General features: G+C 49.0%; 1 protein-coding gene across 1 annotated transcript; it reads right to left on the bottom strand.

The window, feature by feature from the left end:
- Positions 1-45,386: 45,386 nt before the first annotated feature.
- On the bottom strand, positions 45,387-46,445 carry TSKU (tsukushi, small leucine rich proteoglycan). Its single transcript, XM_077841901.1, has one exon. It carries the CDS (start codon positions 46,443-46,445, stop codon positions 45,387-45,389), a length of 1,059 nt encoding a protein of 352 aa, XP_077698027.1.
- Positions 46,446-71,933: the final 25,488 nt, after the last annotated feature.

The following is a 71,933-nucleotide window of genomic DNA, read 5'->3' as shown; positions in this document are numbered from 1 at the left end:
TTCGGGGGGGAAAGGGGGAGATGGGCAGCAAGGAACCGGAAGATAGATAAGGGGAAGGATGTTTGCTTGGGTTGTTTCTCACTGAGATACTTTGAACTCCAGATCTCAGGTACAGAACCAGTTCTGTCTACCTTTTCGGTAATTAAAGGAATAATTGGCAGTTTACCAGACATGTCCTTGCACATCAAATTAAGAGGTGTTCTCATCCAGCAATGATACGTGTTTTGGATGAGTCAGCACTGAACATGAGTATCTTTTTTGTATCCCAATGCAAGTACATTTTCCCCCATTCCAAAAAACACGGGCCCTGAAAGGCCAGCAATATCAAATGGCCTTGATTCTTCACTGGTTTTATGCTGGGGAGCCTCAGCGGGCCAGATCTTTGATGAATACTAATTAGCTTAGCTCCACTGACTTCGCTGGAACGACGCTTATTTACACAGGCAAGGACCTGGCCCATTGATTCCAATGCAGTCACACTGGCGTAACACAGGGGAGAATTGGACCCGTTTTGCTCAGTGCATGGAATGTAGGGCCAGATCTAAAAGGTTTTAAGTGCCCAAAGATGTACATGGGAGTTAGGCGCCACAGCACTTTTGAAAATCTCACTAGGTGCCTATTGTTAGGGGGCTTATTCCTTCGCTCTCCCACTTCCCTGGTCCGTCTCGCATGAACAGAGAACAACAATACCCGAAGTCCAAAGGTGCAAACAATTCGATGTTTATTGGGGTGAACTTCCAGCAAGCATGATTCCAGTTTCTTTCCTTAGTGTCCCCCTTAGTGACACCACAGAGCCTTACACCTGTGTCCCTGTTCCCATTCCCCCCCTTAGCAAAACATGATTCCAATTTCCTCTCACTTACTTCCTGAGGGACTGCAGACTATATAGTAAAACTTGAGTTCTGCTTAGTTATACCTTAACCAATTATTTTACTGAAATTTAACTAACCAATCCTAACCTATTGTAACATGATTATTTAACCAATTATATCCCACCTTAATTAGTTTACACCCAGCAAAATTAATTGTACAGCAGACAGGAACAATCACAGAACCAGAGAGAGATTATACAGACAAACAATAGGGAAATGGGGACTACAATGATAGAACAACACAGAAATGGGGATTTCACATCCCAACTATTGATAAGTGAGTTCTTGCCAGACAGGATGCTATCAAACTAAGTTTCCTTTTACATCTTCTAGGCACTTTCCTTTCTCTGGAGGTGATCGGCATTATCAGGACAGGATTGTATTCCTAACAGCCCAATAGCACCTTCTTTCAATGTGACTAGTTAGGAATGTGAGGATCTGACCATTCGCTTCCCAGCTTATGGCTGCCTCTGCTGCTTAGCCAAAGGCCTTAGCCTAAGAACAGGCCTCAGATTGTTACAGTGAGAAAAGGCCTTATTCAGTCAGACAGTGCTATTAATTCTCTCTTCTATACCTCTATAATTAGCTAAGTGATAAGAATACACCTAAATTCTTAGAGTATAGGCCTTTACAGACAGGCCTGAATAGCTATATCCTAACACCTATTTGCATACCTTTGAAAATCTTGCCTAAGGCCTGCCTCTCTTCTTCCTGATGCTGGTGTTAATCAGGAGCACCTCATGGAAGTCAGTGGAATATCACCAGTGTAAACATTGACGAGACGGCAATAAAGCTCATCAGTGTCCCCAAACTGGATAAGAGCACTGGCTATCCCATCAAGCCAGGATCTGGATTCCAGTAGTGGTCAGTAACTGAGGCTTCCAGAAGGGATGATTCTTCCCTAAATTACATCAGGCTCAAGGTGGGGTAACTCCACTGAATTCAGACGAGAAGAATCAGGCTCAAATACTGCACTTTGCCAATTGTGCAGTGCTGTATGTAGGTAATGGGGCATTTCTTCCTCACCCCACAAGTGGGCAGCCACCATCATAGACTCATATGGCTGGAAGGGACCTCAAGAGGTCACCTAGTCCAGTCCCCTGCACTCCTGGCAGGACTAAATATTATCTAGACCATCCCTGACAGGTGTTTGTCTAACCTGCTCTTAAAAAACTCCAATGACAGAGATTCCCCAACCTCCCTGGCAATTTATTCCAGTGCTTAATCACCATGACAGTTAGGCAGTTTTTCCTAATGTATAACTTAAACAGTCTTTGTTGCAATTTAAGACCATTGCTTCTTGTCCTATCCTTAGAGGTTAAGATGAATAATTTTTCTCCCTCTTCCTTGTAACAACCTTTTATGTACTTGAAACGTGTTTTGTCTCCCCTCAGTCTTCTCTTTTCCAGATTAAACAAACCCAATTTTTTCAATCTTCCCTCAGAGGTCATGTTTTCTAGATCTTTAATCATTTCTGTTGCTCTTCTCTGGACTTTCTCCAATTTGTCCACATCTTTCTGGAAATGTGGAGCCAAGACCTGGACATAATACTCCAGTTGAGGCCAAATCAGCGCAGAGTAGAGCAGAAGAATTACTTCTCATGTCTTGCTTACAACACTCCTGCTAATACATCCCAGAATGATGTTTGCTTTTTTTGCAATAGTGTTACACTGTTCACTCATATTTAGCTTGTGGTCCACTATGACCCCCAGATCCCATTCCTCAGTACTCCTTCCTAGGCAGTCATTTCGTATGCGTGCAACTGATTGTTCCTTCCTAAGTGAAGCCAACTTTGCTGTTGTCCTTATGGAATTTCATCCTGTTTACTTCAGACTATTTCTCTAGTTTGTCCAGATCATTTTGAATTTTAATCCTACCCTCCAAAGCACTTGCAACCCCTCCCAGCTTGGTATCATCTGCAGACTTTATAAGTGTACTCTCTATGCCATTATCTAAATCATTGATGAAGATACTGAACAGAACTGACCCATCCTGAAGTCTGAGATTCAATTTCCCTTATCTTAGCATGCAACACTATTGGTCATAAAGCTATCCAGGCCTGTATGAAAATCAGTCTTGCATATGACTCAGTACAATCCAATGAGACTTTGTGGATGTGAAACTATAGAAGAGCATTGGGATGGGGGAGAAGAGGAGACCGAGACCCCCTAGGTAAAAAGCTCTAAGAAGGAACAACATACATGCAGCTGGTCAGCTACAAGGATGGACTGCAAACTGCTGTTAGCAGTTGGGTCCTATCTAGGAATGTGTTGCAGAATAGCATGGAGCAAGCTGGGTCGAGGGGAGGGAGGGTGTTCATATCAGCTGCTTTAGAAGCCTCTGATCTCCAGCCGGAAAGCAAAGGTCAATGGAAGGAAACATCAGCTGCCTCTAACAGTGCAGATTGACCTCTGCTGGGGACCCACCTCTCAAATGGGAGATATCAGAGGGTAGATTAGCAGCCCAGTGAGGAATGTGTGGGATCCTATCCCTGCTGTGTGATTAAGGTATAGCACCAGGTAAGGACTGATACAACAGTTCCAGGGAGAGATTTAGTGCTGGCCAGGGGAGGGCAATGCAGTTAAGTGGCACATCTCACCTGCAGTCCCTGGAGACTGTCTATCTGAAGGAGCCACTGGCCACCTGAGCTGTGGACAGAGATGCAGCCTAGGCTAGCACCCCCAGGATCAGGCCTGCCCTATGTTACTCCCCTGGCCTCTATGGTGTAGCACAGTGGGCAGTAGCATCATGAGTGGGTAACGATGGGACCTCTATAGAATGTAGATGATTTTACAATAAAATAGATTACACCGACAGTACAGTTATGATGCTTTTGATTAACCTAAAATAACTCCCTAGTTTGTAACACTGCTGGTGTCTGTGCTGCTGGCAGCTGTCTTTTGACCATTTGGAGTAAAAAATAAATATTGGAAATGTGTAGAAACGATATTATAAAGTAAACGTGTGTACCGTGTGTGTATTTACATAATTGCATACATAGTATACTGTTTTAGGGGTAGGTAATGTGCATAGCCGGGCTTCTGCAATTCTCTTTTCTTCCTGTCAGCATAAATTATCTCCCAAGGGCCAGTTCCCTGCAATACAAACTAAGGTAGGCTTAAAAAACACTGGTGTATTTATGATCTATATTCCCAGCTTGCATATGGGGAAACTTGAGGCACAAAGAGGTTAGATGACTTTCCCATGGTTGTACAGTGAATTGGTGTCGGGTTGCTTAACTCGCTCTCCATACTCTATCCTGATCCCCTGCCACCCCGAGCCAGCCCTCCCCCCACAGAGTCAGCCTATGAGCACAGCTGTCAAAGGCGAAACTATAGGCAGTTCATCAGAGCCACTGGCTAGGCGACTAGCCCAGGCAGGATCAGAGCCCACGCACCACCTGGGAGCACTGGATTGCGGCAGAGCCCGGGGTCAGTTATGCAGGAGGTCGGATTAGATGCTCACAGTGGTCAAAAGCTACGCAAATAGGGGGTGAGGGGGTGGGAGAAGGGGGAAACCAAGGGGAAGGGATTGAAGGGGAATGCTGAGGGCTGATTGACTGAATGAGTGAGGGGACAATAGGAAGGGAAGGGAGAAGATGGCAGTGCAAAGGGGACAGAGGAAAACAATGAGAACAAAATAAAGGAAAAAGAGTGGAGGTTTAGAAATAGTGTCTGTCTCTTTAAACTATTTCCCCATGTTTATTCCTCCCCCCCCCCCCCCCCCCCACTGTTCCTCAGACATTCTTGTCAACTGCTAGAAATGACCCACCTTGATACAAAAGGGTTTTTTTGTTTTTGTTTTCTCTCCTGCTGGTAATAGCTCACCTTACCTGATCACTCTCATTACAGTGTGTATGGTAACACCCATTGTTTCATGTTCTCTGTGTATATAAAAACTCCCCACTGTATTTTCCACTGCATGCATCCGATGAAGTGAGCTCTAGCTCACGAAAGCTTATGCTCAGATAAATTGGTTAGTCTCTAAGGTGCCACAAGTCCTCCTTTTCTTTTTGCCCTTTTAAAGAGTTTGACCCCTCTAGTGGCATTCACAAGCTATTAGAGGGATACTACTGTATTCCTATACGCTACACAAAGGCATAGGAAATATCAGAGGAAGTGGAAACTCTTTTCTCTCCCCTCCAGCTGTCAGAAGCCTCCAGTTACACCTCCCTGACCCCTCCAACACTGTCACACGTGAACCCCTATAGGAAAAGTGCCCTGCCTTGTCACCGCGAGATTAGGTTGTCCTAGATAGGGTGGATGTGACAGATAGCCTCTTGCTCACAGTTATGAATTGTCCTTGCCCTCGAGATCCTGAGGGGATGTAATATTGTGCTCTCTAAGTCAGGCTGCATGGCAATTAGTCTGGGCCCAGGGGAGTATTTCCACGCACATGGTTAGGAAGGATTCTTTCCTGAAGGTGTTAAAGATAATCAGTTGGGCTAATGGGATTTTATGCTCACCATCTGGCACTAGGGTTGCCAACCCCCAAGTGTTTAAAAGACATGAAGTGGCTTAAAAATAATGGAAATTGGGGGTCTTGTGATTTGCCTTCTGGTTTTTATGCCTTTAGGATTCACTTTTCCAAGCTTTTCTCTGCAATTGTAAGGGCTAGAAAGTTACTTTTTCTCCCTTAAAAAGTAAGCTGAGATTCTTACGCAATCACAGGACTCCAGGTGCTGGGACTTAAAGAAAAACAAATCACGAGACTTGGATAAATTCACTAGAGTTGGCAACTGCTCGCCTTTCCATCAATTAACTGCTTTGGTGGCACTGCGGAATGAGTCAGCAACTGACTAAACTGGTAATTTGGTTCGGGAGCCCCTGTTTTTATCAGTCGTGCCACGAGATCGTAACCGAACACAGAGCTCCTGTTTCACAGCTCACCTGAGCATTCAGCCTTTTCAGCAGCACAGCACCCTTACCATTTCTCTGGGGCATTGGTCCAGCACTGACTCAGAGGAAACAGCACCACCCCCACACACATGGATAGGTCCATCAATGGCGATTAGCCAGGATGGGCAGGGATGGTGTCCCTGGCCTCTGTTTGCCGGAAGCTGGGAATGGGCGACAGGCGATGGGGATGGATCACTTGATCACCCTCCTGCAGTACCATAAGTGCTCCATAGAGTCTCCCATCCAAGTACCAACCTAGTCATTCCATTTCTGCTGGCGAGTCCCGTGAGGATCATAGTTATGGCTGATTAAATTAATAATCAACATCACTCTTGTTGAAGAATGCATAGATTTCAAGGCTGGGACAAGAGACCACCATGAGCATCTAGTCTGACCTCAAATATGGGCCAAAAAAGTCCCGCAGGGATTACCTCATCTAGCCCAGTAACTAGTGGATGAACATGTAAACTGGGAGTGGGCGAAGGCGGCACAGCTGCAAATTCAGCATCTGCTTCTTCATCTTGTGTACCAATAAGATCAGAGATCTACTTACAGATGAAGGAGGGAACTGGTTTGGGCTCAATCCTGCAAGGTGCTGAGCACCTGTGAGATTACACCTTGAAATCGCTAGCACAAAGGAAAGAGAATGAATGAGGGCTTTGTCATTCCTGTCACTTGTTGGATGAGTCACAGGGAGAGTAGCACTTACTCACCAGTGTGCTCATCACCATGAGTGGATTTGTTTTATTTTTGATCAGAGGGAATTAACAATGGGTGGCAAAGGGAGGGGAGGTGAAACAATTAGATCCTGGGAGATTTATGTCAATCCAGGACGATTCTAGAAGAACTATTTAAAAGGAGACTTCAGGATATTAATAAGGGAGTTACATCCTATCCATCAAAAGAATAGTCTTAGACTCCACGTCATTAGACCTCTTCAAGTAGATTTTAAATTCAGTCCTGCGGCTATAGAAGTCAAATTTTTTTGGATTCCCTGTTATCAGAGTTAAACAGTGAAATCCATTAAAACTTTAAATTAATCAAAACAGCCCCCACAGAGATACTATGCAGATTTTTAAAGGGCAACACCGATTGAATGGAATACTAGCAACCAGCCCTAGCTCTTACTGTGGATGTTGATGTTTCTTAAAGGCATATGTGTCTTTAAAAAGATGTTTAAAATCTCTTATTAAAGACTGTTGATTAGGTGCAGTGGTGATACTTCCCTTATCTCCCAGAGGCCCTGACCCTGCAATGATCTTGATCTGTGCACCCACATGGAGCTCATTATTGTATTGGGGCTTAGTTTAGCCCAAATTCTGCTCTCAGTTAGGTGGGTTTTGAATAGAGCCCTGCGCGGACACACAAAATTTGGATCTGCATCTGATCTGCATCCATGGTAATTAAATTGCATATGACCTGTGATCTGCTCTCCAGCTTTTATTTAAAGCTGCATCCACTTCAGCACCCTCAGAGCAGCAGTTCTCAACCTTGTGTTCGTGCCCCCCTGGGGGGGCTGTGAGCTGGTTTTAGGGGGTCCGTGACACAGCAGGGCAGAAGCCCCGATCCCCGGTGCTCCCCACTGTGGGGCAGAAGATCCAAGACCCAGTGCTCCCCTCTTCCCCCCACGGAGGGTGCCAGGCCTTGGGGTTTTAGCCCCACGGGGTGAGGGGGGGATGGCACTGGGACTCAGGGTTTTAGCCCCATGGGGAGACCCCCTGAAACCACAGCCCCCCACGGACCACCCAATTGAGAACCGCTGCTCTAGAGCCCTGCACGGATAAAAAAAATTGGATCTGCATCCAATCCATGATCCATAAAGATGGCAAACAAAGAACCACATCCACAGATACAGATATCTCTGGATATAAAGGGGATATCCTTGGATTTGCAGGGCTCCAGTTTTGAGCTCTTAAATGGTGCCTAAGTCCCATGGTGGCTGTCCGCACAGGGGAGAATTTCAGGTTAGCTACCTGAATACTACTTGACTGGTGCCAAGAACCCAGAGCCAGGAAGCAGAAGTTGGCCCTGTATTTTAAACATTATTCGGAGTGGATTTTGCACATTGGAGACACAAGCCTCTGTCAGCATCAGTCCTCCATGCACATGCCAAGTCAGATAACGCATGGGAACTAGGCAATCTGTGCACCAGTGTCAGTGAAATTTTATATTGCTTTCCTGGCCTTTCCTACACTCAGGGGTCAGATTTTCAAAGGCTCAGGACCCAGCAGCTGCCCCGACACACTACTGGCCAGAATCACAGGGACCCGGCTCCAGCTCTTTGGCCCTGTTGCCAGGACAGAAGCTGGAGCTGGGTTGGGGTAAGAGCCACATGGACAGCTGTGGGGAGCCACGGGACACTCCACCTGCCCTGGGCCGGGGTGGCCGGGACACAGGCTGGGGCCTGCTCTTGGTGCCCCCCGCCCTGGCTCCGGCTTCCAGTTTGGCTGGGGGGCAGGGCCTCTGGGAGAAGAGGAGGGGCAGGGGCGTGGCCATTAAGGGAGCAGGGCCTCATCCCCCGCCATACTTTGAGGCAGGGGAGACGGATTCTGCCTAATGTGGTCCCAGCAGGCTGAGCCCTTTTGAGAATCCGTCAGCAGGACAGTGGGGTGGGAGGAGGTATTGTTTCATATTCTCTGTGTATATATAAAGTCTGCTGCAGTTTCCACGGTATGCATCTGATGAAGTGAGCTGTAGCTCACGAAAGCTCATGCTCAAATAAATTGGTTAGTCTCTAAGGTGCCACAAGGACTCCTTTTCTAGTTGTGGGTGCAGGGCTCTTTGGGGAATCTGCCTCGGTGTAATTATCACTGTCCAAAGAAATGAACAGAAGTCATCTCATTCAAAAGGGAGCTGGTCTGCCTCGCAGAGCTATACGACTAGCTTTAATTAGACCACCAATCATTGCTCAGACTTGGATAGTCATTACGCTCTATGCTGAACCACTTCCACCTTAGTCAATCTTCTGCGCAGGACTGGGTGAATTTTACTTGAATCTGATTGGTGCTCTTTTTCTCGATACATTCATGGGCAGTGTGCCAGCTGCCCTTTTGGGGAGGCTGTCCCAGCCCCGCCTCTTCTGCCAAGGCCCCATCCACGCCAAATACCAGGCCACAGGTGGCCCTTGCTAGCCCCAGCCCCCTTGGGGAAGAGGAGCAGCCTGCCTGGACTGAGGCCAGGGGGAAGCAGCGGGAAGCTCAGGGCGGAGTGTGAGCGGGGCCAGACCTGGCTGTTTGGGGAGGCTTAGCCTCCCCTGGCTTTCCATACGTGCCACCCATGGGTTCATTGTTTTCCCCCTCTCTCTCAGAGATCTGTTGCAGGAACGTTCCCGGAACAGTGCATTTTAAACAACTATTAGAGGGTGAAAATTCAGTCTGTGCAGAAGGCGAGCCTGGGGCCAAGGCACTGGGTCCGGGGTGAGAGAAGAAGGCAAATGAGGAATAAAGGCTGCCATTGTCAATGGAGTAAAGGAGAGGGGGGGAACACAATCACAGATTAGCACAGACAGAGGCTTGCACAATCTTGTCTGACCTTCACATGAGGGCAAGGAGCCAATTTTTGCTCTCAGTTACCCTCGTGTAAACCTGATATAACTCCAGCAATGTCAGTGGAGTTACTTTAGATTTAGGCTCAGACTCAGCAAGATACTTAAGGGCATGCCAAACCTCAGCCCTTCTGAAACCAGCGGGACTAGTCATAGGCTTTGGGCTAAGCATGCGCTGAAGGACTGCGTTGAGTCAGAGGATTAAACAGAAGTAACCTACAGCAGAATTTAGTCCCAAAAGTCCAAACTTGATTTTCTAGAAAAGGGTAGTGGAGGCATCTGGGCGGGGACGCTCAGGAATGGAGGGAGACAGGTGCAAAAGGTCATTTGAAGAGGTAAATTGTGGATGAACTGGAGGTCTGGGTGTTGGGATGGCCCAAGAGGAAGAGGCTCCAGCAATCAGGGATTAAGAAGGGAGAGGAGTAGGGCTCGGACACTTTGTATTTCCATAGCATCCTTCATCCTAAGCACTTTCCATTCATTCATTTACCTCTTCACATCACTACTCTGTAGTAGGTATTTTTTGATTGAAACCCAATCTGCAGCTGCTGAAATGGAGGCACAGAGAGGTGAGGTAACATTCCCAAGGTCACACGGCAAGAACCTATCAAAACTGAGAGGGGAACCCAGGAGTCCTGGTTCCCGGACTCTTGCTCTAACCTCTACCCCACACTCCCACCTTTAAGTTAACCACACCTTTTCAACTCCCCCTTAAAAGGCTGAGTTCACATACTGGACTAATGTTTTGGTCAGTCCTTGTTGTAACCTAACTAATTCACCCAAATCGCTACAATATTTTAGACAAGATTCCTAATGTCAGACACCAACTAATGTCTTTGCAGGAACATAAAGCAGAGAAAACAACAGAAGACCACCAATAGAGCTTCTGCTCCTCTCTTCCACCCAGACAACTCCTGTTCCGGACACCCCATCTGCACTGCAGTGTTGTAACTCCTTAGGTCAAGGGACCATCAACCCCTCCATTTTCCCTCTGGGGACTGCCTAGTTTTAACTTTTTCTTTCCTGTTCCAAGTGAACTTCATTCAGGCTTTATTCAGGCCCTGCAGGGGTGGGGCTCCTACTGGGATATTACAAGGCAAGAAATTAACTTGTTTTGATGGAAATTATAATACAGTCAAAGTGAGTGTCAAAGACTTACCTGAGTGAAACAATGCTCTGGTGTTGGCCTGCTGCTGGAAGCCAGGGCTGCAACAGAAGTTGTTTTGAAGACTCTCTTCTAGGGAAAAAGAAAAGGAGGACTTGTGGCACCTTAGAGACTAACCAATTTATTTGAGCATAAGCTTTGATGCATCCAATGAAGTGAGCTGTAGCTCATGAAAGCTTATGCTCAAATAAATTGGTTAGTCTCTAAGGTGCCACAAGTCCTCCTTTTCTTTTTGTGGATACAGACTAACATGGCTGCTACTCTTCTAGGAAAGTAGCCTGGGAGAATGCAGATGTTTATCATCCCTGCTAGGCGCTGGCAGGAGAGTAGATTTCTCTAGCATAATCCTGCAGGCATTCAGCCTCACCAGGGACCCTGTGCTTATATCTTCCTCATAACTGACTGCAGACACTGCTTACATCATAGCAGAAGCCTTTCATTACGCCACTCCCCATTGCCCCCCTCTTGATCATTAGCAGATCACTGGTCTAGATAGTATTTTAATAAAGAGGGGAGACAGATGACTCTGAAGTCTCGGTCTCCTCTGGCAAATGATAATATGTGTATGAGCCGACTTTGGCTGGCCAGGCTGCCAAGTGGATCTTCCACATGAGAATTCCATTGCTGAGATTTAACCAGTCAACCCCACTGCAGACATCAGCTTCCCCAAGCATCAGCCTCCCCTGTGCATATTATTGGCCACCAGCCAGGAAAGATGGTCAGATTTCAATATGCTGCAGTTTCATTTTAGTTCCTAGGTTGTTCTTCCTCGAGCATCAGAGCTCTGATGTTGTAAGAAAACTACAGTGAGGACAGGTAGATAGATAGCATTATTTACTTCCCAGTCTTCCCATCCTTCTGGTCAGGGAGAACCATGTAGAGCTCTCAAAATTCAGCAAATGATGTGGGACCAGCAGGGATCTGGAAGCAGTTCCATGTCCTCTTCTGCTTGCCCTGCAAGTCTGGCAGTTGGGCATCCAGCCATATATAGCCCAAGGGTGAGATGGGGGATTCTGAGAACTTTCTGACCTGTACCTCTTTTCCATCTGGTCAGCGTTCAACCAACACATAGTCCCTTATTTGGAACTATGGGCCAGACACTCTGCAGGTGTAAATCTGCATAGCACCATTGAAATCAACTGAGCAATACCAATTTATACTAGTGTTGGCACCAATATGGCATTTTAAGCTTGTGATCTTTTCTTCCTGAACAATCCCCCTCATCCTCTCTCGTAGGGATATGTTGACAGAACTCACCCTGGATGAGAGCCATGCTTTCTGAAACACGCTTGTGTGTGTCCTGGAAGATAAATGTCAGAGAGTGCTCTATGATGGGTTATCTCAGTGGTTTGCAAACTTGAGGCTGCTCTAATTTACACCAGGGGCTGGTATGGCCCTAGAACAGGGGCTCTCACAACAAATTCGAGGCCACCAACTCTGGCTGGTGGCCGCACTGACAATTTTTCCTAAAATACTTAATTAACTTCAGGAAAAACAAATAAATAAGTACTCATCCCACAGTGGCGGCTCCTGCCGCTCCTGTGCTGTGGGGCAGGCTGGACTTGGCTCTCCGCTCCCGACATTGCAACCTCTGAGGTTACAGACCAGCTCAGGTTTGGCTTTGCCCCCCTGACTACCAAATTTGTGTGAGTGGAAGTGAGACTCATGGGGCTCATGGGACTCTCTCAAATGTGGCCTGCCCAGACTCCCGTCATCATGACGGCAGCCAGGCCAAACCTGAGTGCCTCTGGGACCCCAGAGATTAAAGGGCCCGGAGCAGGGAGGCGAGTCCAGCCAGCCCCATGGGACAGGAGCCACAGAAGCTGACACGTGACCCTTTGAAACATTCTGGTGACTCGATTTTGGGTCCTGACCCACGGGTTGAGAAACCCTGGCTTAAATGACACCTTCCACCCCCTCATCTCTGCCCCGAGTGCAGGCAGAGACTGATGGAGAATCAGGCCCCAGGACGGTGCCCTCGCCAGAAACATCGGTGGATGATTTCTCTCTGATTGGCATGCGGAGCCCTTCCCGTTAAGTACCAAATACAGGGGGAGAGAGCTGGGGGGGGGGCAGGGAGATGGAGAAGGGAAGGGAGGGACAGGTCACTAAGCAAAGCAGCCTGCTCTCTGATTAACTAGACAGTCATGTCAGTCTTCCAGAGTACCCGCCCCAGCATTAACTAGCACTAGACAAATCTCCATCATTCCTGCCCTGTGGCCCCAGCTGCTGGAGATCAGATTAATGCAATCTCCAAGGTCAGCCTAATTACCTGTTCCTTCTCATTAAAAGAAGAGACAGAGTATCTATTAGAAATCATTAGCTTCTCCCCTCCTCCCTCTTGCTAATGATTTATTAGGTTATTTATTTCCCATTCCTTTCTCTGCTGAACAGCTGTTTAATTAAAGGCGGCACATTCAGGTCCCTGGCTTTCCACGTCTAAGTTGTATTCTCCATGGTGAAATCCCATTTATTAGGAAAAGGAGCGTAGGGAAAGCTGTCAAATGAAACTCAGTCCACTATTGATTTTACAGTACAAAGTAAGTGCCCATGGCAGAAGCTAGAGCAACAACCCTGATGGTTGGCGTCATCAATGTACAGAGCACAGGCTTTCAGGGGAAGGATAACTTTGTGGTCAAGGCACTGCTCTACAATTCAGAAACTCTTAATTCCCAGGCCTGCTACTGACTTGCTGTGTGACCTTAAGTAGGTCACTTAATCTCTTTATGTCTCGATTCCCCGATCTGTAACATGGGGACAGTTCTGTCCTGTCCATTTGGATTGCCAGCTCTTTGGGGCAGGGTGGGTTCTCCTACTACACACAGTGCCTGGTATAACAGGGTCCTGATCATGGCTGGGATCACACAAAGATCTGTAATTTTTCAGCCAGGTCTAATGTTATCTCATAGGCCCATATAAGACATCTGAGGCCACCCAATAGCAGTCAAGAGGGGACACACTACAATTATGAATTGTAACCAAACGCAATGGGTTGTGACCCTGGTTTAAAACCTGACTATTAATCAACCATACAGCCAATCATTGGGGGTCTTCACCTCTTCACAGGTTTGTCTGGAGCCTGCTCTTTCCTTCACCTGGGCGGGGTGTCCCTGGGATTTTCTCTTGTGTCCTCTGCCCAGCTCTGCACATTAATTTGTACAGGAATTCCCCTGCCAAGCTGTTAACTATACGAATGGGTGATGGAACAATGAGCAGTAAGGCACATCGATTTAGGGTAATGGGACCATGCGCTATTAGCACTACAGATTTACAAATGACCAACCTTGCCAGACAAACCTTTTTTTAAAGAGATAGAATTATAAGATCAATGGATGAAAAGCTGACAGTATAATGGGCCCAATTCTGGTCTCACATCAGTATTATGCCCCTGTAACTGTGGCGTTCTCCCACACGCTCACTGACTTCAATAGTGCAGGAACAGAAAGGGACGCCCGGGTAGGTGTCAGCAGAATCTCTTGAAAACTTACTCTCGACATTAATGCAGTTTGGCTCTGCTATGAATGACATGGATTGAAAACTGCCAGAAGGATCATAAACCGAGGATGATTAAAGCTAGACTGGACACCACACTGCGGGAAATATACTGTAGGTAACAAGCATGCGTGGATAGCCAAAAATAATTGGAAAAGATTATGAGTAAGTATGATTTCAGTTATTCTGTAGAGTTATTGTGATGGGTCCGTTCAAAAGGTGCCCGCAGGACTGAGCACCTGACAGTCTTTCTGTGCCTCAGTTCCCCATCCATAAAATAGGGACAATCCCCCAGGGGATGAAGACTAAGTGACTTAATCACAATCACACAGAAAGCCTGAGGCAGAGCCAGCAACGGAACCCAGGTCTCCTCAGTTGCAGGCTAGCACCCTAACCACTGCACCAGCCTTGCTATCATTTGTTAGAAATGGTGGAGTTGGGGGGTGGCTTTAAAGGGGTGGAGGGAGACAAGTGGAGGAGTTGGCTGAGATTTTCTCAATCCCTCTTGGTTTGAGGGTCTGGTGTTTGTGACCCCAGTCTGCAACTTGGGGGGTTTATCAGCCTCCACATTGCTTTTGAATGGCCCAGAAACTGCTGTGGCCAAGACTCCTCTATGCCAGGTCAGGAGGCCTTTGTCCTCTCTACATTGGACTGGGGCAATAAGCTCCACATGGGGCTACTCCTCCCATCCATTCAGAAGCTGAACTTGGGGCAGGGGCCTGTAGCCGGCTTGATACTCTGCGTATCCTACTGTGAACACAGGATACTAGGTTTCAGAGTAACAGCCGTGTTAGTCTGTATTCGCAAAAAGAAAAGGAGTACTTGTGGCACCTTAGAGACTAACCAATTGTGCTGGAAATGGCCCACCTTGATTATCATACACATTTTAAAGAGAGTGGTCACTTTGGATGGGCTATTACCAGCAGGAGAGTGAGTTTGTGTGTGGGGGGGCGGAGGGTGAGAAAACCTGGATTTGTGCTGGAAATGGCCCAACTTGATGATCACTTTAGATAAGCTATTACCAGCAGGAGAGTGGGGTGGGGGGAGGTATTTTTTCATGCTTTGTGTGTACAAAAGATCTTCTACACTTTCCACAATATGCATCCGATGAAGTGAGCTGTAGCTCACGAAAGCTTATGCTCAAATAAATTGGTTAGTCTCTAAGGTGCCACAAGTCCTCCTTTTCTTTTTACAGGATACTAGTGCTCTGTGATCTGCACGCACTGTCTGTTGGCTGCTGGAGCCACACAAATGAAATCAACAAGGGCCCTTGAGCCATATAAAAAAGAGGGGGCTGTTGACAGAGTGTTCTCTGGGACAGCCCCCTACCTCTGTAATGTTCAACACTCCCCCTGCCTCATCCAAAACAGGCTGAAGCTGACCTTCCGGCCGGGATGTCTCAGTGGGCATTGGAGGAGGGCTGAGGAGGTTAATCGCTATTGGCTTTGCCAGCTGCTGATTAGCACCAGATAAGGTTGCTAGGAGATGGCTTTGTAACACCTCCCTGCCCTGTGGCTAAGATTTTGTCCGGGATGCCCAGGGCACTGAATGAGCCCTCTCTGAGGAGGAGGCTTTGGAGCTAAAGGGCAGCTCGTGTAAACGGATGGGCTAACATTTCAAGGATTCCGTGGAGGAAAACCAAAAGCGCACCGTACAACTAGGAGCACAAGGCCCTGTGCCGTTTGTTCCAGTTCGGGTGGCTCACCCCCAGGATAGGCAGGGGTGGCCGTCTTCTTGGATGCGGAGGGAACATCCACGTCATAGGGACATAGGACTGGATGGGACCTCCAAGGTCCTGGAGTCAAGACAAGCTGCCCTGCAGTGAAGCCTCCTGCGTTGGCGAGTGTCTCCAAGGGATATAATGGCCAGTCAGGGCAAATGGAGCTATTCCGTAGCCAGCCCAGGTGCCAAACTGTAGATGTGCCCCCAAACTCAGTGCTCAGATGTGAAGAAGAGCTCCCAGGAGCCGAAGGAGCCCCAGCATTTCCCCAGCAGAGGCTCAACGCCACCACTTCCTTGCAATGAGACACAGGTTTCTTCCAGCAAAGCCAACGATTTGAGCAGCAGAATGCTTCGGCACTGCCCATTCGTACCCCAGCACATGGGATAAGGGAGCAGTACTGCTTTGCATTCACCAAGGGCCGTTCATTGCTTCAGGATTTCCAAGCACATGCTCACAGCACCACTGTTATCATTACACCCATTTTTCACAGGGGGAAATTGAGACGCAGACAGGTTAAGGCCAAGATTTACAAAAGTGACTTGTGATTTTGGGAGCCTCAGTTTTTGGGTGCCCAGCTGGACATGGGATCAGAAAGTGCTGGCCTCCCAGCCAGTGAAAATTGGGCCCCATTAAAGGTGTCTCAAGCATAGGTGCCGACTTCTGCTCACGCCGGTGGGTGCTCAACCCCCCTCTGCTCCTGGCCCCACCCCGACTCCACCCCTGTCCCACCCCCATTCCAACCCCTTCCCCAAAGTCCCTTCCCCAACTCTGCCCCCTCCCTCCCCCATTCCAACTCCTTCCCCAAATCCCCCCCCTTGCCCCGCCTCCTCCCCTGAGCGCACCACGTTTCCGCTCCTCCCCCATGCCTCCTGGAGCTTGCTACGCAACCAAACAACTGTTTGGCAGTGGCAAGCACTGGGAGGTAGGTGGAGGAACGGGAATGCGGCACACTCAGGGAAGGAGGTGAAGGTGGAGGTGAGGTGGGGTGGGGTACGGGGAGGGGAGCTTGCCTGCTGGTGGGTGCAGAGCACCCACTAATTTTTCCCCATGGGTGCTCCAGCCCCAGAGCACACACGGAGTTGGTGCCTATGGTCTCAAGTTGGGCACCAAAAACCACAGGTCATGTTAAAAAATCTTGTCTGACGTGACTTACTCTGAGTCACACAGGACTTGACCCAGAGAAGAGCCAAACACCCTTTGCCCTGGGGAGCTGAGAGGCCCTTGTGGTAGAGAAGAGAGAGGTTTCAGTTGTATGGATTATCAAGGGGATTCTTTGGGCAGGCTGCTAAACACAGACAGTTCCTCTGTGGCTCTTTCTTGCTCACAGCCTGTGCTGTGTAGTCACTGTAGTTAGTGTCACAGGCTCTCCCAAAGCACCGGCATGGCCTGCTGATCCCGCTGCAGTCACTGGCCAGACTGCTGGTGCTTTGCTGCCCGCCTTAGACTTCCTATGTCGGGGTGGGCAACCTATGGCACGTGTTCCAAAGGCGGCAGGCGAGCTGATTTTCAGTGGTACTCACACTGCCCGGGTCCTGGAGACCGGTCCAGGGGGGCTCTGCATTTTAATTTAATTTTAAAAGAAGCTTCTTAAACATTTTAAAAACCTTATTTACTTTACATACAACAATAGTTTAGTTATATATTAAAGACTTCTAGCAAGAGACCTTCTAAGAACATTAAAATGTATGACTGGCATGCAAACCTTAAATTAGAGTGAATAAATGAAGACTCGGCACTTCTGAAAGGTTGCCGACCCCTGTCCTACATACACAAATGAACCTTGTTCCCTCACTTGGCGTTTGCAACAGCAGTTGGCCCCGCAGAGGTGCCCAGTTTCTTCACTCCTGGGGGAAGAGTGCGTGGGGAGGACACAGCAAAATAGGGGCTCTAGTCTTGGGCATTTTTTCTTTTTAAATGCTCAGAGAGGTGCCTGCAATTCATTTGCCCTGCAGTGCAGCCACCGTCCAGCTTAACAGGGAGCCCCTGTTTATGGCTCTCAGTTCAGGGCTTTCCGACTCAGCAGAGATGGAATTACAGCACCGAAGGGAGCGAGATGAAATAACGATTTCCCTTTGGAATTAATTAACGTGGCGCTAAAGCCGTGTTGAAACAGGCACATCTCTGCATTGAAACGTTCAATATGTCATGCTGGCCCCCGCTGCTGTGCGTCGGGGGGTGTTCAAAACAAATCCAAGCTGATTTAAACCAGGAAAGTGACCACAGCTGGGCTCTAACCCTCCTTCTCAGACATGGGCAAATCAAACAGATCAGTGGTGACAGTACCTGTCTGGCTGCAGAATCTGCTGAATTCAACAGCCCCATACAAAGAGTGAATCACTGGGGCTCCAGGGCAAATAATGGGGACCAGGGATGTCTTCCTGTGAAACAGACATCCAAAGCAGAGGGAGGTGGCACTGATCTGTTACTGTGCCAGGCTCTGTGCATAATTAAATGCATTATCCTCCTCATGCCGGTACCTACGGTACCTGTACGGAGGCTTTGTAAGTTACACCAGGTGTTTGGGCTACTGCCAATCCTGGCTTTGTCAGCACATGAAAGATACACGCTTATGCTTCCTTGGTCCTAGTGATGAGCTTGTTATGTGGGCAAAAATATATTATATTATTATTATCTGTATCACAGTAGCACTCAGAAGCCCCAGCCAAGATTGTTCTACTTGCTGTACCGACACAGCGTGAGAGACAGTCCCTGCCCCGAAGCAGTCAAGACAGACAAAGGGTGGGAGGGGAAACAGACACAGAGAGGGGAAATGACTTGGCCAAGGTCACCCAGCAGATCAGTGGCAGAGCCAGGAATTGAATCCAGGTCTCCTGAGGCCCAGTTTAGTGCTCTAGCCACTGGATCCATGCTGCCTAACATAGGGTCCTATGGTGCAATCCTTACTCATGCCCTGTTGAGTTCAATGGGCCTGAGTGAGGGCCGTGCTTGTGAGTACAGGAATGGTAATTATCTTACTTGTAAATCCAGTTCAGTGTTTCTTCTTTTTACTGCTTTAAGATACCATATAACTTTACTGTCTCTCTAAGGTGGCCGGGGGGGGGGGGGCTATCACTGTAGTATCTAAGCCTCAATACCTTTGTGTAGCGTCTGTGGATGGCATGTGTGCATTAATTATCCTACCTAGCAATTATACCATGCTCCATACTTCCAAAGGGCTGTACAAACATTAACTAGTTAATCTGCATAAGAGCCCTGTAAGGTAAGTAAGGCTCAATGGGGAAACTGAGGCACAAGTGACCTGTTCAAGGCCACACAAGTCATTGCCAGAGCTGGAATTAGGACTCAAGTGCTCCTGGCACCTACTTCTGTGTTCAGAGCACTAAATAGATCGTATTACCTGGCACTCTTCATCCATAGATCTCATGGACCGGTACCATATTACCTGTTTTACAGATGGGGAAACTGGGGCAGAGAGGCTAAGGGTGGGATACACAAAGGTGTTTAAGTGCCTGACTCCCATTGATTTCAATTGGGAGTTAGACACCTAAATACTTTTGTGAATTCCACCCTACGTGACATGCTCAATGTTAGGATATAGATATTCAGGTCTGTTTGTAAAGGCCGATACTCTAAGAATTTAGGTGTATTCTTATCACTTGGCTAGTTATAGAGGTATAAAAGAAAGAATCAAAATCACTGTCTGCCGGTGTAAGGTCCTTCTCTTACTGTGACAGTCTGAGGCCCTGTGCTTAGGCTAAGGCCTTTGGCTAAGCAACAGAGGCAGCCATAAGCTGGGAAGCGAATGGTCAGATCCTCACATTCCAAACTAGTCACATTGAAAGAAGGTGCTATTGGGCTGTTAGGAATACACTCCTGTCCTGATAGTGCCTATCGCCTCCAGAGAAAGGGAAGTGCCTAGAAGATGTAAAAGGAAACTTAGTTTGATAGCATCCTGTCTGGCAACAACTCACTTATCAATAGCTGGGATGTGAAATCCTCATTTCTTTGTTGTTCTATCACTATAGTCCCCATTTCCCTATTGTTTGTCCGTATAATCTCTGTCTGATTCTGTGATTGTTTCTGTCTGCTGTAATAATTAATTTTGCTGGGTGTAAACTAATTAAGGTGGTGGGATATAATTGGTTAAATAATCATGTTACAATATCTCTACGTAAAAGAATAAATGGACACAAATCAGATGTCAAGAATTATAACATTCATAAGCCAATTGGAGAACACTTCAATCTCTCTGGTCACGCGATTACAGACATGAAAGTTGCTATACTACAACAAAAAAACTTCAAATCCAGACTCCAGCGAGAAACTGTTGAATTGGAATTCATTTGCAAATTGGATACAATTAACTTAGGCTTGAATAGAGACTGGGAGTGGCTAAGTCATTATGCAAGGTAACCTATTTCCCCTTGTTTTTTCCTACCCCCCCCTCCCCCCGCCCTCCTCAGACGTTCTTGTTAAACCCTGGATTTGTGCTGGAAATGGCCCACCTTGATTATCATACACATTGTAAGGAGAGTGGTCACTTTAGATAAGCTATTACCAGCAGGAGAGTGGGTTTGTGAGGGTGGGGGTGAGGGGGGGTGTGAGAAAACCTGGATTTTTGCTGGAAATGGCCCAACTTGATTATCATACACATTGTAAGGAGAGTGATCACCTTAGATAAGCTATTACCAGCAGGAGAGTGGGGTGGGAGGAGGTATTTTTCATGCTTTGTGTGTATATAAAAAGATCTTCTACACTTTCCATAGTATGCATCTGATGAAGTGAGCTGTAGCTCACGAAAGCTTATGCTCAAATAAATTGGTTAGTCTCTAACGTGCCACAAGTACTCCTTTTCTTTTTGCGAATACAGACTAACACGGCTGTTACTCTGAAACCTATGTTAGGATTGGTTAGTTAAATTTCAGTAAAATGATTGGTTAAGGTATAGCTAAGCAGAACTCAAGTTTTACTATATAGTCTGCAGTCAATCAGGAAGTGGGTGGGTGTGTGGGTGGGGGAAATGGGAACAGGGAATGGGGGTGGGGAAATTGGAATCATGTTTGGCTAAGGGCAGGAATGGGAACAAGGAGACAGGTGTAAGGCTCTGTGGTGTCAGAGCTGGGAACGGGGACACTAAGGAAGGAAACTGGAATCATGCTTGCTGGAAGTTCACCCCAATAAACATTGAATTGTTTGCACCTTTGGACTTCGGGTATTGTTGCTCTCTGTTCATGCGAGAAGGACCAGGGAAGTAAGTGGGTGAAGGAATAAGCCCCCTAACACTCAACCATAGAGCATAGGTCAGTGGCAGGGCCCGGAATAAGACTCCTGTTTACTAAGTCCCAGTAGACACAATATTGGGTCTCTAATTACAGAAGACGGGTTGCAAAGACTTTGCATTGTGAATAAATGAACGCAGACATCAATAGCAGAGAGCGAGCGATGCAAAGAGACAATGGTCGGTCTCAGGTTTCTAAGGACACTGTCCTAAATGGGCCATCTTGATTATCACTTCAAGAGTTCTTTTTCCCCTGCGGATAATAGCTCCTCTTAATTAATTAGCCTCGTAAAGTTGGTATGCGTATTTCTGCCTTTTCATGTTCTCTGTATGTATAAATATCTTCTTACTATATGTGCCATTCTATGCATCCAATGAAGTGAGCTGTAGCCCACGAAAGCTTATGCTCAAATAAATTTTAGTCTCTAAGGTGCCACAAGTCCTCCTTTTCTTTTTGTGGATACAGACTAACACGGCTGCTACTCTGAAGCCTGAATTAGGATGGTTACAACTCAGTACAGCGTTGGTGTAAATGAATGGCAACTTTATTTAATCCATCCGACTGGGCTGGACGTTACAGAAAAGCCGCTTTCCCTACACTCCTCTATGGAAATACAATGGGCAAAGTTTTCAAAGGAGCTGCCTAAATTGCACCCACAAAAATTAGTGAGCGATGCCCCCACCCCCATGCTGGCACATAAAAACGGAACATCTGCATGTATAATTGCACAAGTGGGTGGCCGGTTGCACATGCGATTACCTGTTTTGTGCACACTCGTCTGGGGCTGGATGTGCAAACAGGAGTGGGAAGTGTATATTCGGGTGTGCGTGGAAGTGCGATATGCAGGGGAACTTGCCTGAGTTCTCACATCTATCACTGTATGGGTAGGAAAGCGTGCAAAGGAGGAGGTAGAAGCAGCATGTGCTGTATGGCCATTACGAAAGAGTGGCCGCAGGCTGCCTAGTATCACTGCACTAGCTGGACACAGTGGGGGAGGGCTGGCACCACCCAAAGGCACTGGGGATTTGGATGTTCGTCAGAAAAACTGCCATTGAGAAAGTGGGGGCTCAAATACAACAGAAGGAGGTGAGCACGGGTGATAGTTAATAGTGAGAGAGCGTTATGGTCCTCAGCCAGATTATGTACAAGTTTATTATTAATGGGATGCAGTATTTGTATTGCAGTAGCACCTCAGAGCCCCAGTCATGGCCCAGGACCTGATTGTGCTAGGTGCTGTACAAACAGAACACCAAGACAGTTCTTACCATGCCTGGTTAGTATAATTACAGTGGTAACTTGCTCTTATACACCACCATTCATCTGAGGCTGGCAAGGCGTTTTACAAAGGTGACTAGTATTAGCTTCCTTCTACTGATGGGGAGAGTGGGGTCCAGTGATTTAATCAAGGTCACACAGCAAGTCAGTGGCAGAGCCGGGACTAGAACACAAGTCCCCCTGTCTCCTAAGCCTGTGCGCTGACCACTAGACAGGATGGCCTCTGTATTACTTATGCCTAGGATGCAGCTGGTGTCATGAAAGTGCATAAAAATGTTGAGTGGGGGGAGCTTGTGGAGTTCAGCTTTGAAGGCTCTTACTGCATGGGAGAGACAAGATGGCTGAGGTAATGTGTGTTATTGGACCAAGGTCTGTCAGTGAGAGAGACAAGCTCGAGAGCTCCACAGAGCTCTTCTTCAGGGCCGGGGCATGTACTCAGAGCGGCACCGCTAAGTACAAGGTGGAACAGGCTGGTTAGCCTAGATCAGGGGTCGGCAACCTTTCAGAAGTGGTGTGCTGAGTCTTCATGTATTCACTTTAATTTAAGGTTTGCGTGCCAGTCATACATTTTAACGGTTTTTAGAAGGTCTCTCTCCATAAGTCTTTATATTATATAACTAAACTATTGTCGTATATAAAGTAAACAAGGTTTTCAAAATGTTTAAGAAGCTTCATTTAAAATTAAATTAAAATGTTGATCTTACACCGCCGGCCCACTCAGCCTGTTGCCAGCCTGGGGTTCCGTTCACCTAGGCCAGCAGCGGGCTGAGCGGGGCCTGTGGCAGGACCCCGGCTGGCAAGGGGTTGGCGGCCGGGACCCCAGACCGGCGGCGGGCTGAGCGGGGCTGGCGGCCGGGACCCCAGACCGGCGGCGGGCTGAGCGGGGCTGGCGGCCGGGACCCCAGACCGGCGGCGGGCTGAGCGGGGCTGGCGGCCGGGACCCCAGACCGGCGGCGGGCTGAGCGGGGCTGGCGGCCGGGACCCCAGACCGGCGGCGGGCTGAGCGGGGCTGGCGGCCGGGACCCCAGACCGGCGGCGGGCTGAGCGGGGCTGGCGGCCGGGACCCCAGACCGGCGGCGGGCTGAGCGGGGCTGGCGGCCGGGACCCCAGACCGGCGGCGGGCTGAGCGGCTCAGCCTGCTGCCACTCAGCCCGCTGTTGGTCTGGGGTTCCGTCCGCAGGCTCCTGCCAGCCAGGGTCCCGGCTGCCGGCCCCGCTCAGCCCACTTCCGGTCTGGGATCCCGGCCCTGCCCACATAGAGTGGGCACCTACCTTCTCCCTGGTACTAGCCCATTCTCTTCCTCTCTCTCTGCACTGAGCTGAGGGTGGGAGTGCACTGAGCACAGGGCTGGGGGTGAAGGAGCAGGCTGGGGGTTGGGGTGTAGGGTCTGGCCAGGAGCTAGAATGAGGGAGGGGGCTCAGGGTTGGGGTTTGGCTGTGGAGTGCTTACCTGGGCAGCTCCCATCTGGTGTGAGGGGTGCAGATGGGAATGTGGGGGTGGGGGGGTGCAGGAGCTCCTGTTCGGTGCTCAGGGTGGGGGTGGGAACGTGGGGGGTGCAAGAGTCAGGACATGGGGTGTGAGGGGGCTGGGTATGTGTGGGGGTGCAGAAGTCAGGGCAGGGGGCTGGGGGCATATGAGGGGGCTGCAGGAGTCAGGGCATGGGGTGTGGGGGGCTGGGTATGGGTGGGGGTACTGGAGTCAGGGCTGGGGTAGTGGGGGGTGCAGGGCTCAGGGCAGGGGCATCAGGGGGGTGCAGGGCTCAGGGCAGGGGTGTGTGTGGGGGTGTGTGTGGGGGTGCAGGGCTCAGGGCAGAGGGCTGGGGGTGTGGTCTAGGCTCCTGGGGGTGCTCCCAGCCCCCTGCCCAGAGCGGCTCAGGCAGGGGGCTGGAGGGGATATGCCCTGATTCCACCCCCCTTCACCAAAGCCCTGTCCCCACCTCTTCTCCGCCTCCTCCCCGGAGGAGCAAGCGATCTGTGGCTCTGCTTCTCCCCCTCCCTCGCAAGGGCCATCAGCTGATCGGTGGCAGGGAGGGAGAGGAGGAGGGGCAGGAACGCAGCACTGCTGGGGGAAGAGGCTGGGGAGGGGGGGAGCTTGCCTGCCCTGCAGCAGCAGCCGGCGCAGGGCGATGTGGGGGGGGGGGTGCAGAGAAGAGCGAGCCGGGGGGGGCAGGATTTTTAATGGCACGCTGCTGCCTGCGGGGTCCCGGCCTGGGTTCGGCAGTGGGCTGAGCAGGGCCGGTGGCTGGGACCTGGCAGGCAGCAGCGTGCCATTAGAAATCGGCTCGTGTGCCGTCTTTGGCACCCATGGGAGAGCTCTGGCAAGCTCAGGATCAGTCCTTAGTTTATTGCAGGTTGGAATGAGGTGAGCGGGCAGACGGGGGGAAGGAGTGGGTCTATCCCCACTCCCTGGAAGTTCCTGTAGCTTAATTTGGTGCAGTGCATGTATATGATTGCCATGGGACATTCCTGATCATTCTCCCTACCCCCACCACTCCCTATTTAGGATAAAGAGCGAGCCTATTAACCAGGAGGAATCACTCTATTGACAGCAGATTAGGTCAATGACTGCCTATGTGTAACCCTTCTGCCCGTCAGAGTTGGCAGCAACAAGGGCCGGGTTCAATATCTAGGGGATTCATTCCAATAACACAATGCAAACCGGCTCGAGCCCCCACCCAGTGACCTGGGACAAATATATACCAGCCCCGCTGGGCGCCTCCAAGAGGCAATACTTCCCCTCTCGCAAGCACATAGTCTGAGTGTAGCAAAAAGCCTTTTAATAACAGAGAGAAACAATGTGCCATTATGTTGGGGAAACACCACCAACAGGATTCGTAACACAACCCATGAGCCAAAAAAAACCACCCCAAGCAAACTGGGGCATGTCCTTTCCCTTTGGTTCTTGAGTCCAGCAACCCCAAATCACCCAAAGTCCCAAAAGTCCAATGACCCAAAAGTCTCTGTCCCTGGTCAGGGCAGCCCCAGAGTTCAAAAGTTTATCTGCAGAGCTTTACCTCCCAACCCGGGTGGAGATGGGCTGGTGGGGGGGAGAGGTAAGGGGCACCTTACATGATCTGAAGCTGACTGCCCCACAGCTCCATAGGCCTTCGCTCCGCCAGCCGCCCCATGAACTGCTTCGCTCCGCTCCGCTGCTCCACCAGCCGGTCCACAAACTGCTCCGCTCCACGTCCCACAAGCAGCTCCCACCGTCCTATGAACTGCTCCACCAGCCTGTCCACAAGGCACTCCAGCCGTCCCACAAACTGCTCCACAATATAGCTTCAGGTTCCCCACTACTTAACACAACACTCAGTGATTTCAGCTCTTAGTCAGTTCAGCTCTTTGGTGAGTTCAGCTTGTAGTAAGGGAGCCTTACTGCTGGTGCACCATTAGCCCAAAGTGAGCTCAGCAGCCTGTAACTAGACTTCTAATGGAATCAAAATTAGCTCTGATATTCCACAGTGGAGAGAGGAGGATGAAGTGCAATTAGCATGTAAGGCCCTCACCCAGGGGCCCATACCACCAAGTATTAATATTTGTCCCCAGCCTCTCTCCAGTCACAGAGTTTTAAAACCCATGACCCTTGCCTAGTGAGTGCTACTTATTTGATGGTGAGTCCCTCCATCATAACAAAAGGCCAAGTACAGTTCCAAGCACAGTTCCCATAATCAGGGTAGTAACAATTTATTCTTCCTGCCCCAATAACAGAGACACTGGGGATCCCACAGCAGCCAAAGTGACCATTTGGGCAGCTATGGCCTCATTCTAGGCAGGGTGGGTATGCCTATGCAAATGAGATCGGCCCCTGAAGTTCTTTTCCACAACTTGCCACACCTCACCACCAGATGTCAGGGTGGAGCCCACCCTGTCTCTGCTTACATCTGTAACCACATAGAGCAGTGGTTCTCAACCAGGGGTCCGGGGCAGGTTTCATGGGGGCTGCCAAGCATGGCTGGCATTAGACTCACTCGGGCCCAGGGCAGAAATCCGAAGTCCAGCCATGCAGGACTGCAGCCCAGGGCCCCAAGCCCCACCACGGAGGGCTGAAGCCAAAGCCTGAGCAACTTAGCTTCGCAGTGCCCCTATGGCGTGGGGCCCCAGACAACTGTCCTCCTTGCTGCCCCCTAACACCGGCCTGGCTTTCAGATGCAGAAGAACTGTTGTTGTGGCACAGGTGGACCGTGGAGTTTTTATAGCATGTTGGGGGGGCTTCAGAAACAGAAAGGTTGAGAACCCCTGACACAGAGGGTACGTCTACACTGGAGCTGGGAGTGTGCTTCCCAGCGTAGGTAGACAGCCAGGCACTAGCTCTGCTTACGCTAGCTTGTTAACAATAGCAGGGTAGCCGGGGTAGCAAAGGCAGCAGCTCAGGCTACTTGCTTGAGGCTCTGAGCAGAAACCCATCTAGGACCCCTTTAGGTACAAACTTGGGCAGCTAGCCCAAGCCCCTGTCCGGGCTACCCCCGGCTACACTGCTGTCTTTAGCAAGCTGGCTTGAGCAGAGCTCACGCACGTCTGCGTACCCATGCTGCGAAGCATGCTCCCAGTTGCAGTGTAGAAGTACCCTGAGATGCAACAGGATCACTTCTGTTGATATAAATAGAAGATTACTCAGGAGGCGGGTGAGTCAGGAGAACTCAAATAGATTCCAATAGTGAATCTATTTCCCTAAGTTAAGTATCCTCACACCTTCTTGTCAACTGTCCAAATGGGCCATCTTGATTATCACTACAAAAGTTTTTTTCTCCTGCTGATAATCGCTCATCTTAGTTAATTAGCCTCTTACAGCTTGTATGGCAACTTCCACCTTCTCTGTATGTGTGTGTATATATATCTATATCTATATATATCTTCGTACATTATGTTCCATTCTATGCATCCAATGAAGTGGGTTGTAGCTCTCGAAAGCTTATGCGCCAATAAATTGGTTAGTCTCTAAGGTGCCGCAAGTACTCCTGTTCTTTTTGCAGATACAGACTAACACGGCTGCTACTCTGAACCCTTATTAACTGGCAGCCTTTTCCTTTTCTGTGTGTAATTGGCTGCCCTGCGTTCCCAGGGTAACTTGCAGCTGGTGCTGAGTGCTTGGGAGAAGAGGAGATCCCAGAGTCAGATATCTTTAGTGAGGCTGAGAAATGATGCCTGCCTGGTCCCAGTCTGTGCCTGGCTTTAGAGCATTATCATTAACCCACCGAGAGCTGGGAGCTCAGCCCGTTAGTGTGTGACTGGAACCCAGGGGCAGGTCCAAGGGTAGGTAACATGCTCAACGTCTCATTTGTGTGTGGGGGGGTAGGGAATGTGGTGCTGGGGAAAGGGACCCAGCCCTGAAGACCAAGGGCTCCTGCGTCTCCACAGATGAGATGGACAGCAGCAGTACAAGCTTCTCCGCTCACCCCACACAGTGCCTCCTCACAATGCCTCAGCCCTGGCCAGCTCTAGGGGCAAGTGGGGCCCATTCAGTCCTTGCCTCTCCAAAGAGACCGCTAACGAGGGGCCGGTTCTGGGAGTGGGGAGATTGCCCTGCAAGTGGCCACCAAAGCACCATTAAATGGTAGCCATTTTCAGTCCACCCTCAGCAGGGCTGGATTTGAGTTTCTTGGTCCTCCATCTTCTCCCAAGCCCCAGCATTTCACAGTGCAATGGCTTGTTGGAGGGTTTGTACCCTGTTCCAGGGGGACTCCGCACAACACCCATAGCATCCTTGAGGAGCTGTGCCTTTGCCCACAACACAGTCACTGACACTGCAGAAGAAACGGGCAGACACCTGACAACAGGGTGCTAAGGGAAGGCCTGGGAGGGACAACCTCTCTGGGCCTCAGTTTCTTGCCGGTCACTGTTCCCACAGGAAGTGAGACACTGCGCGCTCTGGTTTCCTGCTGCGTGCTCATCGGTCACCTCCAGCAACGCCTGACCTGGTACCTGGACATCAGCCCCTCCAACTCCCCGTGACAGCAGGTGCCAACACCCCCTGAGGTCACACATCCAGGCCTGGCTCTCCTCTGCCTTGCACCACATCAGAACGGTAGCAGTTTAGACCATGTTCCACAAATGTAAATGATGGCATAAGGGGCAAAGCTAGGGGGACTCAGGCCCTCGGACTCCAGAAATGCAGGCTTCTCCTGGCATACATTGTGTGAGTCCTGCTGCTGGGAGCTCTTTTCTATGCTGCAGCTGCAAATCACCCCCCGCCATGGACCCACCCCAGCTTGATCAGCTGATGAACCGAACACCTGTGCACTAAATGCACACAGCTGTGTGGTTGCATTTATTGAGCCAGTTCCAGCCACAATGGAAACAGATTCCCTTATAGGGAGATAGGAGAGAGGCCCAGCTCCTCAAAGGTATTTAGGCACCTAACTTCCATCACAGTGAGTGGAAGTTAGTTAGGTGCCTAAATACCTTTGAGGATTTGGGCCAGAGTAACCCAGAAAGAGACCTTGGCAAACCTGAGACCCAGCCTCTGCCGTTTCCTGTCTCGTGGCTCTCCTTGATCTTGCTTCAGTTTTTCTTTTCCCTTTAGCTCCATCTGCTCTGCCTCCTCTGACATGGTTAATTTGCTGCTGCCTTCGTGCGTGAGCTTGGGCAAGGCACAGCCCCTCTTTGTGCCTCAGTTTCCCCACTGTTAAAATGGGAACGCTGGCCCTGTGAAGCTCCTTGCCTCATTCAGAGGGAAAGCACTGTAAGTGCAAAGTATTAGGGGGAACCGAGGCACAATGTGGAGTCAGATCACGACGGCCATGCCCTCCAGCACCGTCAGATCTGGAACCTGAATCTTAGTTACACCCAGGATGCCCTATGCTGCTCCAGCCGTGCAAAGGGGACAGAGAGGCCCCCCCCCCCCCGAGAATATTCCTGCACGTGGGACCTCTCGCCCTAGAATGTCAGGGCACGAGAGGAACAAGGCAGGCTACACATGGACTGCGGGGCAGGGCTGGATCACATTATGCTAGGCCTATTCTCAGTGTCCCCAAGCCCAAAGAGAGTCGTGGGAGGCAGTAGCCCTGAGTTTGCTGTAACTTGCACCAGTGACCCAGCTGGCCCCCATATGCCCCCGCTGTGAGAAGTGCAATGGTGGATTATAGCATCCTTTTCCCCACGCCCTCAATTTTTGCCCCAAGTGTTGGGAGGAAGTAACTGAGAATTAGGCTCCTGGTGTTTTGATTTGGCCCACTACAGAGAAAGGGACCAAGGAGTGGATCCTCAAAGGTGCCTAACTCCCATAGAAATCAATGGGAGCTAAGTCACCTAAATCACTTTGAAGATCTGATTGCAAATGGGGAAATTCCGCTCCTATTCTGGATTCCCAAGCTCCTCTCCAGAGCCTGGGTGCCTCTGGGCTTGGCATTGGGCCTGTCTCTGATTGTCTTTAGTATTATTTTGTCACTGACTAGCACAGAGCTCCTCCAGCCAGGGATGCGGACTTGGCTGCTTGCGGTGAAGGAAGAGGAATAAAAACAAAGAGGGAAATGAATTCACAGTCCCTGACAGCGCACCCATGAGCCAGCGCCGTGTGCAGTTTGCATCTCTGCAGCTGTGCGCACAGCCTCGCTTATTAAAGACTAAGCAGAAAGCACCACCGTGGTTTAGCAGAGCTGAGTTCAAGCCACAACACCGGGAACCGGCTCTCAAACATCCTTTACATCTGCAGGGAAGTGTTGGGTCAGTTGCAAAGAAGAGGGGGATCAGGTGCAAAACTCATCATCTCCAGATTCTACATTTCCTCCCCTAGGCTCAGGCTTCAGATTCAGGTGTCCCCCAACATTTGTGGGCGTTTGGATCCTGGGGGGTTGGGCTGGGTTCATCTTGAGCTCAGGGGCTTCATCTCAATTTTAGGCTGCAGTGGCCAACCACTGTACCCTTAATATAGTCAGGGTAAGCGGCCATAAGTCATGATTTGCCCCCATGAACCTTACTGCGGTTTCAAGCATGGTTAAGCTGCACCACTGCAAATGGCTTTGCCTGTCTACTCTAGTGGTTGGACTGGGTGCAGTTACACTAGTACCAGGCCACTGCTGGCTGAACCAGGGTAAGTCCTCCGTGCAGAGAAGGCCTAACTGGTGAGATAGTTGCCATTGCATCTGTCCGGGAGCTGGAGAGCCAGACCATAATTAGATCATTGAGGGGAAAATAGTGTCTCCACCCCAGAAAATGAAAGAGAAGCCAGCCCAGCCCACACGTCTCCTTCCAAGAGTGGCACACACCCCTCTGTGTCACGGGATGTTTACAGAGCTCCAAGGGGGAAGAGGTTTGCAGAAAATGACTGTCCTTTCCTGTGCGTGTTAATGCAGAAGCGGTGTGTGGGCGACAGACAATTATGCTGACTGAGGAAAATGTTCTACTTGTGAAGTCTAATCAGGCTGTGAGATAGTCTCCTAAGCGAGGGGGCCTTCACCACTTGATGTAAGACAGTTAAATAGGATGGGACAATCCTGCAGCTGAGAGGTCTGAACTAGATGGACTATCCAGTGGCTTCCTGTGTGACCCGAGGCACATTGCCCATTTCTAATGGCACTTGGGTGTAAAAATACCCTTAGGTAGCATTGCAAATCTCAGTCCTAATCTCTCTGTGCCTCAGTCCCCTATCTGCAAAACAGGGCTAATACAACTTCCTTTCTCCCCCACTCTGCCTGTCCGTGCAGATGGCCAGCTCCTTGGGGCAGGGACTGTCTCTGACTGTATGCATGCACAGCACCCAGCGCAAGGAGGCCATGAGCTCAGCCAGGGCTTTTAAGCACGGCCATGCTCCAAGCTAAAGAATGATAAGAGGCATAAAGAAAGGTGCCCCAGGTGCCTGTCTTGCTGGTATCTTCTCTGTGAATGTTGGTTTATGCTTTTCTGAGGGTTCTTCTCAAGGGGGATACCGGGCGTATGAAGAGTGAGCACTGAGCAGGCAGATGCAATAGAGGGCTGTTCTGTGCAGCCGGGTGGCACGGAGGGGAAAGCAGCAAAATACGAAGGTAGCCAGGACGCGGTGGGCAAGCTTAACATTCGTCATTTTGGCCATCACCAGGAACACCAGAGCTAACACACGAGTCATTCCACTTTGAGCTAAAGGACTAACCCCCAGAGCCAGCAAGCAACCGAGAGGCCTAACTTGCACTGAAATCAATGGCAGTGAGGCACCTAGATTAGGGTGACCAGACAGCAAATGTGAAAAACTGGAACAGGGGGTGAGAGGGGAGTGTGGGGGGGAGGCAGGGGGGTAAGAGGAGCCTATATAAGAAAAAGACCCCAAAATTGGGACTGTCCCTATAAAATCGGGACATCTGGTCACCCTAGCCTAGATGCCTTTGTGGTTCCGAGCCAAGTCCATTAGCTGGGGGGTGTAGCAAACTCCCATCTGCTGCGGCTCTGACTCAGCACACACTGAACAGTAATGAAACTTGTGATGCAGGACTGGAGAGGATAAGTCCACCACACGTGTCCCAACAGCATGGAAGCAAGTACAAAGCAATAGCTCAGCCAGCCTGCCCCCAGCTGGACCCCTTGCCTGCTCGACTCCAGCCAACCTCCTCCCCTTCACCTGGCCCCTCCTCCCCACTCCAGCCAGCCTGCCCCCAGCCAGGCCCCTTGCACCCAGCTCTGGCCAGACCCCCAGCTAGGCCTCCATGTGCACCCACAGCTCGGCCTACATGAGTAACTCACAGATTGTCGGGACCTGTGCTATGCTCCGGCCTTTAAACAGTCCCTTGGGAGGATCCTTTCAGTGTGCCAGACACCCCAGGGGTCACAGCCTGCTCCAGGAGGTAGCCACCCTGCCTTAGCACCTCCGAGACTGAGCCGTGGGGCCAGCACTCCTGTTTCTCACTGGGAGCTCTGCCCAGTGAGTCCAACTTCTATTTGGACACCTTTTTTCCCTTCAGGGATCAATGCACATCAGTAAGTATCTGCAGCGACCCCCTGCACTCCTTTCAGACCACAGCAGGGTTTATGAGTCAGCTGGAACCCAGCAACAGGGAGCCCTTCTGTTTGCTTGGATACGGCCGCTCAGCCTGCCCAAGGCCAGAAAGGGCTTCCTTGAGCCACGCTCTTGGAGGAACCCTCTTTGCTTCCTTTCTCTGTCTCAGTCCCTTTTTTCTTCTCCCGGGCAAGAGACCATGTCTGAGCTCAGTTCTTATCACCGCCTCCTGTCACCTCTTCCCATTGTCCTCCTGTTGCATGCTGGTTTCACAGGTCCAGCCTGCTTGGGTCCCCCCATCCCCACATTTAAAGGGTTTCTATTCTCTCTGTGGGGTCTTTCACTAAGATAGGCTGGCTCCAGCCAATCCTTACTGGCCCATTCATAGCACCCCAGACAGCTAGGTGACAAAACACCTCCTGTCTCCTGCTTTGCCCCAGGAGCCGCATTTTAACCCTTCCACACCCATTGGGTAGCAATACCAACGGGATAGGTACAGAGTCATAAAGAGAGTTCATAAAAATAGCACAGCCATTTCCCTCTAACAAGATGTGCAACCCTCTAGTCCCCCACCCCGTGTACTGTTGGAGGGAGCCAGATTCTGAATCCCCAGGGCAGCGTCTGATCTGGCCAAAAGACCTTGGCTCTCCCTTGTGCTTGGAGAAGGCCTATTGGTATTCAGAAACCAAGGAGTCTTCTCTCCCCAGGTATCCCATAAGCCAGCTGGGAACTGAACAATGAGACAGCTGCATTAAAAGAAAACGAGCAGCCTCACCCATAAAGACATTCTACGTTGCTGTTACATCCAGCAGCTCCCAGGTGAGCAACCTGCGTGCTAATCTACAGTCTTACCTTTCTGCTGCGCTGTATGCAAATCTCGTGGTGACTGTAACGCTCCAGAAAAGTTCCGGATTCACAGCCCTGCACACAAGCTCTTGGTTTAATTTACAGCACACCTACAGTCTGTGCCAGCTTTCCTGCTCTGCCAAGGTGCCTCATCTCCGGCCTGGAAGGAGCACTCAAAGGGAGACAGCACGACCTAGCTGTTGGGTTCCAAGGCATGCAGTCAACTCCAGCTCTGGCTTTGAGTCACACACACTCTGGACAAGTGACTTTGCCTCTCTTTGACTCGGTTTCCCTGCTCTGTAAAATGGGATTAATGAGGCTTGCCCATCTTTGGCAAGTGCCTGGGAAATACAGCTGAAAAACAGCAGCCATTATTAAGAGAGAGTGTATTCCAGGTCCCCAGCCCAGCCCAGCCATGGCCTCCTGCTTTGACAACAAAGACATCACTTGGGGTGGTGATGGCTCTTGTGATATAGACGTTTGTCCACTGGGAACTATCTATCAAAAGTAACAGCTCCTTGTGTCCGTAATGCCTGAACCCCTCACAATTGTCAACCTCCTCACAACACCCCTGTAGGCAGGTCCGCGATAGTATCCCCATTCACCAGCTAGCGCACAGGGAGGCTAAGGGACTTAACCAAGGCCACACAGGAAGTCTGGAATAGGGAACTGGACCCGAGGTTCTCAGGTTCTAGGTCAGTGCCCCAACAACTAGACCAGTGGTTCACAAAAGGAGGGGCCATGGAGGAATGTTTCGGGGGACGTAGTGGTGCCCATGCCAGCCCCCACAGAGGGAGGAGAGAAGAAGTGACACCCAGCACTGCACCAGCCCGAGTCCTGGCCCCAGCTCTGCGCTCCCCCCCATACACAGCTGCGGCCCCAGCTCCTGGCTCCCAGCCCAGCTGTGGCTCTGGCCTCAGCCCTCCCTGTCTATGCCCCTCCTCCTTCCAGAGACATGGCCCTGCTCCTGGCCAGGCACCTGGGGGCGGGGGCACAGACAGGGGTAAGGGGGTGATGTGACAAGTTTGGGGACCACTGCACAAGACCATCCTTGACCTCTTAATGGGCCCGAACCCAGCTCTTTCAGGTTCTAGGCCAGTACCCCAAACACTGGGCCATTCTTGACCTCTTAATGGGGTCCATGCCCCAACCACTGGCTTATCTTTGCACTCTCAGTGGCCCAAGACCACCAACTCGTATTTCCCTGGGCAATGTACAGTGAGCAGCTGGTAAATATCACCAATCATGGCCACATCCAAACCAGTGACCTACGCCTGATGTGTGTCTCATTGCCAATTCCCTGAGCCTGTCTGGGCTACTCCTTGATTTACAGTCTTGTCCAAAGCTGACTGAAATCAATACGCGTCTTTCCATTGATTTCAATGGCCTTTGGATCAGACCCTTGGCAAGTGAAATGCTTCTTCCCAAGCCAGGTGGCAAGAAGAGGACATCATTCATGAAGCAGGCAGCATTTCTGTGTCATCTTTGTTACCCTGTACAGAGCCATCATCAGAAAGGGCTTTGGGAGGAAAAAGCAGCCACTCCAGTCGTTTACTTTAACCTCCAATGAAGTGACACAGTTCAAAGCCAGGAGGAAAATGAGGTTAATGATCTCTTAGAAATGTAGGTTAGAATTCCCAGCACAGCCCAACTCAATTACCAGAAAGTGCCTCGTCACACATCTACTGCTAACGAGGAAGCCACAGGGGGCCAGAGCTGGTGCTTTAGCAGGCCGAGGTATCGGTCTGGGGCGTTTAAGATCACAGTGGCGGGATGATTTCTGTAAGGAAATTCGTAATTCCGTCCCTTTGTTTGCTAAAGGCCAAATTAAGCTCCCAGAGCCCTAGAGCAAGGAAAGTTTGCAGGCAGTCCCTGGTGTGCAAATGCATGGGGCAGACATTGTCTGAACAGAGCACAAGGGATGGGAGGAGGCTGGCCAGTACCATCAGCAGCACTCTGAGCCCCAGGGGAGGCCTGTCTGAACAGGGAAGCAGCACAGTCTAGTCCATAGAGCACTAGACTGGGACTCAGGAGACCTGGGAACTATTAGCTCTGCCACTGACCAAATGTTTGATCTTGGGCAAATCAATTTGCCTCAACTTCCCTGCCCATCTTTTGTAATTTAGATTGAAAAGCAGGGACTCTATGTACGTACAGCATCTAGCACCGCAGGTTCCAGATTGCAGTTGAGGCCTTTAGGTGCTACTATAATGCAAATAAGTCATATTCTTGCTTGGAGTAGATGAGATATCAGCCTGTGGGAGGCTCAAAGTTATTTTGACTCATGCAAGACATGTGTGCAAGATGTACTGGGGTTTCAGAGGCAGAGGCGGTGCTTACGGGATGACTTCCATAGATTCTATGGCCAGAAGGGACCACTGTGATCAGCTAGTCTGACCTCCTGTGTGACACAGGCCACAGAACTTCCCCAAAATAATTCCTAGAGATCATTTAGAAAAAAAATCTATTTTGGATTTAAATATGGTCAGTGTTCAGCATGTACCACAACCCCAGGTAAATTTTTCCAATGGTTCATTACTCTAACCGTTAAAAAGTAGAATGTGTCTCGCTTCAATTTCCAGCTATTGGACCATGTTAGACCTTTCTCTGCTAGATTGAAGAGACCATTACTAAATATTTGTTCCCTCTGGAGGTACCTATAGACTATAATCAAGTCACCCCTTAACCTGCTCTTTGCTAAGCTAAATAGACTCAAGGGGCTCAATTGCTACAAGGCAGGTTTTCTAATCTTTTAATCATTCTTGTGGCTCTTCTCTGAACTTTCTCCAATTTATCAACATCCTTCCTGAACCATGGACACCAGAACTGACACTGGAGTCCAGCAGCTGTTAAACCAGGGCCAAATACAGGGGTAAAATAACCTCTCTGCTCCGACTCGAGATTCTCCTGTTTAGGCATCCCAGGGTTGCTTAACCTCTTTTGGCCACAACGTCCCAGGGGGAGCTCACGTTCAATTGATTATCCACCCTGACCCCCATATCTTTTCAGAGTCACTGCTTTCAAACAGAGGCCCCCAGGCCTGTGTGTTCCAGTTTATCATGTATATGCTGGTCCAACAGAAAGGTAGAATGGGATCAAATATTCTACCTTGGCTGCATTTAATGGCATTTCTAATTATTTATCCACTCTCCAATTGTACAGCACAGGCTGGGATGATTTCTGCCGCTCAAGTTTAGTAGATGATTGGTTCATAAGCAGAGAGTACTGCAGTGTAATATTTAGAAAGCGGCTCCTATGAATAGAAAAAATTAAAGCGGATGGGTATTTTGAGAAACCCATGGTCACCCAGGAACTTTAGCATAATCTTTCTGCCATATCCCATGGCCACTCGCACCCCGCAATAGAACTCCGATCTTTATGCTCGAAAAAGCGCAGACCCCTATTGAGAACGTGTGTACTGTTCCTTTAAATTTGCGGAAGGAAGAGTTTGGGGGAAGGTTCGAGGAAGAATCTGCACAGTGAAGCACAGAAAGTGAAAGAGTGGCATTAGGGATGGTAGTTTTCACCTCTCTGCAATAGGGTTCCTTGTTCAGTGGCAGAAGAAAGCATCTCTCTCCACCTTTTCTCCACCATTGGCACAGGCCCCCTAGGCACTTGAATTGTTATAGCAGAGCAGAGGCTAAGATACAAACTTGAACTGTTCTGATTCAGTCCTGTAGAGGGCAGTGGTACACACACCTTCTGCAGAATTCAATAGATTTCATTCAAGCGAAGGGGAATACCATTTCTTCATTGAAGTTCTACTCTGTATAATAGAATTCCCTTCACAAAATGTGGCTCCAAGAAAGCTGCTCCTTCTCCGAAAGACAACACAGCTGCTAAGTAGGAAAAGGCTTGAAAAAGCTTTCAGGAAAGGAACAGAAACCTTAAGTAAAGCCCACAGGGAGTGCCAGAAGGAACAGATCTGCCATGTGTCATTTGCAAAGGTAGAACGAATGGCCCGCTCCAAGGGGTTGCAGTGCTTTCTCAGCTCCCAGTGGTTTCAACGAGACTCAGTCCCTGGGTCCAACAAACATCAGTGATCAACAACACAGCACAACTTTCTGCCCTGGACAGAGTGAGTCAGAGCTTTCCACTATGAGTGAACGACTGACTGTGAACAACTCAGCTGGAAACAAAATGCACAATGGAATGGAAATTACAGAGCAAAGCTTATTTTTTAAAAGTCTAAATCATAATCTGATGTTTGCAGCAGAGCGTATGTGCCTGAGCATGCTTAGAGCTGACAACTGGGGAAAATGACCTCTGTTAACTGGTTAGAGCAGCGGTGTCCAATACGTTCGCCACTAGCCACATGTGGCTAATAGGCTATTGAATTTGTGGCTAATGCATGTGGCTTTTTTATAATGTGGCTAATAAGAAACATTCAAAACCACAAGTGTGGCTATCAGTGTGGCTAGCATCAAATTTCTATTGGACACTGCTGGGTTAGAGGATGTAAGGGCTGTGGGGCACCGAAAGGGACATCCCTTAAAATAAGAGATGAATGGCTACGCTGGCAAGAAAGGTGACCGGGCCCCTTCTCATGGAGAATGTAAAAACTAGCTGAGCCCTAGGACCCAGGAGAACTGACACACTCACTATCTGCAGTGTGCTGTAGAGGGACAGGATGGCATGAGGAGATTGCCTACAGCTGTGACTGCTAGAAGCAAATATCTCCAACAGCCAGCGAGGAGGACCGAGTTACTACAGAGAATTATTTCCCAGGTGTCTGCCTGGGGAGGCGTTGCCCATGTGCTCAGGGTCTAACTAATCACCATATTTGGAGTCAGGAATATTGCCCCCAGGTCAGATTGGTAGAGACCCTGGGTTTTTTGCCTTCCTCTGCAACATTGGTCATTTGCTGGTATGAACTAGCAACTTGCTGGTGAATGGTGGATTTTCTGTAAAAAGAAGTCTTTAAATCATGTCAGAAGTTCTGGGTCTATTGCAACAGTGGATGAGGGAGGTTCTGGGGCCTGAGATGTGCAGGAGGTCAGAGTAGATGATCACAGTAGTTCCTTCTGGCCTTAAATGCTAGGAGGATCCACTTTCTGCTGCAAGCTAGAAAAATGGCACTAAACTGAAAGCAGAGATTCCAAGCGGGCGTAACGAACGGTCAAGATAGTAGCAATGCTGCCACTTTTGCTACCCTCCCGCTAACCTAAATATCCTTGTGTCCCGGTTCCTCCCCCACGCTGAACGCTAGGTACAGACGTGGGGACCTGCATGAAAAAAAACCCCTAAGCTTATCTTTACCAGCTTAGGTTAAAACTTCTCCAAGGTACAAAACTATTTTACCTTTTGCCCCTGGACTTTATTGCTGCCACCACCAAGCGTCTAACAAAATATAACCGGGAAAGAGCCCGCTTGGAAACGTCTTTCCCCCCAAAATCCCCCCAAGCCCTACACCCCCTTTCCTGGGGAAGGCTTGATAAAAATCCTCACTAATTTGCATAGGTGAACACAGACCCAAACCCTTGGATCTTAAGAACAAGGAAAAAGCAATCAGGTTCTTAAAAGAAGAATTTTAATTGAAGAAAAAGTAAAAGAATCACCTCTGTAAAATCAGGATGGTAAATACCTGACAGGGTAATCAGATTCAAAACATAGAGAATCCCTCCAGGCAAAACTTTAAGTTACAAAAAGACACAAAAACCAGAATATCCATTCCATTCAGCACAACATATTTTATCAGCCATTTAAACAAAACAGAATCTAACTCATATCTAACTAGATTGCTTATTAACCCTTTACAGGAGTTCTGACCTGTATTCCTGCTCTGGTCCCGGCAAAAGCATCGCACAGAGACAGAGAGAACCTTTTGTTTCCTCCCCCTCCAGCTTTGAAAGTATCTTGTTTCCTCATTGGTCATTTTCGTCAGGTGCCAGCAAGGTTATCTTAGCTTCTTAACCCTTTACAGGTGAAAGGGTTTTTCCTCTGGCCAGGAGGGATTTAAAAGGTGTTTACCCTTCCCTTTATATTTATGACACCTTGCGTTGGAGTCAAAGTCGGAGGTTTTCCTGTTTCTAAAAATGCTTCCCTTCTCTACATAAAGCAGCCATCTTGTTGCCTCATGCAAGTCTATAGTTTAACTGGTCGTGATATATTGTTCAAATACCGGGGCACCCAACACACAGTCTTTATTAGAATAACTGCATCAGCTCCTATACTTTGTATCGTGTAATTAGGTTGTAAGCTCTTCACGGCCGGATCTTTTCCCCACTATCTGCCTGTAATACACAGTATTAAAGTACCAGCAGTTTCACGCACTGAATATTACTGCCTCTTAGTATTGTAAAAGATCTAAGTCAGCATAAGCTAGTTCCTTAAGCAGGAGTATTTGTAGCACAGTGAAGGTGTCAAGTTACAGTAGAGACAATCTATATTGGAGCGGGCAAACTCTTTGGCCTCAGGGCCACATCAGGTTTCCAAAATTGTAGGGAGGGGCGGGTAGGGGAGGATGTGCCTCCCCAAACAGCCAGGTGTGGCCCAGCCCCTGACCCCTATCCAACCCCCACTGCTTCTTGCCCGCTGATGGCCCTCCCAGGACTCCTGCCCCATCCAACCCCCGCCCCCCGTTCCCTGTCCCCTGATGGCCCCCCCGGGACTCCAGCCCCATCCACCACCCCCTGACCGCCCCCGGACCCACCTGCGGCCCCATCCAACCCTTCCTCTCATTCCTGACTGCCCCTGCCCTCCCAGGACCCCTGCCCCCATTCAATCCCCCCATTCCCCGCCCTCTGACCGCTCTGACCCCTATCCACACCCCCGCCCCCTGACCACCCCCTCAAACTCCCCTGCCCTCTATCCAACCCCACCCCCCCGCTCCCTGCCCCCTTACTGCGCTGCCTGGAGCGCCGGTGGCTGGCGGCGTTACAGCTCCACCGCCCGGCTGGAGCCGGCCACGCACCGTGCAGCACAGAGCACCGGGTCAGGCCAGGCTCTGTAGCTGCGCTGCCCCAGGAGCTCGCAGCCCCCTGCCCAAAGAGCTGAAGCTGCGGGGAGAGGGGGAACAGCTGGGGAGAGGCCAGGGGACTAGTTTCCCGGGCCAGGAGCTCAGGGGCCGGGCAGGAGGGTCACGTGGGCCGGATGTGGCCCACGGGCCATAGTTTGCCCACCTCTGGTCTCTATGATGTTCTTCAGGACACATCCATTTGTAGCTGTGTGGGACACTGATATTTAAAGTGACACAGTGGCTCTCATTCAGATAGCCTTGCCCACACAGTGTTTACATAAAATAGCTCCACTGGCCCCATTCACAGGTGAAAACTAAGTTGGGTGCTGCTGCAAACACCAGAGAGGGCAGAAAAATGCAAAGGGAGAGAGGCCAGCCTGACGGGGAGGAAATAAAGCAATTTCAGTACGAGAAAATTGCAAGCTAATGCATCTAAGGTGGAAGTGGGATTAGGGAAGGGCCAAAATACCCCCAACCACCAGCAGTCAGCAAGGAGAAACCCGTAACCATGAGACAAACACTAGGGGGCAAGACTGGATGGCAAGCAGGACTGAGTTTGTACTGTGATGTGGCCACTAAAAATATACAGCCAGTGTAATTCCGAGCTGCAGATACGGCCCATCACAGAGAGGGGCATATTAGTCCCTCTTTTTAAGGCTCCCGTGTGACTGCTTTTGGAATGCTAACTTCCTTTTCATGCAACTCATTAGCTGTTGACAAAGCTGGAGGTTGTTCCAAGAAAAGCTGCAAAAGTTGGGGGAGGGCAACAGAAACAACCAACAATGCCTAGAGGGTGCAAACACACAAATGGCGAAGAGTTTTGGGTGATGCCAGTCAATAAATGGGACAAGATTAAGAAATGGAAACTTTAGGCTCAAAGTCAGGAAAGATTTCCCAATTTCCAGATCTGTTGAACTGTGGAATAACTTTCCCAAGAGACGTGGTAGAATCCCTGGCACGTGAACAGCATAAAAAAACTGGACCGGGCACTGTGTATGTAACTGTTGATTTCAGTTGTTTCTGGGGGATGAGGGGGAGAGGGATCTTTGTAGATTCTCAGAGGCTAGTGTACTCATTGGATTTGTTTGCACTGCTTTAGATAGAATCTTCATTTTACTACCATATCACTGTATAGGGCTCAAAGTAAACAGGAAACTTTCTCTGCAGGACTCAGCAAAGCACTAAGGAAAAAAATCAACTGAGCTATGTTCCTATTTTTTTTTTTTTTTAACTTATAGGCTTTTCTGCACTATAGTGTCAGAGGACCACACACAGTTGCATTGACCTCCTGGGGCGATGCTGATAAGGTAACAATCACCTGTATTTTACAGCTGGGGACGTGGGCTGTGGAGAATAAGATCTTGCTTCTACTAGAACCATTTGATCCCCCTCGCGCTCTTGTAGAGCAGCTCATGGGCACGCCCAACATTGCTCCATGTGGTTTGCACACATGCCAGATAGTGTTTAGATTTGCTGAAAACAGGTCTAATCCAAAGTGTAGCCGAGTCTCCACCGTTGCTGGGCTACAGGGGACTGAGGTCCTTGGCATAAGAGTACTAACGGTTCAAGGATCTGGCTGGTCATTAAACACTGCTCTTTCTCACCCCGCCTCCACATTTCCAATTTGCTCATCGTCTTAATAGAGTCCTGATCCAAAGCCCATTGAAGTCAAGGAGAGTCTGTTCCAGGAGTTTTGGAGCAGGAAAGTCACTCTGCAAGAATCCCCCGTTGCTGCATGTCCAAAGCCTCTTTCAAATATTCTTTGCAGTGAGCTGCTCTGGTGCAGCCCTGCCATACCAGAGGGAACTCGTGGTCACTAACCCCTTTCCAGCAAGACAGCCAAGTCAAATACAGTGGGCTGGGTTCTGCACCTAGAAGCCCACTGCAATACCACGGACTTGGGCATGGTTATACAGAGCATGAGAATAATGCAGCTACAGCTGGGGTGGAGGTAGGCGGAAGCTTGTGCTTTGTAACCAGTGACCGGTTTTCACTCTCCAAGCAGTTTGCCGCATCTGAGAAATAAACCCAGGAGCTGTTTTTGTCTCCACAAAATTACTTTATTATATTGTGAATAATCACAAAGCATTACAATGTCTTAAAGAAAAAAAAAAAGACACAGAAGGTATTTACCAGCCCTTCATAAGACTCATTTAGCTAGCGGCTACCATGAGATTACAAGAGTAAATCTTGCAGTCTTCAATTGGATTGTCACATTGGGTATTAAATTTACCACAGTGGTGCAAAGGCAGTAACTTCTACAGCCTGTATATTATCCCCCTAACATTTCATCTAAGTACAGAACTATAAAATTAAACAAATATATAATTTTAAAAATTAAGTTTTCTGCCAGCAGAAAAATTCTCTTAAAAAGGCAGGATCCGTTAGGAAAGAAAAAACCCCAAACCAACCCAAGCCCATGGTGTTATTACTATTTGTTCATCATTTCCCTCCTGATTTTATAGAATCACATACTGTCTAAGACAATATTGTTGCCTTTTAAGAAAAATCTTGCAAAACCAAATGGCGAGCCGAGCATTTAAAAGGCTCAGTGAAGGGGAAAAAAAGATTTTTTTAAAGTATTTAATTTCAATAAGAGGAAAAAAAAAAAAAAAAAAAGGAGGAGGACTTGTGGCACCTTACAGACTAACAAATTTATTTGGGCATAAGCTTGTGGGCTAAAACCCACTTCATCAGATGCATGCAGTGGAAAATACAACAGGAAGAGACACACACACACAGAGAGAATATGAAAAGGTTAACCTTAACGGATTGGTCTCGTTACAGTTGGTATGACAACACCCATATTTTCATATTCTCTGTATGTGTGTGTGTGTATAGAGAGAGAGATCTTCCTATTGTATTTTCCACTGCATGCATCTGATGAAGTGGGTTTTAGCCCACGAAAGCTTATGCCCAAATAAATTTGTTAGTCTGTAAGGTGCCACAAGTATTCCTTGGTTTTTTTGCTGATACAGACTAACAAGGCTACCACAATGATAAGAGACAGGAAAAAGACATTGGAGAAGCTACTTGGAAATCCAAGGCCAGGTCCTAGCTGGTGTAGGTCAGTGTATTGCACCAGCTGGGAATCTGTCCCTTCCAAGACAGTAACAGGCTTTGATTTGCTCAAAAGTTTTCTACCATCACCACAGATAGCTGGTGTGGGGCAGTGTAATTTCAGTTTGCAAAATATTCTCGAAGATGTAGCTGGGAAGATATAGCTCTTTCTGGATTCCATGGATGATACTGCAGTGTCTTTGATTCAGAATGCAAGCTGTTCCACCATGAAGTGTACTCGATTTCCCCCCCTCCTCCTCTGACAGATTGGAATCTACTCAACAATTACATATGTGATCAGATGTACCTTAACCTACTTCTTATGGTGGTCTTCCCACACCCACTTCTTGAGGATAGTGCATTTACGCCCGATCCCCTGCAGAATCTGCTAGTGTACTCCCTGCCTTTCACATTTTCCTTCTTGTCTACAGCCACCATCAGTGCCTGGCTACAGAATGGGCCAGATTCTAATAACTGTTACACTGATTCAAGTCAGACTTCATTTAACTCAGGGGTTGTGTGCACAACTATTTGCACTGGTTTAAGATAATCCGGTGCAAACTCCTATGTGGACACACAGATTCTGGTTTAAGAGTGGCTTATTGCTGTTTAGTTTAAACCTGTTCCTGATGGACTTAAACTAAGCTGAAAAAAACCTGGTTTAAACCAGAAAAAAAAAAAAAAGAGCATCCACACAGCTTTTTGCATGGGCTCAACTAAACTGGTTTAAAAAGAAAAATAATTCCTTTAGTGAAACTGGGGCAGCTCTGTGCATAGACGAGCTCTTCGACTCGTGCAGCTGAGAGCAGATTCTGCCCATGCTGTCTCCCTCTGCCCCCCCCATACCAAGGAAGAGTGCGCCAGATTCAGGCCTGGGGTAAGCAAACGACTCCACCCAGGCTGAGTTTCTCTGGGGACATGGCTCAAAGTTCCCCATTGAATTCACAGAGCAGGAGCTTGGTTCCCTTGTAGCATCTCCCCCCCCCCCCCCATTTCTTCGAGCTGCGTGTCTCGCTCCCTTACCGCCAGTTCTCATGTGTTGTTTCCCCCTCGCTGCCTGCGGCGTCTGCCGCTCCCACTCCCTTTGCTCGTGCTTGGTTTTCCCTCTGCCAAATTCAGCATGCAGGCAATTGAGTAAAGCCGACACAAACTGCTCTGTGCTCCCAAGACTTCAGTTAGCTGCCAAGAAGCCAAGCATGAGAGTGGAAAGAATGACACAGAGCAGCAGGCCCCGGAAAGAATCCTTTCCCACACAGGCAAGCATGCTACTACCTTGTTCTATTAAACAGCAGGTGTCAATAGCCCCAGGCTTTGGGGAGGGAGTGTTCTCCCTCCTCCCCCCCACATTGTCTGGCCTGAAATTGCATTAAACAGCACAGCTGTGTCACACACGTTCTTATTAGGCCAGGGAAGTCAGAGAGGAAACAGCTTCTTCTCAGTCCCATGGGCTTACTCTTGGTTTGATAAGGTTATCAAGATAAGGAGCTTCATCAAGCATTCTTTAAATGCCCAAGAAAGGGAGGGAGTTTTTAATTTAGTTTACATGTGCTTTCCCTTTCACCGCTCACTCTAATTTACCCTGCTGGAGCCTGAGTCCCAGACAACCTGCCCTTATCGCAAGCGGGCTCTGTTCAGCCACATGCACAGCAACCGGGTCCACGGAAACAGCTTTCAGTCCTTCGAATGGCACAGCGCTGAGTCTGAACACTTGCTAAGGTTCAACACATCTGCCTCAGAAGGCCCCTGGGATTTCCAGCGGAGGATCTAATGCAATCCTGTGCGGAAAGGATCGGTGAGGTGAGGTGGGGAAAAATGGTCCCCAAGTACCAAGAGTTCATTGCACTTTTATGCACACAGCAGCCAAGCATTAGAAACACCCTGTACTCAGGTTTGCTTAGTACGGTTTCTTCAGTCTGAAAGAGCATGACAATGAGCAGGGCACTGCTAATGAAGGCAACATCTGGAAGGCACTTCTTGGGAGAAAAAAAGAATAGATAAAGCATGGATCTGTAAGCAAATGACTGTGGTGTTAACACATTTCGGTGCATGCTGTAGACAGGGCTACCTTTGCTCCTGCAAATAAGCCTGGGCCGAATGCATTTGCTCCCTAGATATTCTGCCCTTCCTTAGAAATTCAAAACAGCAACCCCACTTGGTCCCCATTCACAGCGAACTCTGTTTGGGGCTGCCATGCTGCACTTATCACTTGCAAATGCTTGCAGGAATCAAGAGGCAACAGCTGACGTGTGGCAGAAAACGGTGGGCAGTAATACGGAATTTAAAGACACACACCGTCAAGTATTGGCATAGACAAACGTATAAATTATTAACAAAATGATTTACGAAAGGCACGCGGCAGGTCATTTCAGTCCAGGTAGCTGTACAATCTCCCTCAGTGCTTTCCCCTCCACCTACATCACGAGACATAGGGCGCTGCTGCTACCGACCCATGGCTGTCATGACAACGGAGGACCTCTTTTTTGGTCAGCCCGATTTGTTGGTGATACTGTCCTTCCTTGGTCACCTTAAGACACTGTACATTCTTCCCCAAGGTAATGCTTTTGATGGTAGGTAAGTATTTCAGCACAGTCTTTGGCAAGAAGGAAACACTTGTACTGGACAGGTTGAGCTCCTGCAAGGAGCTTAGACCGAAGACTACTTCGGCACTGAACAACTTAAGGTTGGGGTTGCCGGATAAATCGAGTACCTGGAGGTTGGGTAGTTCTTTGAAGCTGTACGGAGAGATCTCTCTAAAGCCACGTAAGCTGCTGAGAGATAAATGAATTAAATCCTTCAGTTCCACGAAAGCTCCTTTCTCAATCTTGGCCAGAGGGTTCCCATCGAGATTTAAGTATCGCAGGGGAATCCCTTGGAGGTTTGGTACAGTCTTCAGTCTGTTTCCAGACAGATTTAAGCTCTGGATGTTGGGGATGTTTTTGTCATGGTGTCTCGTGACTGCGCTTATCATGTTGTTGGACAGATCCACGTTAATGGGTTTCCCTTGACCTTTGGAAGCAAAGACATCTAACGTTATATCCAGGAGGTTGTTGTTGCTCAAATCTATGTCCCCCAGGGGTGAACTGGGGAAGCATTCATCTGGAAGGACTGCCAAAGAGTTATGACTCAGATCCAAGGATTCCAGATACCTGAGCCTGGAGAAGGTTGTGGAAGAGATCTTAGCAATTTTATTATAGCTCAAATCAAGGCTCACCAAGGTGGTATAACCAGGGCCAGTCAGCATTGACTCATTGATGGTTTCCAGTTTGTTTGAGGACAGATCCAAATAGGAAGTATCCAGAGGGATAGGGACAGGAACAATGTGTGAGCCTATTCCACTGCAATCCACCTTGGTCAAGCTAAAGCTGTCAAAGAGACCAAAACTCTCCACTTCACAGTGGCATCCTGGGGAGCAGGTTTTGGTAGTACCAATACAAAGAAAGAGAAGCAGCAGGCTGAACCAGGCTGACAGAGGCATTGCTGAACCTGAAAGACAAGAGGAGGAGAGAATTAGAGTGAATCTGAAGCACCATAGACAAACTAACAAACTTTAAACCGTGCCGAAGATAGTTTAACAATTTGAACTGCATAATCACATCACCAGTATGCCTCCAAAGACCGGGACAGATGTTCTTGTCGGTGCATGGAACAATCCCATGATACCGGACACTACTCAATAGTGAAAGTATCTGACTGCATTAGAGATCAGGTATTTGCCACTGCAGGTATCTGGACTGAAGCAGCAATGTGAAGTATGTGCTCCTAATGTACTGGATTGTCACACATTCAAATAAATGCAGAAAGGTAGCCAGGGGCATGTCCTACACTAGACTTTCCCCCTCTAAATGTCCCCATTGTAACTGCTCTAGTGCGTAGCCAGTGACTGCTGGCATTTGGACCACTTATCTAGGCTGGCTCTGAACGGGGTTAGACAACATGACAATTAAGATGCCACCAGTGCCTTGTCTACTGTATTCCTACCACTGCTACCACCAGTGGGAGATTAAGGGGAAAAATCTCACTTAGACTTTGCCTATGCAAGTACCCCACAGTCAGTACTCCGTTTGGAAATTTGGGATTGCCTGGAAGAGCTATAGGTGCTCTGATGCAAGATCTGTCCTTGCTGCATCTCCAGCAGTTTAAGCTGAACCAAACAGGAGGCTCCTCTCCTATTACGGTTCAAACACTATGGGCTGGTCAACACTGTAAACGTACATCAGTATAGGAATGTCTCTCAGGGGTGTGAAACCTAACCCCCAGTGTAGACAGCGCCAGGTCGATGGAAGAGTTCTTCCGTCAGCCTAGCTACTGGGAGGTGGATTCCTACAGCGACAGAAAAACTCCTCCTGTCTCCGTAGTAAGTGTCTGCACTGAAGCATTACAGCGGTGCTGCTGTAGCATTTTCGGCGTAGCCATGGCCTGGTTCTTTATGGGGGTTTAATAAGCCGCAGCTCAGATGCACACATCAAGGCATGGTCCGGTGGTTGGGGCACTAGTCGGGAACTTGAGAGACCTGGGTTCAATTCCCCACTCTGCCACAGCCTTCCTAGGTCACCTTGATAAGTCACTTAATTTCGCCACGCTTTAGTTCCCCATCTGTCACATGGGGACAATAGCGCTTCCCTGTTTCACAGGGGTACTGAGAGGATAAATGCAATACTGACTGGGAGGTGCTCAGATAGATAATTACCGTAGCATCGAGGCAAGTGAAGAGGCATAATGAGCACTGGATCTTCACAGGCAAACGTAATGGGTCCAACTCGCTACATTGTGCCTCTCAGAGCCAGCAAGGCCCAATGCATCCAAGGGGCTCAGGGAAGGAGTGGACCTAGAGGGTGGGCATGTCAAGTTTCTGCTGCCAGCCCTCCCTTGGGTATTCTGATGGGTGGGAGAGAAGCTTTAAACAGGAGGAGTTCTGTGTGCAGGAGCCATTGAGAGGAAATGCTGAATCCTTGCTCTTCTCCAGCCAGCGCTATGCCCCGTGGCCCACTGCATGAGGGGTGGTGGTCAATGCACCGCCTGGCTTCCTGGCCAGCTGTCCCTTGGCCTGGGTTCATGCTGTGGTTGAATCTGGACTGTGAGAAGACTGGAGCATTCAGAAAGCGACTCATGCAGATGCCCAGGAATGCTTTCAAGGTGCAACAATCCTAGCTCGCCTAGCTACACAGAGCCCTCAGTTACAGCACTTTGTGCTTCGGCAGCTGTCTGCTTTGCCACCAACCACTGAATTTTCCAGCTTGGGAAATAAATCTGCATCAATCCAAAAGCCTGGGAAAACAAAGTCCTCTTGGCCAAGAGCCAGACTTGCACAAGTCTGAGTTCTCACCCATCAGTCCCCCCCAGACAGCTTTGACAATTGGGCCTCAAATCTGGTTTTGAAGGGCCCCTTCAAGGAACCAGAGGATGGGTCACTCTTCTTAACCTGACTGCCAACAAGGGCACCCCGTGCGATGGGTAGACACTCACTTCAAAATGCCTATGGGGACAAGCCACTCATTTCACATAGGCCACTGGACAGCCATCAGGTAACTACGTGCAACAGCTGTTGGTCTGGATTAGGATTCTAACCAGGGACCTAGCAGTGAAGCCCTCTGCAGCTCTTCCCCTGCTTCTCCATTGCACCAAGCTTGCCATCTTCACAGCTGAAGGATGAAGGGAGCCAGGAGGCTCGTCCCTGTTTCACAGGACTTGCCAGGCCTTTCCGTTACTGTATCTGTTAACCAGAACGGTAGTAGCTACAGCGACGTGGTTTCCAGAAAGAGCTGATTAAAAGCTTTAGCTACACACCTCTGGGGATTATAAAACGGAGCATGCGGCAGTCATGTCCCAGCAGTTAGAAGGGCTGATTATTCCTATTGTTTCCCCGCATCATTGCCTGGAATCACAAGTCCCATGTCTGCTCTCTCCTTACACCCTTCCGAGAAGGATTTCAGGAGATCTGCAACGGCAATGTGTCCCCCAAAACAACGCTCTACCTACATTGTAGCGATTCTGTTCCTCACTCCTTTATACCCTCCCCCCACAGATTAAAGTGTCAGATACTATTTTTCAAGACTTTGCTTTTATCTCAGCTACCCATGGTTTCGGCCTTTACTGTCTCTGGTGCATGCCCCATCACCTCTTCTTTCGCTGGCTAATAAAAGGCAACACTCTTGTGTAGTGTCATCTTTGCCACTTGACCTTTGATCCTTCCTCTGTGCCGTCTCTGCAGGCTAGGAACCTTTTGCCAGCCATTTCCTAGAAGTTCACACCTACTTGCATCTTCTCCCAGGTCAGTTCCTCTCCCTTGTCAATGGCTCTTTGCTAATTCACATCAGAGTCTGGGAGACCCATTGTGAATTACTTGCCAAATTTGCAAAACGCATTCAGAGAAGAAAGGAAGATGCCTCACAAAATATGATCTGGCCAGACATCTACTATTATCTGTCTGGCAGTAGCACATAGGAGCCCCCAATCACGGCCGTGGACCCCGACCTCCTTCTGTGATAGATGCTGTTCAGACAGAACAAGAAGACAGTCCCTGCCCTATAGAGCTTACAATCTAAGTAAATAAGCATTTCTGATTGTATGATAGAGAAATGGGGTGTAACCCATTTCTGTAGAAATCATGGCATCCTAGGAAGATGAGCCCTGGTTACAGCATTGTGCTATTTAACGTTTGCTGAGAGGGGAGATCACTATTTTCGGGTAAAATGAATGAACTGCACTTTCTACCTTCCCTATGGTCTTGGCAAAATTAGAAACGTTGTATCAGAGATACATCCATCAGTTATATTCATTTGGTGTATTCGAGTCCTCTATCCCACCCCCCAAACCCATCAGCTATTCCTGCTTGATTCTTCAATGGGAAAGAGCCTACCAAGTGGTCTCTTCTTCTAAAGCCTGACCCAACTCCTGGGGAAAAAAAAAAAAAAAAAAGAGTCCCATTAACGTCAATGGGGGCTGAATCAGACAGACCCCAGGTCAAAATGCCCAATATGACTTTTAAGACACATGATGAAATCCTAGCCCCATGGAAGGCAGCGGTAAACCTTCCATTAACTTCAGTGCGTCCAGGACTTCACCCCACGAATCTAAGTCTCCTCTCACACTAGCAAGAAGCAGGAGCAGCTCCGTTGAAATCACTGGAGCTACAGAGCTTTAAAGGAGTGGAGGATCAGACCCAGTGCTAGACTTCTATCTTCTGCAGTGTGTGTGTGGAAATTCCCTTCCTGCCCAACTTCAGAAACAACTGAGGGAAGGGAACAGACAAGATGACCGAACAGGTGTTTCGGTGCCAATACCATGACTCACGAATTCTTGTACCCCTCAGTAGGAAGTTGGAGCTAACCAGGTGCCGACGCGTCCATGTACAAGGCACAGCTGAGCAGAGCTATTTACACTACAATTACAGTTTCTGACTAGCCAAGGGAGCAATAACCTATGTCAGTGCTGCTCTGGATCTTCTCTCTCTCTCTCTCATTGGGTCTCTTAATTGCCTTGCAAACAGGATATACTTTTTCTCTCTCTCTCATTACAACAAGGCAAGGACTCCATTAGAGAACAGCATGAAACGTTCAAGAGTGGCAACAAGCGAGGTTGCTTAAGTCTTATTTGTTCTGTCTCCTATTGAAGCTAACAGATTGTCCGTCATCTGACCCAAGAAAAAAGAAAAGGAGTACTTGTGGCACCTTAGAGACTAACCGATTTATTTGAGCATGAGCTTTCGTGAGCTACAGCTCACTTCATCAGATGCATCTGATGAAGTGAGCTGTAGCTCACGAAAGCTCATGCTCAAATAAATCGGTTAGTCTCTAAGGTGCCACAAGTACTCCTTTTCTTTTTGCGAATACAGACTAACACGGCTGTTACTCTGTGACCCAAGAAAAATCCTCTTCATTGTTAGGCAGTTATAAATTATCCAGGTACATTCAGTTTTTATTCTAGGCTGGAGAAGTCCATAGTGCATTTTTAAGCGGGGGGGAGGGAGAGAGGGAATGCATTCAGCATGTATTAAACCCACATCAAAATGCCTTTGGCCTCCTGCCTACAAGCCGTTCTGCTAAATTACAGATATGTTCACACCGGGCCAAATCCTACTTGCCCCTATGCCTGCAGCAGCTTCTAATGCAGCGGGAAAGTCACTGGGCAAAGCTCTGCAGCCTTCAGTTTGCCCCAAGAGTATTGCTCAACTCTTGCCTTTGGTGTGGCATTTTCCTCAATGTAAACAGACCCCCGGGACAAATCCTGACCTCCTTGACACCTGCCTAATCTGGAGCAAGTCCAATGACTTCAGTGGGAGCTGCTGGATGCTCAGCACTTAAGAAAACATCAGGTCTAAGTCAGAGCGTGGGCGCCTAAAGCTAAACTCCAGTTTTCTTGAAGTCTTGGCCTCCGTTTCTAGAAAGAAAAACAAAGAAATCTAGTAGCAAACGCCCCAGTGATTCTCCATGTTAGTCACATAACTCTTGTTGAGCCTCGTCAGAAGGCAGCGTGGCCAACTATTTAGGGCACTGAACTGAACTCAAGAGATCTGGCTTTTAATCCTGGCTCTGCCTCTGACCTGCTGGGTGACCTTGGGCAAGTCACTTTCCCCTCTGTGCTTCAGTTTCTCCTCCCACCGTTTGTCTAGCGCATCTATTTATACTGCAAGCTCTTTGGGATAAGGACTCTCCCTTACTATATATTTGCAAAGTGCAGAACACAGCTGGATTCTGGTCTACTGTAATACAAAACAGCCATTGTCTGGAAGGCTTCTGGAGGCACTTTATTTAAAAAAGCCTCAGAAGGCAGAGCAGTGGACAGATATGCAAATAGGCCCAGCCCAGACAGACCACAGGCTCTGTTCCTACTCAGTCACACCCCTCTGCCCCACTGACTTCAACAGGATCCTACATGAGCTCGCCTGGATCATGTGGCAGGATCGGGGCCTGTACTTGCACTGGGGTTTCCTGTGAAAAATGTAAAACCAATCAGCCAACCCACCCTGTGATAGATAAAAAAATTAAAAAGTTGAGGGCAGAAAAGGGTGGAGAGTAAGCACTGAATAGAGTGATGTTGCAAAGCCACACTTTGGGGGGGAGGAAGGGAGGCAAACAAAATGACTATTTTCTGTGAACGCACAGTCTTAACCTATAATCAAGGCTTCTCTCATTACCTTCCAAGCTGGCAGGTAGACATGTTGGCACCACTATGCCCTGGATTCGGAGCTACTCCTTCTTGGACAGCACTACCCCTTGCCATGCATCTACCACAGCCGCATGAGAAACACGGACCTCTCAGGCCTGTGTGGTCCCTGCTATGTGAAAAGCAGGCTGGCCGGACACAACGAGGCTATCTCTAGAAGCAGTGACTACCACGAACCTGGAAATGTCATCTGGATGGATTTTCCAGCTCTCTCCATGAGGGCAGTGTTCAAGCACACTGAAAACCAGAAAAATATATACACAGCTATAGGGTGGGACTTTTGAAAGCTCTACCCATAGTGCTCTGCCGTAGGTCAGGATCACTCCATTCTGCAGACTGGAAAACTGAGGCTCATAGAGGTTCAATTCTCCATTAGCAAAGCACGTGCTTAAGCACTTTGCTGATTTGTGGCTTACGTGACTGGCAGATTTAGGCTTTCCCAATTCTCTGGGTAAACCGCAGGATTATGGACTTTTTAAACACTGACAAAAAAGGACTTACTCAGGATGTCTGTCCCTGTAATTCAGACATAGCCACTTACTTTCCTGGCAGGAACATGGGTTTGGGAGGAGGGGTTTTTTTTTTTAGCACGATATTTCCACAGAAAGGGGGACCAGGATGTTATTCTGGCCTGTGCCTTACCCAAAAAACAACTAACTGCAAAGCCTTTATAACCAACAGAAAGAGCACAGCCTGAACGATCAGACACCAGGCTGGATTTGCAGAGGTGGCAAGTTGGAAAAAACAAACAAACAAACAAAAAATTCTACTTGACAACTAAGCAAGCTGCACACAGATGTCAGTGGGAATAAATCCCACAGGCTGGGAAGAAAAGCGATTGCTAGTTATTTCTGAGGCACTGAGTTAAAGCGGAGAGGGGAGCCCCATCAGATAAATCAAGAACTCCTCCGAGGGGATTTTAATTGAGTCACTTTTCAGGCAATAACCGCTTTGTAAAGCTCTTTTTATTTTCTAAAAACGCTCCCATCGCTTGCCAAGTTTTAATGGACTCCTGGGTTTCCTGTCCTGATTAATACAGCTGCCTGCCTTTAGTCCGGCTACACAACTACGTGCAAGATCGCCACAGCTATTGCTTTCCAAGCGGGGCCATTAAGAAACACTCTCTTGAAGCATCATTTGGGCTCGAAGATTTGACTGCCAAAGCCAGTGCTGCAAGTTTCACACACAAGTGTGAACAGACAGCAAAAAAGGAACTGGCTGAACTAGCTTAAAAGCAGAGACTGTTAAGCCCTAAAAGAAAAAAAAAACAAAACCAAAAACCAAAAAAAAAAAATCTTTGAAGATAAAAGAAACTTTGCATCTGTCTCCTGAAAGGGCTTCCTCTCTAGAAATGTGAGAGGATACAACTCAGGAGAGGCATGGTATTTATTCTTGTATCAGTTCAAGTTAAAGCTTTTTTCTTACTATTTCATGACAACTAGGATAGCCCGTCCCTAAAATAATAGGCCCAGGTGGCTCAATACAGAATGGTAGCTGGATCTAGGGAGGAGCATGTGTGAAAGACTTACCAGAGAAGCAACAGAAAGTGGTTACCTTGGGAAGATGATGAAAAGGCCACTGATGTTTCCAAGTCACAGATACTTAGAGGTAAGGAGCAGGACGAGGATACAATGATTTAAAATGTGATCCCGACCTTGTAATTGAATCCACGCAGAGCTTTACTGAAGGCAATGGACCCTTTGCAGCACTCTGGCAGTGCATAGGAGCCTTAAAGTGAGGGCCATTTATACCCAGGGTAATGCCCTTTTATCCTGCCAATGTGCTGTAGAGGGGCCTGGGCATAAAATGAGAACCAGGTTCATGGGGTCTGCCTGCATTGTTCAGAACAGAAGATCAGGGGGAGTCCGTATTTATAAATGTGTCTCTATTACATGGCTCTGGGTATGGAGGAAGTTACAGACAATTCAAAAAATAAAATACAAGCGCCACACCCTTTAAACCTGACTCTTCATTAGCGCCGTGGGACTGGAAAAACAATGCAATCCCATTGAACCCTAAGGGGTTCCTCCAGATTTACCCCACTGACAGTAAGAGGAGAATCAGTCCCTTAACTCTAGCAATCTGTGCTGGCTTTAAGAGCCTTCTATCCAGATTCTTTGCATCAGTCACCTCATCTGTGATAAGCTATCAGAGATGGGTTTATCTGCCTGAAGTGCAACGCAGCTTAGATAGCGGATACATCCCAAATTACAAAGCAGGGGGATGTGTGAAATTCTCTTCTGTCTAGCATTGCCGGGTTTCCTCTACTGCCGTAACAGAGCGATGGGGGGGAGAGAGGAACAGCACTTGGAACCCATGTGGTGCCCCTCTACTGCTAAAGCGTCCTCGGAGACATGAATAGGAACTGAAATCATTCCTAAAACCCCTTCTGCTTCGTCTCCCTGCTCACTCGGTGAACGAGAATTGAATGCTGAGGCTGAAACATTTTTCTATGAATTATGTTCTGCTTTAATGAGATCTAATAACGGATGTAAAAAAAACACCCACTTTGCTTTCAGCCACCAACACCACCACCATAGAGGGAGTCATTAACAAGTAATTAACCCAACGGCACATGGAAGCCACATTGCCGGGGGCATCCAAGGATAATCAACTTAAAATAGAAACCATATATATATATATATACACACACACACAAATCACTTCCTTACCTTCCTTACATGCATTTATTTTGCTATACTAGAGGGAGGGGGGAGTATTTAGAAAAAGATGTCCCAGGCCAGCTCTTCAGCTGGTTTAAGTGGCATAGCCCTACTGACGTCACTGAGAAAGCACAGATGATCTAGGAATTGGAGCTCAGGACTTGGAGTCTGCTTGGCCACGGACTCCCTGTGTGACCTTGGGCTACTTACTTAGTCAGTCTGAGCCTCTGTTCCCCATCTGTATAATGGGGACAGCAGCATTTCCACCGTAGAGAAGATAAGTGCATCAGAGATTGGGAGGTGCTCAGATACTGGGGTAAGTGGAGCCACCGAAAGGTACCGAAGATGGACAGATGCTGATTTACACCAGTTGAGACTATGTGCAATGCAACCCTCTTTGCCAGTTACCTGCCTCCGTGCCGGACCAGTGTGAATCATTGCCACTGGCTGCTACACTTGAAGTTCTAACAAACAGAAGCTTGGAAAGGAGGACGCCAGGGGAATTATATTACTCAGAATATGGAGCCTCTGGGAGCTGTCAGGCTGAATTTAGCTCAGAGTTTAACCCCAACTTAGCCGTATGTAGCCAGCAAACGGTATCGCTGCAAGAGTGCAACCTGCAAGTTTAGACCAGGAGAGCCACCATGTGCGCTGGTCAAGTTAACTGGTGCAAATCCCAGCTTTTCTTGTCTACACTGTAAGTCTGTACAGATGCACCTACACAGGTTGCTGGCTGCCAGTGGCAACATCCCAAGTATAGGCTTGGATGCCCACCAGAAGATGAGTTTGGTGGTCTCAATCCAATTCCCACAGGCCGTCTGTTAGCCGTCTCAGCAAAGGTACCAAGGAGTGAATGGGCCATGCCCAAGAGGCAGTTCCTCCAAACAGGCACGCCCCAGCAGAGCAGTGGGGGAAGGGAACCTTGTACCGTCACTGCACATAGCTCAAGACTTCAATCTCCACAGCTGTCCCCATCACAAGCACACCACCGCTTACATACGAGGAATACCTACACTCGGGGCACATGTCACCCTGCCTCAGTGCAGGGGGACAGACTAGATGACCACTTGAGGTCCCTTCCTGTTCTATATCTCCATGACTCTATACACACAGACGTCTATGCTAGACAATAACACTCCACAAAGCTTTACCTAAGGACGCAGGGAATTTAGAACGGGAGGGGAAGGCAAGGCTGACACACTCAATCCTGACTTTTCTGAGAGATCAGAGTTACTCCCTTTTGTCAGTTACAGATGCAGAGTTATATCCGTGCCGAACAGCTATTAACCAACACATTGCTCCCAGGATAGTTAATTTGTAGATCTATTATAGGTGGAGGGACAGATGACAATAGCAAGAGCAAAGCCAGGCAAGGAGGGAGGTAAAATATCACTATTTCAAGCTAAAAAGCCTGAATGCAGAGTGGACACGTGGGGTTAATTAAGTCAGAGGCCCGTGCCTCCATCCCATTCTCCAGCCTGACCATTATTTGCTTTTGCAGGCATATTTGGTTTCCTGGGCTCTGAAGAAACATCCTCCTTTTAAGAAAGAAGAAATTCAAACTGCTTTTCCTGCCCTCCCAGCAAAAAGTTTACTTTAAACAGGGATTTTATTTTGATTGTTCTCAACCCTGGTCTGCCTTGAGACGCCTTTAATAATTTACGAGGCAAACATTTAAACAAGTGGGAGTTTATTCAAGTTGCGCAATTTGCCTCTCCCGGGAGCTTTTATAAGGAAGTGGAGGTGCAGTTTGGATCTAACAAGAGGAAAACCTGCGTGGACACGTACTGGCACAGACATTCCAACCAATTCATACTTGGAACTGGAACAGGATGGATTTGGTGTCTGCTACGCTGAGAATTACATTTCTCACAGGGCCAAACCCTGCACCAAGACCGCAGTCAGTGGCCAAAAGTCCACGGACTCCAACGCCTGCAAGATTTGACTAGACAGGCAGCAGACGACAAGGTCCTGGAAGAACACAGGCACAGTAGGAAAGAAATCATGACATCTGTCTGGCATGCCACAAAGCCAGCCCCCTGTCCACTCAGTGAAGCCTCCATGTTATATAGTTTTACTGAGGACTAAAGTTGCCGGCAACCGTTCAGAAAATGTTTAAAAGTATCATCTTGGTCCCTGGCCTTAGGTGGAGTGCTCAGAACAGGCATTTACCGAAAGGAAATGAGGCGTTCAAAGTCATCCTCCCACAGCTGTTAAGGGGAGGGAAAGACAAGTGGCATGAGAGGTCTCCGGGCGCTCTGGCAGCCCTGCCGCACAATTAAGGAGATACATTATAGGGCTTGCCAACAAGTGGTGGGTGCAATTACAGGTCACCAAGGACAGGTTAGGATTTGGCTGCCGTTCTCAATGGATTTAGTGTTCCTGTCTTCACCCACTGATCCTGATCAGCAAGCAGAGCAGCACAGCCTCCTCCCTACCTCACTTCCTGCCTCCAGGGATCTGGAGAGCTGGAGAGGCCATCCCTGCAGAGTTAACTGCCGTGGGTGGGGTGGGAACTGTGTGACGGCATCGGAGGACTAGTGGCCCTCAAGTGGAACTACCCAGTGTCCTCACTCCTGTTAGCAGCTGGCAAATTGTGCTAACGCGAGCTGTAGCTTATACCCCCCTATTCCCATCCCCGATGGGCCAGCCAACTGGAATTTAAAGCACCACCACACTCGAGTTAAGACTTTGTGCATGGACAACACTAGAGTAAACCCTTGAGTTAACTCTGCTGTGACGACAACCTCTAAGGCAGCATGGTCTGGTAGACAGGGCACTGCACCAACACTCGGGAAACCTGGGTTCTATTCTCAGCTCTACTCCTGGCTGACCGTAGGTAATTTACTTCACCTGTCTGTTCCTTTCTGTCGCCCTTTGTCCACCTTGTCTATTTCCCCTGTAAGCACTTCAGGGAAGGTTCTGCTTTTTCCTATATGTACACAGTGCTGCCTAGCACAATGGAGGCCTCATCTCAGTTGGGGATACTTAAAACCAGTAAAAGAACACACAAACAAACCCCAGACAGACTAAAAATCAATGTACTTCTTCAGAAGCGAGAAGGCCTGCACGCAGATCTGCCCGAAAATAAAAGGTGCAAATTACCACCCAGTTGTTCTGATGCAAGTTGGTGTGTAGAGAAGCCCTTCAGAGTTGCAGGGAATCATAAAATGTAAGCGGATCCGTCTCGGGAGAGGGTGTTCAGGCCCCTTTTACAATCACGTCCTCCTTAGGGAGACAAAAGCCATTCAGCTTTATGGCTTTCTCATTGTGAGAAAGCTTGTCAAGGAAACCCTCTTGATCACAGCAGTGTGAGCACTTAAGGCCAGTGGTAAACTGTTCTCTTGCATCATGTGGGGGGGAGTGGATGGGGCCAGTTAATCACCAACAGCCTTTCATTGCCACACACTATCCCTGAGGCCCGGAGCCAGCAGGATTTCAAAAGGGACTGCGGGTTTGTACGGGCAAGAAGGATATCCCCAACAGTAAATGTTAAAAATATGTAAGCGTTTTGGAAGGGCTATAAGCCATCCTGCATCAGGACTTAAGCCAGTCTCTAGTTATTCAGGGTTCAGAGGTAACGCTAAGGACAGGCTAGCCAAGAATGACTACTGCAGGGCTTCTTGCACCTTCCTTTGAAACACCTGTTATTGGCTGCTGTTGGTGAGAGGACTAACGGCTTCACTGCTCTGAGCTAGTCTGGTTGCTCCTATGTAACAAAACAATCTCAAGATATGAAGCAAAGAAAGCGCAAGCAGCGTGCTTGGTCTACGTTGGGAAATTATCCCGGTTCCAGCTATCGAAAGCTAGAACAGTCTGGCGAGGTCAGTAATCTGCCCTGCGTCATATAGTGAGTCTGTCTGTGGCAGAGGCTGGAATTAAACCCAAGTCTCCTGAGTCCCAGTCAAGTGCCTTAGCCGCAGGATATGGAAAGGAGAGGTAAGTAGGTCTGTTCGGTTTTTAAACAGCCTGTTTTCCTCTGCTCCTTCTCCCACTGCTTTATATGGTTCTATTTAAACCCTACATGAGGCTTCCCGCACCTAGCTACCCAAATGCACTTGGTGCCAGTCTAATCACTCATTACGACTGCACCTCTCTGTAGCACTCCAGTTTCCAGAGACATGATATAATCTGGGTGGAATGCACTTGGTTTTATAATATGCTGCTTGTGTCTCAGAGCTGCAAGGCGAGTGCTGAGCGTTAAGAGGTGGGGAAAACCCAACCAATGCTGCTACTGCACCATCCGCCTTTGCAGAGATCTACTACTCAGACGTAGAACACTGATTCAATCTCTGGGTTGACCTCTACCGGGAGCTGCTCGACTGTGTCGCCTCATGCAATGAAGTAGCAAAGGAAAACCCAAGCCACAGCTGGATTCCATCGTGCCTTCGGTCATTCACACAGCCCACAGGGCAGGGCCCAGGGTTCAAAACCTGAAAGCAAAGCCAATGAAGGAATAAATAGGATAGAGAGCACCTCAGTGTCTAAGAATTCACAGATAGTGTCATGGCTTCAACAGTACCCCCTCTGAAACCCGCTGCTCTAAGGAAAGCTCCCGCCGCTTAAGAGACCTAGCAATTAACAGGGCTGACGACGCCCCACAAGTCATAGTACAGACACAGCCCCCTGAGGTGCACATCAGGATTATCTCCCTCCCCGCCCCGCCCTCTGACTACAGAGGGAGGCATTTTCTATACTATAGCAAGGGATCTCATGTGAACGGCCACTGGGCGGCTCTCAGGCATTTCCTATGGCTCCCCACCCAGAATGTGTTGCAAACCAAGCAGCAATGGTGGGGTCAGGGACACTTGAAATATTCCCCCCCTTAAGAAGTGGCCCACTGGACTAAAACATTGAAAGTTGCTGCCTCCTGGTGGTATGAAGCATAGCAGCAACATGTGCCTAAATGAGATGCAGTCAATAGCATCCAGCCTGTTGGATGCTACTAATGAACGATGGTTTATGTCTATATAGGGCCTTTTCACGTGCCCCCCAAAAAAGGGGTGAACTGACTGTTGACGTGTAGCACCAGGAGACCCCTTCTTGCATAGCCTCCCACCCAAATGCAGACGCATCTGGAACACAGCATGGCCAGTGTTTAATAGCACACCATAACGCTGCGTATGTTTTAGGAGAGGAAGAGAAGAATGTTGTATCCAGCTGAAACTGCATGAAGACCTGTGGGAGGCAGAAAGGAATTAACCCTGGAATCCTACAAATGAATTCCAGTGTGGATAACACTGGAAGTGAGCTGTAGCTCACGAAAGCTCATGCTCAAATAAACTGGTTAGTCTCTAAGGTGCCACAAGTACTCCTTTTCTTTTTGCGAATACAGACTAACACGGCTGTTACTCTGAAACCTCTGATCTTGCAGAAAGTGACATGAGATCTTAGAGGGACACAGCATTATGTCTCATTCAAAAGGCACCCTCCCCTGCTACCCCCCACAGCATCATGCTGGGGGTACTGATCCAATGAGGACTTGGGGGAGGGGGATACAGTGCTCTGCATTCCCCCTTCCCCATACCAGGAGCTGCCTGCTCCTCACATCTTTAGTGCTACACAACAAAGAGATTGCAACCCTACTCTGTTGAGCTGAAATTTCTGGTGCCCTTCAGGACTGCCACAACCAGACTAGATTTTTGCTGTTATTGGTGAATAATCTCTTTGTGGCATGGAGAAAAGGAGTACTTGTGGCACCTTAGAGACTAACCAATTTATTTGAGCATGAGCTTTCGTGAGCTACAGCTCATGCTCAAATAAATTGGTTAGTCTCTAAGGTGCCACAAGTACTCCTTTTCTTTTTGCGAATACAGACTAACACGGCTGTTACTCTGAAACCTGTCATTGTGGCATGGGGCACTCAAAGTGCAGCTGCAGATCCTCCATAGGAGGAGGGCATAAATACACTCCCGGCTATCATTGCTGCTAACAGCACAGCTGTAAATGAAAGGCTCCCAAAAATTCTCACAAACACTACTATCCTGAGTAACAAACACTAACAAAATGCCAGGTTTTATGGCATGGCTGGTGGTGCCTGGTGGAATACAAATGATGCCATGCAGCTGGCTTGTCTGGAGCAAGCTGCCTATGCCCCATGAGCTGCACTGAGCAGGTTTTATAAAACATTCATTCTGGAAAGTTTAGCTGGCCTTTTTTTTTTTTTTTGGCCAGTGATGACCAAGGCTTAATCTGCAGGTTACTGGCTTTTTGCTCACGCTGCATATCTTGTCTATTCCAGCCAACTTGAAACAGTGAGAGGAAAGATGGTCCAGATGTCAGGGCACTTGGGAGACCTGGGATCAAGTCCCCAGTCTACCACAGACTTCCAGTGTGACCTTGGGCAAGTCACTTCATCTCTTTGTGTCTCCATTCCCTAGCTGTACAACAGGAATAACAGCACTGCCCTACCTCACAGGGATGTTAGGATGATAAATCAATTTAAAGACAAACCCAAGAGTCTGAGGTTCTCAGATACTACAGCAATTTGGGCCACGCAAATACCAAAGGTTACGTCCACACAGCCAGTGGCAGCAAGTCACTGGAGCTCAGACTTTGAAACTCAACCCCCTCCCAAGGTTTCACAGGCTAAGACGCAACTTCTTTAAAGCACAAGCCTACGTCTGTCAACCCGGGCTGGGAGGCGAGCAGCCGGGGGCTGTGTAGTCATCCCCGAAGATGCTTTGAAAGCTAAAAACCTGGTACAAGCCAAGCAAGAAAACGTAGTTAAATAAAAATAAATAAATAAGAGAACCATGTCAGTTCTAAGGGCGTTAAACCTCTCGCGTTGGTCATTGTGGATAGGAGTCTTATACAGCCTTTCCCATCCACAGATCCCAGAGCACTTTGCAAAGGAAGCAGCATTATTCCCATGGCAAACCCAGGGAGCCGACCTGTGCTCTCAGACACGCACGGGAGTGAATGATTGATACTAGAGTAACCAGAGGAGGAGTCCTGATTTTCTGATCACCCCACCCCTGCCAGCGTGGCCCTGCACATACAGTGCCAGAAGAGCGCTCCCCACGTTCTGGCCCCACTACACCATTGAGTGCATCAGGGCACCGTTTGCCTCATTCCTTGTATTGGGCCCCAGTTCAGACCAGCACATAAGCACACATTTAAGAGAGTTAAGCACATGCTTAAGTCCCACTGACTTAAGTGGGATCCATGCACATTCTTAAGTGCCCTTCTGAAACAGGGATGCTTCCCTGAATCGGGGCCCAGGAGCCTGCATTAAGGGTATGCTTCCATGACCAAGGGAGAGCGGTTTCCTTATGGTGACCCCTATGAGAACGCAGGGTTTTCGGAGACCCTCCCCACACCGCTCCAGCACTGGGGCCTATCAGTGATGGGAGCCCTCCGCTTAGCCTAGCTGCTGGCACCTTCGACTACGAAGCGGCTAACTCTGCTCAGAGCAGCTCCAGATGTCACGGCGGTATGAATGGCGTTGGCTGGTTTGCCCTAGTGCTCTGCCACGGGCCTGGCCCCAGCACAGCAGTCACCACAAGGGCTGGCGGCAGTTCTCCCACCAGTCTCGACGCCGCACAGAAAGGCTCCCCTAAAAGAAGTGGTGAAAGCCTTGCTACCTGGGACGCTCCAGCGATATATACACTGTCGGGGGCAAATCCTGCACTGCCAGAGGCTAGCCATAGACTGTGGCCCACAAGAAATTTTCCCATCTCAGCAGCTATGGCTTTGTGCATGTTGGGAACAAGCTCCCGTGGTTACCACGGCCCCTGTCCTCCCCCACCCCACATAGTTTGTCACACTCACTTGGTGCCTCTCGTCTTGACTGTCAGCTCTTTGGATCAGGGACCACGTCTTTGAATGTGCCTGAGCAGTGGCTAACCCAACAGGGTCCCAATCGGAGCCTTCAGGCCCTGCCACACTACAGAAGATAAGAAATGGTCTTTAAATGGAAACTCTGCATTAAGCTGGTTCCAGCAAGATCAGTTTCTGACTCACTTGAGATCAGACCACACTGGCTGGCCACCGGGTAGAGAGCCACATTTTACAATACATGTGAGCACCCTTGAAGGCCAGAGCGAGTCAGCAATCGTTTTAGCTGGAGCCCTGCTTAACAATGGCCATAGATAGCGGTCGGAAGGCCAGTGGAGTGCAGAGGCCTGACACAAAGACCACTCTGGGTGGTAACCCAATAGTTGAGAAGCACGGACCCAGAGGATCGAGGCCTGCAGGTCCTCGCCCAAAAAAAGCAGACCACTGTACTGAACTAGCCAGCGTTTCCAGGGACAACAACAGGGACAAATCGGAATCATTCATCTGTGGGTCATAGGCCCTATTCTGCCAACAACTCTTGAGATGCTCCTGGAGCTCAGGTGGCTGTGATTCTGTCAGCAGGCATCCCATATTCTCTGTTGCAAAGTCTGGGAGGGCTACGCTGTGCGGAATAATGACCGCCATGAAGTTCCTAGACGGACCCCATCTAATAATAACAGTAACAAACCCATGGCTAATGGTGGCGACTGTAGCATGCTTTGAAGAGGACTGTTTCTCGGTTAGCTATGCACTTCCCCCCCGCAGCCTAGAAACAGGAGGCTGCTCTGTCTGAAGGGTAGCGACTAAGAGAGAGGGAAAGGAGAAGAGTCAGTTAGAGATGTCAACACAGATAGAGGATACAAAAAGGAGAACCAACAAGAACCCGCAAGCACCACCACCAAGTATTACATACAGCCACATTCCTGGCCCAACGGTCAGCTAGGTTTCATCAACTAACCACGGCCCCAACAGTCAGATTTCAGCCTGGCTTGAGTGGCACTGGGAGCAAGTTCCAGAACAATAAATGTCATTCAGTTCCGAGTTTGCAAAGGATGCCTGGTTTTGTTTTTCCTGCCTCTTTCGCGTGCAAGCTGCAGAGGGAAAAACCTTTAGAGCAGAAGTAGCAAGTGGAGGCAGCTCCCATTCAAAAAAAGAGAATCATCACCAGGCTAACGCATGTATGGCATTCAGCTGCCTTTGTTTTTTTTACTCTGTTTAATTCATTAATCTTGGTGCCAAGGTTTAAAATAAAAATGGGTTGGTTTGGCCAAGGTTTATCTTCTCCCCCACAATCTCAACCTTTGGAAGTTTCTTTTGATTGCCTGCCAAAACGCTAGCTCTGGGAAGCGCCACACAGAACACCCCTGTTCCTCTCTGATCCTGGACTCGTCTCCAGCCTTCAGAAACTCACGCAGTCAGTAGGGCTGGTGTAAAAGGAATTATTGTCTCATAAAGCAAGAGACCCATCCCCACACTCTCAGGCTCTTCATCCCCCCCACCCCCAACCAGCTGACTAGCAAGGAGGAGGGAGAAGAGCCTGAAAGAGGAAAGGGAACAGTTAGGGATAGAGTGAAAACTCTAAACCTCCTGAAAACTCAAATCTCACTCTTAGCTTTTCACGCTGAGTGGAGATGCACTTCACATCCACATTGCAGGCACTGGTTCAAAATTTTAAGGCCCCTTCCTGGGCTGCCTAATTCACAGGCCTCCTTTCTCTCACCTCTCTTCCCAATCATTCAGCACTCGCTTTTTCTCTGCATCCCCTCCTGCTCTCTGTTGATGCAAGAGCTTTCTCCTCCGCAGCTCCTGCAGTCTGGAGCCCTTCCTGTATTTCCTCATCACACCAAGGCCTTATCAGGATTTCTCAAGTGACCAGCACCACCTTAGGCACACTCCATATGATCTTCTCCCTCCTCAGCATCTGTTCATCTCTCTCCAGTCTCCTATAGCGTTCCACTATATTCATTCACCATCCCAGGCATTCAGAACAATTTTGCGTACTTGACACCATTACTGCCTGCTGCCTTGTGTGCTTGGTAATTCTGCAAGGCGTATGGAGTACAGTTTGCAAGGATGCCATGGATATAGAATTGTATTGTACAGTCTTGAGAACATAATTGGTATTTAATATAACCATTGATGCCTCCCTCTCACACATACTCTTCCTGCTCCTCACCACTTATCAAACCCCTCCCAGGAGCACGCATGTGTACACACACACACACACACACTGCTACCACATTCAAGACACTATAAAACAAGATTTGGGAATTCTCAGGGGGTCTTTAGGAGGCTTGGACTCCGAGAGGTGACCTGGGTTCAATACCTGGTTCTGCCACCGACTCCCTGTATGACTTTGGGCAAGACACTTAATCTGTACCTTGGTTCCCCACATCACCATCTCTAAAATGGGGATAATAATGCTTCCTTTGTCTGACACGTCTGTTTAGACTGTGAGCTCTTCGGGGCAGGGATTGTTTCTCCCTGTGTAGCTTTACAGGGCTTAGTAGCATAGAGTCCCTAGCAGAGATCAGAGGTCCACGTGATAGTGTAATACAAATAAAGAACAGGGATATTGGAGATTAAAGCTAAACCAACCCTTACAGAGCTAGGGTCCTCTCCACACCCTCGGGTACTGGGGTGCAGGAGGACAGGCTTACGTTACAAACTCTTAGAAAGAGGTTTTGACGATCATGCCCTCTCCAATCATATTAGCATCTAGTGGGACAAGAAGGCGTTGCTGGCAGAGTCAGAGCGGCATCTTTAGAAGGTTGCACAGCTACGGTGCAGTTTGTTCATATCTTCTACCCAGGCATTTTCAACGCTCACCATCACTGTGAGATCTGTAGCGTCTTGAAATACTAGTGCTGGTTCTATGGCAGTAACTCCTAGATTGTGATTTGAATGTCATCACAGTGCTCAGCTTTGTACAGTGCAGAGAGCAGTGTCCAGAAAGAGGAGCTTTCTAATGTAACTTGGGCGAATGCTGTATACAGGGTAGCACGATGTGATTATAGCTGATGTCTGGGAAAATCTTCCAGCTCAAGAACTCCAGCTCCCCAGCCCATGCTGACAAACCAGGAGTTAGTCTGACTGTACTTGTCTTAACCACTGGAGAAGTTATATGGCTCATTTCTTCTTGCAACAGTGGTTCTCAGTTTCATTCGCTACCATTCAATTACATTAGGATTTTGCCCCCAAGCTAAGAGCAATATGAATCGTCGATTATTGAGGGCAGGGGAGGAGGGGTACCCTGAACCCCTCCCATACCAGGAACAATCTTACCTATTTAGCATCTTCCCTTACAAAGGCCATCGTCTTTAGTTTTGCACAGTGCTTGCAATCAAGTTTGCAGTTCAAGATTTTCCAATCCAAGCCAGTAGGAGAAAGAGTGTTTTGTTCACAAGCAACCGACACGTGCTGCGGTCTAGCACATAAATACATTTACCATGAGCTACTGATTAAGGCATCACTAATAAAAGCTGCCCGATCCTCATGACTGGTTAAAAGTTAACAGGGCGTGTGTGCATTATCTAAGCTATTCCCTCTTCTTCTTGGGCGGGCTGCCTGCTTTTTTCGAGACGACAAATCCTCTCCTACTTTCCCCCCCCCCCCCATCTTAATCCAGTTAGAGAGGCTGGGAACTCCGGGACTAGGAAGGCGGCATGCCCCGGATTCGAAACCAGACCATGAGATCAACTTTATCCTCCGCTGTGAGGCTTCAATCCTTCCAGCAGTTTGCAAGTCTGGGCTGATCCAGGCAGATGTTAACGAGGCAGTCACCTCTTAACCCGTGTGAGCCCTGCCTTCGCAGCGGCTTTTCCCTGCTGCCCCTTTCCTCCCCTCCCCCGTCTGCTCTCGTCTCCTTAATCAGATCGCTGCTCTCCAAAAGTTCCTTTAAAAATGTGTCTTTGGAGCACCACCGACCGCAGCCAGACAAGACAGCCTCCTTCCTCTCCCCGCCTTTCCCTGAAGCCTACGCCTATGGGGAGAGAGGGCTGGAAGCGGGGAATCAGGGTGTGAAATCAAAGCCCAGAATCTGGGCACGGGAGGCGGGCACTGATTGCAGCTGCTGATCAGATTACTTGCAACCGTGGCAATTTCAACTGCTCATCAGACGGCCCCCATTCCGAGCGGGGAGACAAGAGCTTGGGAAGGGGAATACAAAGCAAAGCGAGAAGGGAAATCGCCACATGAGACACATGCACGCCACACCATCTGCTCGGGGAAACGAGACAGACGCAATGCTTTGCAAATCTTGGTCGGAAGTCAGGAAGCATGCAGATTTCCCAGGGAGCGAAATTGCCTCCAACTCACTTCAGGGCAGATTTCAGTCTTTGGAAACCAAACACTTCTACCCCCAGAACCTTATTTTATATCGAGACATCTTCCGTGTATAGACACGGCCAACTCTCGGCAAAGACTAAAAAAAAAATCCCCAACCCCCAACCCCACTCCAGACCAAGTTCTCGCTCCTGGCTGAGAAGCGGCAGGGGGTGCTTATGTGCCAAACGCAATCCCAGCCCGGCGGCGGAGCGGACAGCAAACCGCCCGGCCCGAAGTTGAAGGCGATCACTGAACGATGGAGCAGGGAAGGGTTTGGCGACTCCGGTTTCCCTAGGAAATGGAGGGCGAGCCGGCTGCGTCCTCCCACCCCCCCCGGGCCGGCGGGAGCTGGGGAGAGCCCGCTGGAGGGCCAGCCCGCCTTGCTCTGCAAGCGACCCCCGAGAGCGGCCGGAGTGGGGACCGCGCAGGGCAACCCCCGCCCGAGGCTGCCCGGCTCCCAGCTCAGCACAGCCCGAGGCAGGCGGGCGATCTCCCCAGCCTCCGGGCGCTGCAGCCACACGCGCTGGAGCAGGGCGGCGGGGAGCGGGGCAGCGCCCTGGCAGCACCGCCGGCTGCGGGGAGACGCGGAGAGCCACTCACCTTCCCCGCAGGGAGCGGCCCCCCTGGACCAGCACCTGGGCAGAGGCGGGGCGCGGGGGGGGGGGGTGTGGGTCTGGCTGCTGGCGGGAGCGAGCGCTGCTTGCCCCGAGTCTCCCCGGCGCGCACGCCCCTTCCTATGCCCGGCTGTTCCGCCCGATCCCTGCACGCCCGATCCCGGCGCCCCCTCCCGCCCGCGCCGCCGCATGCTCACCCTCGCCGCCGCCTCCGCGCGAGCGTGAAGCGGCCGCCTCCGGGCGGCAGCCCCACTTCCCGCTCCGGGGAGCGTCTCCAAAGTGCCCGGCTTCGCTCGGCGCGTCCAGCTCCCAGCCGCGCCAGCGAGGCGAAGGTCTGGCACCCGGGACCGTCTGCAGCGCGCGGCTTCGCTGCGCCCGGGCCGGAGGCGCTGCGCCTTTCGCCTCCGGGCTGTTCTTATGTTGGGAGGGGCGGGGGAGGGGTCTCAACAGATGGCTGCACGCTCGGGAACATCTGGGAGCGAAGGAGGCGGAGGCAGCTTGGTCTGACTTGTGCAACTTTAGCCCTTGCAGCCGCAGCACCAAAGTGGAGGTGCAGAAAATCCCTTCGCCTGTGACAGCGTCTCCCTTGGTGTTGGAAAATCCGAGGGGGCCAGACCCTGGTCATCTTCCTTCCCGTCACACCCACTGCTACAGCCCCGGGGGGGCACGGTCTGATTTCAGAGGCGTCACCACCCCAGTTTGCCCGGAGAGCAGGACTGGACCCTCTCGCAGTGAGTGCCCGATCCTGCCACCACCCGGGGTTTGCTACCATTGGCTTCAATAGGCTCGCTCACAACACAGGCACCAGGCGTGCGCCAGCAGCATTTGCAGCGGCGCTCCCTCAAGTATCTACCTAGTTGTAGCCACTGTAGTATCCAGGGCCCTGATCCTGCTCAGGCCCAGGAGTATGCCCAGATGAAGTTCATTGCAAGGCAGGGGTAGCAGGTAGCTAGCAATCCCTGTCCCTCACTGATGTGCCATAACATTGAGGTTTGATCCGGCATGAGGGTTGCATTCAGTACTGTCGCTGACTGCAAGTGGGAGTTTTGGGTGCACAAAGACACTGAGGCTGAGTCCTTAAAATATTATAAACCAGCATAAAACAGGAAATAAATAAAATACTAAGAAATAAACATAGGGCTTGATTCTATCCATTCTAAGGTTTGCAGGATCAAACTATTAATTTTCACATAGCCAGGGAAGTAAAGGATCACATTGATGCATTAGGATCCTTCTCTAGGCTGTACTAGGTATTATAGCAGCAGCCAGAGATTCCCACCAAGATCAAGGCCCCAGCGTGCAAGACAGAGAGGTGGATCTACCCACATTAACACAAAAAGAAAAGGAGTACTTGTGGCACCTTAGAGACTAACCAATTTATTTGAGCATAAGCTTTCGTGAGCTACAGCTCACTTCATCGGATGCATACTAGCTCACGAAAGCTCATGCTCAAATAAATTGGTTAGTCTCTAAGGTGCCACAAGTCCTCCTTTTCTTTTTGCGAATACAGACTAACACGGCTGCTATTCTGAAACTTCACATTAACACAAGTGATCTACCCACCTTAACACAACAAGTTAAGTGGCAGAGCTGGGGCCAGAACCCAAAGGCCCCCTGGGGCATGGTTCACTAGATCACAGTGCCAAGTAGTATTTGGGGGTAGCCAGCTTCCAGGTGGCAAGGGCAACTGCTTCTCCACTGATATGAAACGCCACATGTTGGCACGCTGTCACTGCAGCTCCAGGGTTAGTTCAGCACATATCTAAAAAAACCCGTTGCTTTCCCTGTTTTGAAATGCTCTCACCACTGCTGGTCATCCCTGGCCCATAGAATGATCCCTTCCACCTACCTACGCTGATTTCCTGAGCCACGAAACAGTGCATCACGGTGTGAACAAAGCTGCTCCAGCAACTGCTCCTCTAATCTCAGGTGCTAGGTGTCTCCCTCAGCTTCCTTCACCTTGTCTTGCTTGCTCCACCTCTGAAGCACCTCCTGTGGCTGGAGAAGCTGCTGCCTTGGCACATCATCTGCTTGGTGGTGCAGCAGGAGAAGTCCCCAGCTTAATTCATCCAGCTTTGAGTGTTGAAATGTGGCCTCTGCCGGTTTGAGCTTGCCAGCCTAATGGCATGAAGTACGGTTGGGTCCACACTGGCTGACAGCAATTCAAAATTGGTGCTAGCCCCCCCAGAAAGGAAGTCGGGGTGGAGTCAGATGAATCATGGTGTTTTTTAAAACTTGAATCCGCCTTGCTTCTGCTATGCATTCCACAATGCACAGCAAGAAAAACCCCGGGATGCACACTGCTCAGCAGCGAAGTCAAGCACCATGGGATACCCTCCGCGAACGCCATGTGCTTAGCATGCAGCAAGCCACTGCCAGAGTGGAAGGGTGCACAGCTGTCCTGTGTGCATGCTGTTAGTGCGGCTGCATATTGCACATAACTGGATGCATATCAAAAAGCTGCAGATTAAGCCCTTCATGTAGACAAACACTTAGCTACTGTACCCCTGAGGGGGAAAAGACCTGCTTCTGCATTTCTTGCACACCCGACACTCCTTTTGCTTTTTTGTAGGAGTGTTGGTGCACAAAGAATAAGAATCAGGCCCCTGCAACAGGGAAACAAATAGCAATAATGATTCCCATTCTGTTATCTCAAATCATTTTGTTTAAACAATCAGGCTTCTGAATACATAAATTCCCCTAAAGAGTCCCAATCCCACAACCCTTACTCCAAATAGCAGTCCCTACTCACACAAATAGTCACGTGGATTTTAATAGTAGCGAATGAATGTGGCAGGATCGGGCCCAGAATGGGATATTGCCCCAGTAGGGATCCATATTTTTCTAATCCTTTTGTGTGCAAGGAATTGACTGTGTCAGAGCTGGGGGGTTAGGAAGAGCAGTTATGGATCTTTTGTACAGTTAGGGTTTATTTTAAACATATGAAGAGAGGTGGCATGAAGGTTGAATTAGCACGTCTGGGATGGTTGCATCACTCACAAGTAAAGGGAGGGAGCCAGAAATAGTTAGGCAGATCACCACACAGAACAGGAGAAAGGGGGCCACCAGGAAGCTAGTTATGGCTCCCTGGTTCTCTAGGCCAACCTTCACCAGCACCCCTGGCCTAAGGACTGTGCTAACCTCTGCCAGCTGGGTGCATTCCTCAGGGGACTGTACAGCAGCCAAGGACAGGTGGAACATTTCAAAGCCTACTTTTCACACCCTGTGCTAAGACTGAATGGCTGGTTTTATATCAACTGAGACTTCTCCCATACTGGAGGGACTATTGACTGACCAAATCCAGCTGCTTTCTGGTTCTGTTATGCCAGAGCAGCACATCTGGCCACAAACCTTTATACCACCCCATCATGCATTCCATGTCTAGTACTGAAAAACCGATTTAAAAGTCACGAGGACTGTTTTTTGTCTCCTCCCTGGAAAGCCAGATGTCTTACCTACCACCTATTTATAACCAATACATTAAAAATGACCTTGAACTGTCCTATACATAAAAATGCCATGGACCAGATTCTCTGTTGCATGACTCCATTTTTTATGCTGGTGTGACTCTACTAATTTCAAAGGAGTCACTCCAGTTTCACACTGGAGTGACAGTGAAGACTCTGACCTCATCCTATATCTTGGGACCTTCCAGGACTAGAGTAAGTAGTGCAGTCCTCACTGGAAGCAAACTATTGAGATTCAGGAGCAGATTTGTGAGATATCAAACTTTGATCTGTCGTTGGCCCAAATACAGGATATTGTCTGTGCTGGGCTTCCTGTAGGTAAGTTTGAAGGGAAATTCCACATTTTGCAGAAAGGAGACATTTGTTTAGCAGGTTGATTAAAAATAAAACAGTGGCTCTCTGAAGCTGTGTACACATTTGCAATGTTAGAAGTATTCCCATGGGAGAGTGCACGTGAGGTTATCAAAGGTGGAATTTATTCCTAGGGCTTTGCAATTTATCACATAGAAACCAGCACATGTGTCATGTTAAGGTTACATTTTTAACTATTCTTAAGTCAGGAAGTAGAAGAGTTAAGTGCTCAAAAGCAACCTTACCTTCCTACACTTGGTACAGAACAATTTTGGCCACAGATACATATGTATAATTCCAATTGTGCATGCATATTTGAGGGGATAATTAGGTACTGTACTGAATTTACTGTACTGAATTTACATTGAGTAGCACTAGTCATTTGAAATATTCCACATGTGCATTGTTAATGAGTGAAGTTTAATCTGATACTCTTACCTTTTTAATTTCTTGATTTATATCTACGTCATTAAAGTAGATTTGTGTTTAACTCCCCTTTTTATGAAAAACATAAGGACAATTTACAAAGGACAATTTAAACTCTCCTCTCTTGATTGATTTCTCCATGTACGTTCACAGTTAGAGAGCCAGAAACCCATGC

This window comes from Eretmochelys imbricata, chromosome 1 (genome assembly GCF_965152235.1).
Source record: "Eretmochelys imbricata isolate rEreImb1 chromosome 1, rEreImb1.hap1, whole genome shotgun sequence".
Lineage (NCBI taxonomy): Eukaryota > Metazoa > Chordata > Testudines > Cheloniidae > Eretmochelys > Eretmochelys imbricata.
The sequence above is the reverse complement of the archived record's forward strand: the minus strand, read 5'-3'. Positions and strand labels throughout refer to the sequence as shown.

What these genes read in the sequence shown, in the direction of transcription:
- TSKU (XM_077841901.1), bottom strand. Translation starts at nt 46,445, where the DNA reads ATGCCTCTGTCAGCCTGGTTCAGCCTGCTGCTTCTCTTTCTTTGTATT.